The following is a 61,846-nucleotide window of genomic DNA, read 5'->3' on the forward strand; positions in this document are numbered from 1 at the left end:
ATATTATGCTCATCTTGACCTATTAATATAATGTTTTTTTAAAAATTAAAATTAACATTTTCAATTAGTATTTAGATGTGTAGAAATGTCTGAAAAATAACTTTTCAAAAATTTGCCAATTAATGTTTTCTAGATAATATAAAATTTTTATAATTGCAAAAAAATATATAATAATAAAAATTGCTGGCCAATGAAATCAGAATATAAGAAAATTATTATAGTGAAAAAAAATTGTTTAGTAGTTTTCAAATCTTGCTATGGTAAGAATACCAGGATTTGCTGCTGTGAAATGAATGTTTAGAAAGTCCTCTCGTATTTTTTCTCCATTTTGAGAGACAAGGACTGGACAGGAATTAATGGTTTTCTGCGTGGATCGTAAATTCGCAACGGAAAAATAACCCACGTGATCTGCCTCCGGGTATAGTCTTAAACACATAAAACATCGGTTTTAAACCTTCCACACTTATTCTCGGATGCAGAACTTTTTTCCACACGTGGTCTGAGTGATATTTTTGATTTTAGGAGGGATTCAGACCCTACTTTTAGTAGTCTTTATTTATGATTTTAGACGTATGAATTTAATAAAAAGTCAAAAGGCCCCTATCCACCTATTCCCCTGACTACCCTCTCGTTCAGTTCCACACACACTTTAAGCATAGTCTAAGGTAGTGACAGCTGTGCTTACACATAACAACAAAGGCAGGCAACAAAGAGCACCATTCCATAAACAATTCTGCGGATTAAGCTTTATACTTAAGTTAAGATTATTAATTGCTTCTGTGTCTGAGGTTGACATGTGTGAATAAGAAATAATTGTTTTTCTGTGATGTATTTTCAAACAAAGTTGATATAAGATTTTTAAAATTTCTTGTTTTACACAGTATGAACGAGATAGCTTTTGTTATCGGTTAAAATTTTCAGAATCATACAAATTAAAATAACGTAAGTGTCGTAGAAACAGGCAAAATTAAATTAGATCGCAAATATCAAGTTTCAGTATGATGGTTGCAATAAATCTTCGTGTAATGCTGTATCATATCCCCAGGAATAAATGGGGCTACCAGGGTTTTATTTTTATTTACTTGAAAACCGGTAATATTAATAAGGACGATATGTAAATTCGTACACTTTGGTCATACCTTTGAAATATGATACCACAAATCCCATTATGACGAACTTTTTGATTTAGATGCACGGATGAACACATAAATTCACGAAAATGGGTCATATGACTATTGATGATATTAAAGTTGCAAATGTATGAAAGATTTATGTTTGATACCATTCACATACTTATGTGGACAGTTGATATCTTTACAAGCGTTTTCTCGGGTACATTTCTGGCGAGTTGTGTCAGGCAAACTTTCTGGAGCATCTTCATATCTCAAGACAGCCTTCACAACTCCAGGGTAAAAAGGGTCCTACAATTACATGAACCAATTCGTATTTAACCTTTTGCTTCATCCAATTATTTCTGTTCAATTAATTTACTTTTATAACAAAAGTATATAATCTTAAATGAAAGGATAAACCCATCTATAAAGATGGGGGATAAAACGTTGTTTTTTTTTTTATTTGAGAACAATATTTGTTTCTTCTCAATTCTTTACATCATATAAAAAAATTGTTGATATATTCATTACATTTGTTGCTAACAGTATAAAGCAAAAAACAATCATACCGGATATTGGCTTTTGAGTTCCATGCTTTCGGCGCGGATAAAGAAGTTTTTCCTCGAATTCATTTTAGTTTTAACCAAAACATCATATCTCTCTCCACTTGCGATAACGATCGATTGGGCAGCTTCCGGTTCAACGTCATTTCTGTCCGTTGCAATTACACGCAACAAGTGCTGACAATTTTATTTAAGAAAACGATGTTAAATGAAAGTATATATATTAAGAATGATGTATCATTCGACAAAGACTGAAGTTTTAGCTTTCAGTGGGTGTATTAGCAAATTGATTATTTAAAAATTTATTATAAGTCCTATTAAAGGCAGTTGGTTATGGAACAATAGTGATTAAAATTCTCAATCAATTCAAAAACAAACTTCCATATTCAGTGTATCATTGAATAGTATGAATTAAAAGACACACACCTCATCTATTGAAAATCTGAAGGACACAAAATTAAACGTGGCAGCATTTATGATTCGAAATCGATAGTTCTTGCTTGCTTTACTTAAAATATTTCACGGGGAAGTATCGGAACTAAAGGTTTTTCCGTTTTATCCGGATAATGATGACCTAATAAAAGGACATCATAATCACAGCATAGCGTATAAATACAATTTTCGGTATGCAAGCCAGCCTTATATCCATAAAAAAGACAAAAATCGTTCAATTTACAGGTAATTCTTTGAATCAGTCAAACAAAACTGTGTCAGGGTGAAAGCGAAATAATTTACCGTTGTCTTTTGTATGTGAATCCTTACGAGTGTACGCCTCTGGCATATCTCTAATACAGTTAAAATCATGCATTTTGCTTATTCATTTCATTAAGGTTTAACGTCTATTTAACATTAAAGGGACATGGTGACACAAAATCATGATTGAGCAAATATCGAATTTTTACACGATTTCCATATTTTAATATTTCATTTGAAAACACGGGCTTTTAGAAAATGACGTTGTTCAAAAGTAAATAAATTAAATTAAAAGAAAAAAAATAGAATTAAGCGTTGGGCTAACACAAAAACATTTAGTTTTCCTTCCGTTTCATAACCACGCAAGCTCAGAGGCATGTAAATAGTGCAGCGTGGAATATATCATTAACCAGAAGCCTCCCATTGAAACCTGATGTCTTCAAGAACTATATAGTTATTAAGATGCATTCTTTATTAATGCATACTTTTTACCACAGACATCGAATAGCTTCATATTCAAAACATTTTCTCAGAGTCTCAATCCCTTTGTAACTATTTGTAGACAGAAATTGCAATCAAGTGTCACTAAACCAATATCCAAAACAACCCACTTTGACTTGTAAATTGAAAGATGATGCCTTATGATGCGTGAAACCGTCCGTCTATTAAAATTTCGTGTAGCTCTTCTTCTTTATTTGTTGTCATAATCAAAAAGTAAAACGTTTATTTTGAGTAACCGTGCCATTTTCAACCATCCTTCTATAAACAACAATTGCGAGTTCTATGATGTAAGTGATACTTACAACATGTTTCCGGTCCTTCACCCAGAAACCATGGCGTATCAATGTCAATGTGCAAAAAAGATTTTATTTCTAACATAAGGTGTTTCATGTATATGGGGGTTTTTAGTAAAAATATGAATTACTTAAAGATCTGGACAGGTTTTTTTGCACCAAGCTTAAAGGCATTCAGGACTTTCCTTTTTAGTTAATTAGTCCGGAATGGAAAGGTTCAATGCCCATGCTGTTTCCGTCCGTGGTATGTGTAACGATATAACAGCTCTTAGTACAATTAAAGTCTGTAGCGTACCTGTAATGAAAATGAAGGTGTATTTCGATAAGTCAACATTGTACATTCAATTGTATTGTTATATGGAATTCAAATAGTAAGCTTCACAGTCATGTTTTACATACTTTATATTATATTAAATACGTCAATTTCTTTCTTCATATTAAAAGAAATACACGTCTTTTTTATTTTGAAAATGAGCTTTGTTTTGCAAATATAATTTCTAAGCCAAAAAAGTAGTAAAAAGTAATAAGCCCCGTAAAAGGTCTGAATAACGGATGAATTTTATTAATGATTTTTTGCCATAAATTTACTTTCCACTCTGTGTTTTTTTTTCTACAGAAAACCATGAAGAAAACATACAAATGCATTTTCTATGCATGGATTTCGTGTTTTCGTGTGATGATTTGTTTCTGTTTCACTCCTGTATGACAATGAAGAAGTCGTCCTCTATCCTGGGTAGATCCGTCCGTTTTTGGCGTGGGAGGATTATCAGGGGTCCCACCAGCCCGTCCCCCCCTCATTGACCCCTGTTGGGCGTGGTACCAATGGGTCCCTGCTGGGTCAGCCTTAAATCTTCAAAAACATACACAAGTAAACAATAGGTGATTTGAAATGCTTCCACACTTAAAGTGAGTCATAGTTGGCATGCTAATGTTGTACAAGTAACCTTTCTCTGCAAAGTTTTACATATCTATTTATACGAAGAAAATTTTTTTAAAAAATCTGAATATAAATTTTTTTTTCCCATTTTTATTCTAAAAAACATTAATACATTTCTGTTAAATCAGGTTTTGTTGGTTTGATGGAATGTTAGAGGTTTGATAACTTACCTGTATATAAAGATTTGACCTGGTCCAATAGGACATTAAGATACCATGGAAGCCCCGTTCATCCAAGGCGTATGTTTCTGGTGCATGCCGTGTCAAAGTGAAAGTGGAGACCTCGTTAGAGAGGTGGTTCCTCACCAGGACCTCTACCTATAATCATGTTTTAGTTTTTTTAGTAATCATGCCACAGTTTATTTGTTTGTAAGATACAGACAGTCTGATATTTGTTTGAATAGTCGTTGCCACTGTTTCCATTAATATTTGAGGGTATTAATTTTTGTGGATAAAGTGAAAATCTCAATTTTAATAAAACTATTCGTATTTTATCATTTCCCAAGCTACAAATTGTTTTATTATTTTAAATGATTAAAAAATAAGAAAACCTTGAAAATTGTGGATAATTTTGACAAATTTTGACAATTTTTTCAAAAAACATTTAGAGATCACTAGCATAAAAAGTATGTCATTGACCTAGTTATTTGAAAGTGAACAATAGCATCAAAATAGTGGGGCTACAATGAACAATAAGTAGTTTTTCGTTCCTATTAGCTGATTTTTTTCGCCCCTGAGTAAACGTAATCCTTAAATGTCTTTGGACATATTGGAACGATCTAAAATATATTAACATTGCATATGTTATTCGGGTGCAAAGGCATTCATTCAGATAAAAAAGTATTATTTCTAATTATTTTAAATGTAGAGAGGAAATTGGAAATTTCACATGCAGTTTCTCATGCAGTTTTTGCTCTCCCAGGTATGGTAAATTTGTATTTGCAGAATCTTCAAGTGAGAGTGGTTTTAATAGTTTTATAATTCATATAAAACACCAAATGGGTTTGGGTAAAATGCATATTTACAAAGCAATACTGTACATGGAAGAGCTTCTAAAATATAGATTGCAGTTTAATGTCCTCTTGGTGCATTTAATAAGAATTGCACTTTACAAAAGCTGTGTCAAGCTGTCTCATGGCTTAACAAGCTCAAAAATTATTCAAGGTCGGTGATTAACTTCTGAAGATTTGTAAAGAATACTTTCATCTCAATAATTTATGATGTCTAGCAACATAATGTATGTGAGAAACCGTATCAGTTGAATGCAAAAAATTATGCCCTAATGTAAGAGTTACATAAACTGCATTCATAAAGTTCAGTGTTCTGAATAAAAGTTATGAAACCTTACCCACTTGGGTCATTAGCATAAAAATCGATTCACATGACTGAAACTTTAGGGCGGAGTCTAGATTTGCATTCTCAGAAGAAGAAAAAACTAAATAGTAGTTCTGTCACGGTGTGCAATTCAATCATTCGTACTATTTTTGTGTTTAAATTAACTTTTTCAGACTTTGTGTTAATTGCTTATAATATTTTCTTCTATTTTGACAACTGTTTAAAAACGTGTTAAATTCTTCGCAGGGTAACAAAGCATGTTTTTTTGTGGGAGAGGAATATCTAGATGGATATTACACATTAAATCACCATTTGAACTTAAAATTTGCTAATTAAATTTGCTATTTTTTTATGATAATCTATTGCTCTGTGATGTAAATAAATTTGAAAACAAGCTGTTTGCGATTGTATAAAAGCATTAAAACAAATTTTAAAACTGAAAATTACGTTAAGATGAACCTTTCAAACTCTCAAAGATATATTATTGCACAATTCAGATGTGGTATACTCATAATTAGAATTTAAACAGGGCGACATACGTGGGAACCTCTCGATGAATTAATATGTATTTTTTTCTGTATTAAATGAAATGGAAGATAAGAGTCATTTTTCTGTTGAATTGTACAAAGTATTCTTATTTTAGAAGGAATGTTTTTAATAATGTCGGTTACAATCCAACTGTTGCACTAGTACTGTAATGTCAAATTTAGACTATATTATTTTTCTACTGTCAAATTTTCCTCCCAAACCTCTAAATATTTTCTTGAAGCTTACATTTACAGTCAGTCATTATAAAAAACCCACACTGCGTAATATGTGTATTATATATGTCATAATTGTATTTGCAGTAATATATAGACCGTATGGGCCGCGGTTGTGTCATTATTTATTTTGTATTACATATATGTAATGTGTTATAACATTAGCTTCCGAAGACAATTGATGATGATGTAATATAAGGGGATATTCAAAAGCATTAAAAGGTGTCAAGGGAGGGGGTATCCTGTCACGGTATCAGGAGAAAACGTACCCAGGTATGCAGGAGACATTGGCTTCGTCGTGTACCCCTTTGATTAGATGTGTGTACCCCATGTACTAGTATACACTGTGTGTGTTGTATATATACATTAATTGTATTCGGTATTTTGTAGAAACTATCAATAATGAACAAAAACGCACAAAAAGGAAACGTGAAATTTTTAAAGGGAGCAATAAAAAGACCTCTTTACAAATATTAGCATATTTTTTTTAAATTTAATTACCTTTATGCAACAAAATCTAATGACATGGACAATTATTATCCAAGTTTGTTCTTATGATTCAAATTTCGAAATAAGTATCCAGTTAAAACTAAAAAGGTATACATAAATGTAGGTTCTAAAAATTGTCCTTATTTGTAAATTCTGTTGGCGTAAACACCAGGAAACATTTATGTAAAGATTTTAAAACAAAACAAAACAGTAAAAGCTTATGACTCAAAACACTACATTTTGGATATTATACTAGACAGCGAAACTATAATCAAAGTACTGAAGGACTGTCGGGAATTGATATTATTGATTATTATCAATTTTAAAATCAACGATATGTTATACAAATTCTTATAATATGAATTCTCGAACTTTTCCGACAAGAATTTCGATAACAATTCACATGAATCATGTTGTGTAATATTTAAAGATAAAATTAATTCCATCAAACTGTGTATCATTACTCGAAATGTTTCTTAAAATTGTATACGTCTTGATCCAAGCAATATTGAACTCTAGTCTCGTTCAACCAGACGCTCGGCTGTCTCCGTTAATCTCCGACTACCAGAGAGATTCTCTGCTTGTTGGAGATTTACGGAGACAGCCGAGCGTCTGCTTGAACGAGACTATATTGAACTTTAGCATAGGAAAACATGCAACTACAAAAAACAATTGAATTGTTCGTACTATATACTATTTTCAAGGTATTTATAGATACTGTTCTTTTGAAAAACAACGGTACAGCATACAGTCCACCGAATCTATCTATTATTTTCAAGATCTTCGTCTTTTCAGCGGTGATGATTTGTGCTTATGTGCAAACACTGTTTCACCTTCGGTTTGCCAGAATAACTGCATAGGAAAGTTGATTAAAATCAACTCCCAAAAAAGAAAAAAACAAAAACAAGCAAGAATTGCAATTTGTGTAACACTTGAAAAAAAATGCATTTTACATTCATAATATTTTATTACGAAATTTATTTTGGGCAAAAAAACCATGAATTACCCTTTGGAGCATTGGATAATTTTGCTCATAACATTCAAATTAATACTGTTAGCGAAATTGACTTTGAGGCGCTTATACGTAAGAAAAAAATTATCATGAAAAAACCAACATTTGGAGAGCTCGTGATATACACCTCGGGCGCTCGTGGAACGTACTTGGGGCGCAGCAAGAAAACTTTGGGGCGCTCGTGCATGAGGTGCTTTGGCTTTGGGGCAAAGTGATCAACACCCGGGTAAAATGCATATTTGCAAAGCAATACTGTACCTGAAAGAGCTTCTAAAATACAGATTGCAGTTTAATATCCTTTGGTGCATTTAATAAGAATTGCACTATACAAAAACTGTGTCAAGCTGTTTCATGGCTTAACAAGCTCAAAAAAATTCAAGGTCGGTGATTTACTTCTGAAGATTTGTAAAGAATACTTTTATCTCAAAAATTTATGATTTCTAGCAACATAATGTATGTAAGAAACCGTATCAGTTGAATACAATAAATTATGTCCTTATGTAAGAGTTACTTAAACTGCATTCATAAAGTTCAGTGATGTGAAAAAAAGTTATGAAACCTTAGTCACGTGGGTCATTAGCATAAAAGTCGATTCACATGACTAAAACTTTAAGGCGGAGTCTAGATTTGCATTGTCAGGAAAAAAGACTAAATAGTACTGTAGTTCTTTTACGGAGTGCAATTCAATCATTCGAACTATTTATGTGTAAATTAACTTTTTCAGACTTTGTGCTTATTGCTTAAAATATTTTCTTCTATTTTTACAACTGTTTAAAAACGTGTTAAATTCTTCGCAGTACATTTACATTACATAAATACATGGTAATCTATATGACATCTTAAGTCCTTAGATGCCAGATGCAACCACGTGAATTCATTTTACGTGATAGATGTGTCATTAAATGAGGGCAGGTAAAAGCAGACCCAGACAGGAAATAATCCAGTACTTGATTATGAAACATTTCTCAATCATTCAGCCATTTACGTTTCGCTCAAAACCAACAGAGTCTCATGATGTAAAAGTAACATTGTCAGATAGTAAATCAGAAGGAAGAGGATTACTATCGGGAATGTATGCTTTTATTCTAAATGTGCTTTTAAAAGATAATAAACCTCTTTTTTTCACCGTTAGCGTGAATTAAAAAATTATTTCGATTATGAGATAATATCCTTAGGTAAAGAATTGTTGTCTGCATAAAACATGACATCATACCAAAGAAAAAAAATGGAATTGCAAAAATAAAGAAAAAAACAAAACAAAAAAACTTGTATTATTGATATAAGAGCTGGGTTTGAGAGGAAAATTGGATTACTTAGCAAAACTATTTTTCTAAATTTCTTAAATGCAGAAAATCGGATAATGACAACATTGCAACTTAAAATGGAAACCTAAAAAAAGGTACAGCGAGGTGAAATGCAATTCAAAAGTTTCAAAAACATATTTAAATCAATAGGTTAATACAAATGACAGCTAGTCTTACAAAAAATTAAGTGTTTAATGTGCTGTTTAAACCTTAAGTTAACTGTCTCTCGTTATTTGTTGTGATCACTAACAATTCAGAATACAAGTATATCTGAGGAGGACTGAATGGCTGTGGCCACTTTTAAGCTATGTTTACCTCCTTCGAAAAAAGAGCCCATTTTAAAGATATGAAAACAATTTAAATTTTAAAGGTCACATATTTAGATTTTTTCTTTACTAAATATTTTATTATGGACCAAAATTCATATTTAAAAGCTTAAGACAGATCCGATTTGTAGACCATCAAACCCCCTTAAATGATAGTACGAATTAGATCAGATATTGAGGAGTATTAAAAACACGGCTAATAAGACAGGGAAATGAGACAAAGAAGTGAGACACCGATTTTATAACATAATGCTTTCTGATTTGCAATTCACTACAAGTATAATTAGAAACGTTCCCACAGCAGGGAAAAAATCGAAACCTGTTTAAGACTCTTCATAACGATTTTTTTTCATTTGAATAGAGTCAGATTATGCTACAACTAAAATTTTCCAATGTTTAATATAGCTCCTAGATACATTTCCTGTATACTCCATATAAAACTAAAACATATAAATAACGGTTTATAATCCATTGTTTTATTACTATTTACATGCATGAAGGATCAATAGATTCTTATTCAATCGTTTGTTACATTCATGCTTATATCCGACTCGACTTTTATTTGCAGATATTGTGATCTTGGTTTTTACAATATTTACTCGTGTTTGGTGATATTAGATGCATACAAATATCTGTATAAACTACCAACCGTGGGTCAAACTAGTGAACTATAACTATTGACTACAAAAAATGTTAGAAAAATTTAACTTCGTCGATAAAGGCTTACATGTTTTGCGTAGATTAAACATGTGTTTTGTACTGATATTGAAAAAAATCAGTTAATATATCTATTTTATGGCATAAAATAAAACTGTAGATTCGATTTCTTAACTATTAAACGCACAATAAGATTGAACTATTCTAAAACTCTCCGAAAATAATAAGCTTAGTACGGTGTTTAGTGGTTACCACTACCTTTCAAAAACTACAGAATGAAGAATAAGCAAGGACATAAAAATCATGTAGGCTAATAACCCATGCCAGAAAGTCTTCACTTATCTACATGTGACATCCATGCTACTTTTTTAACAAATAACAATAAAACTTCAGTATGAACATGGTAAGAAAAAAAAACCTCGATCATTCTTTTGTTTAATTTAAACATTTGAATCACTCTACATTATAAAACGAAGTATAATCATAATTAATGGCTATTCTCAATCAATCACATTAATAAATAAAACACGGAAATATATGTATAGTGGTCGTGTAATTATATCACGATGGCGTCTTTCTTTCCGATTTTATGATTTTTGAATCCTGCTAAACTTTCAAATTCACGATAAAACATTAAGCTCTAATTGATAAAATGTCAAAAAATATGAAATGCTTTCAAAATATGATAATTTTTTAGATACATAGGATTTAAACCTTAAGACTTGGAAAGTAAAATGAAATTTGAGACTGTCTGTGCAAAGAAAAGAACAGAATGTAAAATTCACTATTTTTGTTTTCGGCTGTGGCGGATCACAGTTGCATCCATATGAAGACTCCAGCAAATTTTTATATTTGCACACGCATTCTTCCTTGCGGTACTGTATTTACTATGACTGACAACCTCATTTAAATATTTATTGATTACTAAAAACGTTACTCTTATTCCATTGCCTTGAAAAAAAATATACGGCTAGTGTTACATACATGTACATACAGATTATAATCATGTTTTAATTCACATATGCGTAAGAATTTTTATCGGAATTATAATTCGCCTACTTAAAGTTAAGCTTATTCATGCCTTGCTATTTCGGAAATTAACAAAACGGTGCTATATATAGTTCATTGTATGTACCGTTTCGCTTTTGTAATACATTCACAGAGCTGATTAGTGTTGTTACATACACATGCCGATCATTCCTTTAAAGGGAATTCTTGTTTCCCCATTTCCAAAACAAATTAGAAAACTAAAATGAGATACACAATCACCAGAACCAAAAACATTATGAGGGTTATGAAGAAAAGCAGTCGGTTTGTCTTTGGAGAAATTTCTCTCAATGTTGCGTAGCCTTCATCTATCTGATTGGTATTTGCTTTGTAGTATTTCGTAGTTTCCTCTGATGAATCCTCTTCGTCTTCAATTTTTTGAACAGAACTTGCATGTACCTTTGATTTGAAGTTATCTTTTGTACTTTTCAGTAAAAACATGAGTCGAGCAAATTCCTGCCACGCCTTTGGTACTGGTTTTTGAAGTTGGTTGTTCTCCTGAATACAAAGTGTAAGAATAGACATCAAGACAATAAGACAACTTGTAGTAATTTTAGTAACAATGCAGACTAATCGGTCCTGTTGATGGTAGTCTTCCGTGATCGTGTTTAGGTACAGGATTATTGATAACAGCATTGTAAGAGAAAATGAAATCCTTTCTACAGATGATTCTGGTAGATAGAACACAAATAGGTTAAGCAAACAGAGAATAACTAAGGGAGAAACCAGGTTTATCATGATATACAAAGATCGTCTGGAAATCTTGAATGACATTGTAATAACCGAGTGCCGTTGGTTAACGTTCTCTTTGAAACTTAATTCGCTCACTCTCCAGTTCTCATTTTTGCTCGTGAGATCAATTTCAAAAGGTAGTGTTAACTGTACGATTAAACGCAATTTGATCGCCTGATTCATCGCTAGCAAACTTTAGTTCACACTGGTGTTCATCGTTTGGATAATAAAACGAATTTGCATCACAGCTAGTAATTGCAAGTTCTATTTGACTATATTTCAATATACCATTTGGGTTACTTAACACAGTCTGATAATTTGATTCTCCCGTCTGCAAAACTGTATTTTCTGTTTTTGTATTTGTGATACATGTAAAGATTTTCGGATGCCACACAAGTTGTAAAGGAATTGGAATAGCATCGCTCTATTCAAAAGAGAAATTTCCATTTTCTATGAATTCATCTGTCCATTCCAAGTACATCATGATAAGAGAGGACAATGTTCCGGTTGTATCATCATATGATAACAGAGAAAAGAGGGCCATATCGATGTCCACAACCATTGGTGATCTTTGATCTGGTTTTGGTTTAATATAAGGACAAATATCTTTTTCAAGAAATTTGTAAAATTTGCGTTGGTTTTCCACGGTCATATTTGACGAATTAGACAAACACAGTAAGAATATTTGCAGAGAAAGAAAATATTGCGGAATTGTTAGCATATAACATATTTTTGTAAATGCGACCTTTCAAGCTAAAGCAGCTCATATAGAGTGCCGATGTGCTTTAAATAATAATCACGTGAAAGGCATCTATTCGATCAAATGCAGTCATGATCTTAAAGTACATAACTTTTATCCTTAAAATCTTTATAATCATTATATTTATTTTCCATTTTCAAGATAAAAGTGGTGAATCATATTGATTACGACTTGCATTCATCAATACAGTATGCACTACCGATTTTAGTTAAGTATTTTTATTAAGTAACTTCTGTATGCATGCCTTTGTTTTATTTTCGTCATTTTTGCCCTTGTTTTCTACAGGTAAGTTAAAAACTGGGGGATATCCAATGCCATATTATCTTTCTATTAACGAAATTATATCTGAGCGAATTCAAGACGGTGCAAAACTGTTTGCAAGTGCAGAGGGGCCAAAATTGCACTGAGAAAAAAATAATCCTGTATACGGTATTAATGGCTCCTACAGAATTGGAATGTAAAGGTAAATTTGGTAAAACAATTCCATTTAATACTCCTCTCGAATCTTATTAACAAAAGATTTAAGATTACGACTAATAACTTAAAGAGACATTTTAAGACTAGAACCTTCCAGGATTAATGATAAAATCTACGGTCATTAGAACATATACTTACACAATACTCTTTATTAATAATTATCATACTTTTTGGCAGCTGGACAGTCAAAAGTACATATTCACGGTATGTAATTCATATCTATAAATCAATATCTTAAAATAAGTAATAAAATAAGAAATAAAAATTGTATTACTAAAACCATTTAATAATGTTATAAACATTAAAAAAAAAGGTCATCAATATTTAAACAGAGTTACTGAACACTGTCACTGACTATTCCTGTTTGTTTAATTTTTTGGCACACACCAAAATATTTTTGCAATGGTCAGTTTTGTTGTTTGATATTTTGTATGGGGACATTTTCCGAAGTTGATATCTGACCTACTTTGCCACTCCTTAATGCCTGGATTCTGGGCAATTTCATTGTTTCAGGTGAAAGACAATGGATTTATTTTTAAAAGGGATCTAAGATGCGTTGACTTTGTACACCTTTTTTATGTATTTTTCGTTAAAGGCATACTATATAAATAACATTGTGGAATTGCAATGTATTTATTGCTATACACATGTATAAGTGTTATAATAAATATGTATTTGTGAACATAAAAAAATGGGTAATATAAAAGCTTCAGATTCCTAAAACAATGTTTGCTTTCTCTTTGCTTATAAGTAAATATGTATGCAGAAAGATAAAAATAAAGTGACCATTTCATTTCACTTCGTTATTTTGAAATGTGGTTTAATGATAACGTATACTTGGTGGGAAATCCACTAATTAATTGGAACGAAAATTTATTTAACGAACATTAGCCTTTCTAATGTGGTTTCTAATGATGTGCTATTTTTAAGTTTCAAATAATTAGGTCAATTACCTATATTTTAGGCTAGTGACCTCTGAATGTTTGCTGAAAACAATTGTCAAAATTGTCTACTCTTACTAAAGTCTATTTAATTGTTAAATTATCTATAATATTCAATCATTTTGTGATTGGAAAATGATAAAATAAGAATACCTTCACTGATTTGATTTTTCAATTAATCGTTTTAAGCCCAGAAATTAATTTGAATTTAACTTAAAAGTTAGTCCATATATATAATCTTCTATTTATTTTTTTTTTTTGGGGGGGGGGGGGGAAATTCTACCTGTTTTTAATCGAAAATACAAAAGCTGACTGATAGGAGCTCAAAACCATTAATTGCCAAAAACTATTTTAAAGTCTGTATTCATCCATCAATATTGTGTATCAATGCACAATTAAGAATACATAAGGTCAAACATTAAATTTTCCAGAAATTTTATCCTTAATTAATTTTATGTTATTTTTATTTTATTGCCATATCGGGCCAGCTAGTGATGTAGAATTATACTCAAAATAATACAACCTAACACCAAAAGTTCAACTTTTTTGTTTATAATATCATTGTTACAGAAAGTTTTAAGGGATAAAAGGAAAAAAATAAAAGGCTCCGAATTTCTTCTGTTTTAATACAGATCTAGTTTTGTCGTAGTATATTTTATCGAGAAAAACAAGACATTGATATATCAATATCGAGATTTGTGTTTTACATCGTTATTCTGTGATTTTAAATTTTTATTTCAGGTATTGGACCTTGTAAACAAAATTGAAATCTCAAAACCCAAGTAAACGTAATTCTTTTTATTTAAATTTTCGCGTTCAGCTAGCAATGATAAACTTGTTATTTAACTCATGTTATTTGTCACCGTTACAAATGAACACCAATTATCATTAGGGAACAAAATAAAGTTGCATGTCAACAAACCTCCGATTATTCAACTTTTTCGACACAATAGCGTCTATCAACACTTTAAATGTATACCTTGTACAATAAACCGTAAAAGATATTCGCGTGATGTAATTTAACTTTTTGATAATAGACTTCCGTTTTTATTACAAAACTAATTATCATTAGAACCATGCTTAAAGCGCATACATGTAAGGTGTCTGTTTTCTAACAATAATGATCTTTATAGAGTTGCTTTCTAAGTCATATTTGGTATATTTTGATAACATTTCAAATAATGTTTCTTTTGTAAAGAATTCCTTGTTATTACACAAAGGTTTTTTTTTTCATATTTTATTAACCCTAAGCAATGATACCGATGTGTTCCGGTCAAAAAAGTCTCAAGTTGGCATTGAATATCTAAGCTGTGTCAACCCTATCTCAATTTTTTTTTTTTTGCATTTTATACGAATTGTCCGAAAACTAGACTAAAAACAAATATTTTATTTCGAAGCTCTTTTCCCTTTCGATGTAATTTCGACACTTTCGAATGTTTTGTTTGGTAAAACGTTGTTAATTAGTTTTTACTTCTAATATATAAGAACTAGTTTGATTTCCGGCATTTGTGCCTCAAAAACAAAATTAATAGAAGGCGCAGTAGCTCTATAAATTTTATTATTAATGAAATGAAATACATGAAGAACAATGATGATATATTTTTCTAATAATACTGTCTTAATACAGAACTATATGTCAAGATGAGCCATATGATTGGGGTTTGGCTCTATTGTTCTGTTTTAGCAGGCTGTATGGGCTCTCCTGATCACGCCATTCTATGAGACAATTACTTAAGTAGAATTTGACTAAGCATAACAGAAAAAGGACAGCTCCAAATGAACACGTTATTAAAACAGCTGTAGTTAATTCCCACAGTAAATCCGTATTGCTCAATTTCTGGGTATCTGAAATTAAAAAATGTTTCATAAAATATTTTTAAAATGAAAAATAAGATAACAATAAATGCTCCGATGATTACCACATATGAAAATTATTGTACTTTGAATGTATGGTGATTGGAAAAAAACATTAAATAACCTTGAAAATTAGATAAAAAAAATTACATAACTTTCTCTGAAAGTTAAAAAAAGATATTTGATTTAAAGATGTAGTAGCAATTTTTTTTTCATCCTTGACACGTCATTTTTTAAAATTCTTTACACATAGGACAAGCTCATTAAAAAGGAACTTTCTAACAGCGATACTGGTACTGTACCAGTTATCAGCTAAGACCAGTTATCGGCTAAACTGAGAGTTAGGGTATAAAGCACGCAGCAATCCAAGATTTTTTTAATTCAGTCGTCTTTTTCGAATAAAGAAAAGTAAGTTTGCTTGAAAACTTTCTTGAATATGTTTTATACATGAGCTTAAACGATCATTGTTTACCGCTGAGTTTACATCTTTGCACTTTCAGCAGAAGGGGAAGTGACGTAATAAGTTAAAAATAGAATATTACCTCTTTGTGATACGTTATTATATCCCTTCTTTGATTTCACATATAAAATCAATACATTTAACATGTATAAACAAAAGGAATTCACAAATTTCCGACAGATTCGTAGCGCAATTGAACGCCTGATTGCATAATTATGCTTTGAATAGTCTACGATTTGGTGTATCGCCGTCTGATAATAAATAAATAATTTAATTAGTTTTGTTTATAATGTATCATGACCCCGACTACTTTAGTCTGACCTCACAGGAGGCATAATTCAAACTACATTTAGCAGAGTATAAAATCGACAGGAACACGGATTTTACTATGCTATTATCACGAAGCCGGTATCTGGTACAGTAAATCGTAAAAACTCAGCAAACTCGGGGCGCGCTAAAAATCATAAAAAAGATGTTTTGGGTTCTAAATAATGATATAAACAAACAGATTGATAAATAAGGAGTTCACTTTTTAAAGTATGTCAAGTTTTATCCAAAAATATCAAGAAATAAGGAATTAGCAAAAGAAATCGTTAAATTTTAGCCGATAACTGGTACAGTGCCAGTATCTATTTCCTGCAACTTATTATTTCGTGTTAAACACAGTATCTTTATAATTTTCCAAGCGAGAACTATTTAAAATAATTAAGCCATAATTTTTCAGCAAAGAAAATGTATCATGTAAAAAGATTAAGGTGGTATAGGACACTTCCATATTGTGACATACAATTTATCGAAATAAATAAAATAATTAAATGTAATTTTGTCGATAGTTTCTTTCTAAAAATTGTCACGTTCCAGCGCAGCGTAGTGGCTTAGAGGATAAGTAACGAGTTCGAATCCCGCTATGATTTTAGAAATTTTACCTTACCAATACTGTTTAAAACGTATTGTTGGTTACACCTTCTAAAATTATAAATTCTGAACGGTGAAAGAGTTTTATTTTAAATGTACTTTACTCCACATTAATATCGACAGATGTCTCCCATCACCTTAAATGTACATACAGACTTTATTTTTGTTGATAATCTTAAAATTACAACTACCAACAATATCTTTAAAAAATACATTTTGATATTTAATTGTTTTCATGACAATTTTTTTACCATTACTATCCGTCGAGTTGTTTTCGTTGCTTAATATAGCTATTCTGACATCCTTATAGTCATTAAGACTCCACGTGAAGTCTCCACAAGATGGAAACCCTTTGGGAGGTTTCGGGTGGAATATTCGTTGTCCCTCCTTAATTATAAGTGTCATACCTTCCATTTGGTGGGCATCCATATGGCAATGAAGGAACCAATATCCTTAATTTAAAAGGAAAAATGTGTTTTAGTGTTTTAACTATTGAAATCAACTATTTTCTTACAATGTTTTATTCATATCATAAATGCTATTTTTGGAAGTTGATTTTAATCAACTCTCCTATGCAGTTACTCAGGCAAACCGAAAGTGAAACAGTGTTTGGATCTAAGCACAAATCAACACCGCTGACAACATTTAGTTCTAATCAAAAAATTCGATGTAATGAGTTCTTAAGTATTGTTCTTCAAGGAAACTTATTTATAGATACCTTGTAAATAGTCAGATTTTAAATGGTACGAACAATTTAGATATTTTTTTAAATCGTACATTTTATGTATTCCTACGCCAGAGTTCAATATAGTCTCGTTCAACTAGACGCTCGGCTGTCGCCGTAAATCTCTGACAAGTATAGAGTCTCTCTTGCTTGTCGGAGACTAACGGATACAGCTGAGAGTCTGGTTGAACGAGAGTAGAGATCAACTTTGCTTGGATCCATACAATTTCTCATAACTATTTCGATTACTAATACGTAGTTTGATGAAATAATTCTTTGAATATTACACAACATGATTGATATTGGATTTTCACGAAATTCCTGTAAGATTCATATTATAACAAGAGGCCCATGGGCCACATCGCTCACCTGAGGAACAAAGGGTATGATAAACCCAGCTTAATGGAGTCATAATACAAACTATCTGGACAATGTACAAAAATACATGTAGATCCTGTATAAATAAAATTCATTTTTCCCCTGGATACTCTTATGTTCATAATCATTAGTCCCTTTTCTAACAGGATGATTTTATAGTCATATCAAATGTTGAGTATTGCAGTTCTCAAAAAGATCCTTAACAAATGTGTATATATGGGATATAAAGCTACATCAAACTCTGAACCTTCTTGTGAGGCCGAAGAAATGTCCTGGAGCCGAAGTCTTAACAATCATAAAGAATCACTGGCTGATTAGATTCTGAGAAGAAGATTTTTAAAAATTTACTCTATATATTCCTATGTAAAACTTTGACCCCCCCCCCCATTGTAGCCCCATCATATATCCGGAGGTAATGATTTTCACAATTTTGAATTTACACTACGTAAGGATGCTTTCACACAATTTTCAGCTTTCCTGGCTGATCAGTTTCTGAGAAGATTCTTAAAGTTTTACTGTATATATTCCTATGTTAAACTTCGACCCCCTATTGAGGCCCTATCCTACCCCTGAGGGTCATGATTTTCACAACTTTCAATCTACACTACCTGAGGATGCTTTCACACAAGTTTCAATTTTTCTGGCTGATTAGTTTCTGAGAAGAAGATTTTTAAAGATTTACTGTATATATTCCCATGTTAAACTTCGCAACCCTATTGTGGCCCCACCCTACCCCCGGGGGGTCATGATTTTCACAACTTTGAATCTACCCTACATGAGGATGCTTTTGCACAGGTTTCAGCTTTCTCGGCTGGTTAGTTTCTGAGAAGGACATTTTAAAAGAATTACTCTATATATTTCTTTGTAAAACTTCGACCCCCCATTGAGGCCCTATCCTACCCCGGGGGTCATGATTTTCACAACTTTGAATCAACACTATCTGAGGATGCTTTCACAAAATTTTTAAAAATTTACTCTATATATTCCTATGTAAAACTTTGACCCCCCCCCCCCCATTGTAGCCCCATCATATATCCAGAGGTAATGATTTTCACAATTTTGAATTTACACTACCTGAGGATGCTTTCACACAATTTTCAGCTTATCTGGCTGATCAGTTTCTGAGAAGATTCTTAAAGTTTTACTGTATCTATTCCTATGTAAAACTTCGACCCCCCATTGTGGCCCCACCCTTCCCCCGGGGGTCATGATTTTCACAACGTAGAATACACACTAAGTTTCAGCTTTCCTGGCTGATTAGTTTCTGAAAGAAGATTATTAAAAATTTACTCTATATATTTCTATGTAAAACTTCGACCACCTATTGAGGCCCTATCCTACCCCCGAGGGTCATGATTTTCACAATTTTCAATCTACACTACCTGAGGATGCTTTCACACAAGTTTCAATTTTTCTGGCTGATTAGTTTCTGAGAAGAAGATTCTTAAAATTTTACTGTATATATTCCTATGTTTAACTTCGCACCCCTATTGTTGCCCCCTCCTACCCCCGGGGGTCATGATTTTCACAACTTTGAATCTACCTTACATGAGAATGCTTCTGCACAAGTTTCAGCTTTCTCGGCTGATTAGTTTCTGAAAAGAAGATTTTTAAAGATTGACTCTATATATTTCTATGTAAAACTTCGACCCCCCATTGTGACCCTACCCTACCCCTAGAGATCATGATTTTCACAACCTTATATCTACACTACCTAAGAATACTTCCACACAAGCTTCTTAATATTCCTATGTAAAACTTAGACCCCCCCCCCCATTGTGGCCCCACCCTACCCCCTGGGGTCAGGATTTTCACAATTTTGAATCTACACTACCTGAGGATGCTTCTGCACAAGTTTCAGCTTTCCTGGCTGATAAGTTTCTGAGAAGAAGATTTTTAAAGATTAACTCTATATATTTCTATGTAAAACTTCGACCCCCAATTGTGGCCCTATCCTACCCCCGGGGGGCCATGATTTTCACAATTTGAATCTACACTATCTGAGGATGCTTTCACACAAGTTTCATTTTTTCTGACTGATTAGTTTCTAAGAAGAAGATTTTTAAAGATTCACTGTATATATTCCTATGTAAAACTTCGACCCCCCCCCCCATTGTGGCCCCACCCTGCCCCCGGGGTTCATGATTTTCACAACTTTGAATTTACATTACCTGAGGATGCTTCCATAGAAGTTTCAGCTTTCATGGCGTTATGGTTCTTGAGAAGAAGATTTTTAAAGATTTACTGGATATATTCCTATGTAAAACTTCGACCCCCCATTGTGGCCCAACCCTAGCCCCAGGGGGTCTTGATTTTAAAAACTTTGAATTTACACTACCAAAGGAGCTTTCAGACAATTTTCAGCTTTCCTGGCTGATTAGTTTCTGAGAAGAAGATTTTTTAAAGATTTACTGTATATATTCCGATGTAAAACTTCGACCCCCCCCATTGTGGCCCCACCCTACCCCCAGGGGTCATGGTTTTCACAAATTTGAATCTACACTACCTTAGGATGCTTCTGCACAATTTTCAGCTTTCCTGGTTATATTGTTCTTGAAAATACGATTTTTGAAAATTTCTCGAAATTTTTCATTAATTTCTAATTATCTCCCCTTGAAAAAGGGTGTGGCCCTTAAATTTCACAACTTTGAATCCCCTTTGCCTAAGGATGATTTGTGCCAAGTTTTTTTTTGAAATTGGCCCAGTAGTTCTTGAGAAGATGTTGAAAATGTGAAAAGTTTACGGACAGACGGACAGACAGACAGACGGACAGACGGACAACAGACAAAATGTGATCAGAAAAGCTCACTAGAGCTTTCACCTTAGGTGAGCTAAAATGTGCGTAATTCAAATACTTATAGGAATTTACTTGCCATGCAAAATAACATATCGTTGATTTTAAAATAAATAACAATCGATAAAATCAACTCCCGTCAGTACTTCCGTACTTTGATTTATTTATAGAACGACCAACTGTGTTCTTTGACATTTTTCGATAATTTAAAATACCCCAAACATGATGGGGCTTTCTTTGCGTGGCCTATGTTTTGCTGCAAAAGCTTACTATTTTATCAAAGTTAATTCTGAAGTGCATAAGAAAGGTAATATTCTACAAAAGACTTATTTGCTCCCAGTCGACTAGCAAGACGATGATTTCAAGCTCATCAAAAAATGTAAAAATTAATACACTAGGAGAAACTCTGCAAAAGTTTTGCATTTCAAAGCCGGAAAGATAAGTATAACATGTATAATGTGAAAATAAATTAAAAGCTGGCAATCAAACTTTTAAATCAGTAAGCTCTAATGAAACGAATAAACATTTGAGATGCCTGTATAATTTTGAAGAGCAAGAGTATTTCATAAACGATGGATCACTTAGGTTTTGTATGTTTTCAAAGATAGAATAAGCATTTATTAAAAATTACACATTGAGCTACATGTATATCTATCAATATCATATTATCAAAAGAAAATCTGCTTATCATACCTGGATTATCCAGATAAAATCTAAGCACCACATAGCCTCCTCTTGGCACCACCACCGTGTCTTTAAGTGGAGGATTCTGCAAATTCAGGTCAGGAAGGTTTCCACCGGCCCACTCTTTATTACTCCAGCTTGGTTTTAAACAGGTCTCGCTTTCACATTCGATGTCTCTGCTAAAGTTCGTCACTAACCCTGTTGTGGGGTCAAGTTCAGGGTATACAGTTTTCAAAACATGAAAACTGTGTCCGTGTATGTGGATTGGGTGATCTGTCGCTCCTCGTAATCCATCTGAAATATCAAACGAGAATATCCCTCAGTTCATATAACTTTTCAATTAGTATTTACCTGTGTAGAAATGTCTGAAAAATAACTTTTCAAAAATTTGCCATTTATGTATTCTAGATAAATTAAATTCTGTATAATTATAAAATAATATATAATAAAAACTGTTCAATGATTAGAACACACCAAAAAAATAACTTACAAAGATATCGCTAAATTAAAAGTTTAACATTCCGTATAAAGTTATAAGCATGACTGTGTGGACTGTCCTTCAACATACCTCTGCTGAGAAGAACAAGCTGTACAGCGGAGCCCAAAGAAGTGTTGTCATAGTTGAGAAAATGTGTACAGCTACATTGCTGTTTCAAGCACTTTTGTTTGTTACAGTCATTGAGACATGAGCTTGCTTTGGGACCATATGTAGACTGTAAAATAAGAACAATGAAACCTAAATGCAAGAAGAACATAAATCCCCTTTTTCTCTTGTCCTCTCGTCGTGATCCCCATTCTCATCATCATCTCTCTCTCTCTCTTTCTCTCTCTCTTTCTCTCTCTCTCTCTCTTTCTCTCTTATACATTATAAATGTTTCAAAATAATATCTAAATAAAAATAAAACATTCTTGATTTGTGTATGAAACTATTAAATTTGACACTTCTGATAAAAAGAAACCATATACAAACCTGTGGAGGACAGGTAGGGGTGGTGAACACATGTCCATTGATCGTTGCTTTCATCACTGGGTTCTGAGATTCTACAACGATAATTCAATGAACAATGCTGTTGTAAAACAGAATTTAAACAAGCAATTTTAAACATTGCATCAAATTTTATTGCTGGCAAATGAATTCCGAATATAAGAAAATTATTATAGAGAAAAAAAAATTATATAGTAGCTTTCAAATCTTGCTATGCTAATACCAGGATTTGCTGCTGTGAAATGAAAGTTTAGAAAGTCCTCTCGTATTCTTTCTCCATTTTGAGACACAGGGACTGGACAGAAATTGATGATTTCCTGCGTGGATCGTAAATTCGCAACGGAAAAACAATTCACGTGATCTGCCTCCGGGTATAGTCTTAAATAGATAAAAGAACAATTTTAAAACCTTCCACACTTATTCTAAGATGCAGAACTATTTTCCAAAAATGTTCTTAGGGATATTTTTAACTTTAAGATGGATTCAGACCCTACATTTGGTAGTTTTTATTTATGATTTTATAAGTAAAAATATGACAAAATGTCAGAAGGCCCCCATACACCAATTCTCCTGACTACCCTTTCTTTTTGTTTCATACACACTGTAAGCATAGTCTAAGGTAGCGACAGCTGTGCTTACATATAACAACACAGGCAGGCAAGAGAACCATTTCATAAACAATTCTGCGGATTAAGCTTAATACTTTTGTTAAGATTATTCGTAGCTTCTGTGTTTAAGATTAACATGTGTAAATTAGAAATAATTGTTTTTTCTCTGATGTATTTTCAAAGAAAATTGATATAAAGTTTTTAAAGTGTTCTTGTTTTACGTAGCATGAACGAGATAGCATTTGTTATCGGTCAAAATTTTCAGAATCATACAAATTAGAATAACATATGTGTCGTAGAATATAACATAAATTTTACATACTATCACATCACAGGCAGATATATATTAATTAGATTGCAAATATAAAGTTCCATTACGATGATTGCAGTAAATCTGTGTGTAATGCTGTATCATATCCCCATGAATAAATAGGGCTAACAGGGTTTGATTTTTTTTTACTTTAATACCGGTAATATTAATCAGGGTGATATGTAAATTCGTACACTTTGGTCATACCTTTGAAATATGTTACCACAAACATTATGACGAACTTTTTGATTAAGTTGCCCGGATCAACTCATAAATTCACGAAAAAAGGTCATATAACTATTGATGAAATTAAAGTTGTAAATATATCCAATCTTGCAGAAGATTTTCTACTCTCAGAATTATGTTTGATACCATTCACATACTTATTTGGACAGTTGATAACTTTACAAGCGTTTTCACGGGTACATTTCTGGCGAGTTGTGTCAGGCAAACTATCTGGAGCATCTTCATATCTAAAGATAGCCTTCACCACTCCAGGGTAAATAGGGTCCTAAAATTACACAAACCAATTCATATTTAGCTTGTTGTTTCATTCAATTATAATTGTTCAATTACATTTACTATTACCTTATTCTAGAAAACATTTTTTGATAAATTCATTACATTGGTTGCTAATAGTATAAAACAAAAATATTTCATACCAGATATTTGCTTTTGAGTTCCATGCTTTCGGCGCGGATAAAGAAATTTTTCCTCGAATTCATTTTAGTTTGAACCAAAAGATCATATCTCTCTCCACTTGCGATAACAACCGATTGGGCAGCTTCCGGTTCAACGTCATGTCCGTCCGTTGCAATTACACGCAACAAGTGCTGACAATTTTAATTAAAAAAACGATGTGAAATGAAAGTATTTAAATATATATCAAGAATGATGTATCATTCGACAAAGACTGAAGTTTTAGCTTTCACTGGGTTTATAAGCAAAATAACTAAACAAATATCATAAGTTGTATTTAAAGGCAGTTTGATTTTGAAACAGACAAAGCTTTATAATGATGACAATAGTGATTAAAATTCACACTCAATTCAAAAACCAACTTCCATATTTCAGTGTATCATTGAATTGAATAAATAAAACCACACACACCTCGTCTATTGACAATCTGAAGGAGACAAACGTGGCAGCATTTATGATTCGAAACCGATAGTTCTTGTTTGGTTTTACTTTAAATATTTCAAGGGGAAGTACCGGAACTAAAGGTTTTTCCGTTTTATCCGGATAATGATGACCTGTTAAAAGAATATCATAATCACAGCATAGCGTATAAATATAATTTTCAGCATGCAAGCCAGCCTTATGTCCATATGAAAAAAGAGAGAAATCTTTCAAATTACCTGTAATTTTTTGAATCAGTCAAACAAAACTGTGTCGGGGTGATAGTGAAATAATTTACCGTCGTTTTTTGTGTGTGTATCCGGACGAGTGTATGCCTATTGCATACGACTAATACAGTTAAAATCTTGCATTTTGATTATTCTTTTTACTCAGGTTTAACGTCTATTTAACATTTAAGGGACATAGTGACGCAAAAAATCATGTTTGAGCAAATATCAAATTTTTATTCGATTTCCTCATTTTTAATATATCATATGAAAACACGAACATTCAAAAAATAACAGTGTACAATAAATCAAATTAAAAAAAAGAAAAATAGAATTAAGCTTGACCAACACAAAAACATTGAGTTTTCCTTCCGCTTCATAACCACGCAAGCGCAGAGGCATGTTAATACTGCAGCGTGGCATATATCTTGAGCCAGGAGCCTCTCATTGAAACCTGATGTCTTCAAGAACTATATATTTATTAAGATGCATTCTTTAGTAATGCATATTTTTTACCGCAGACATCGAATAGCTTCAAATTCAAAATATTTTCTCAGTGTCTCAATCCCACTGTTACTATTTGTAGACAGAAATTACAATTAAGTGTCACTAAACCAATGTCCAAAACAACCCGCTTTGTTTACATGTGCCATTCCGGATGAGATTTAATGACTTGTAAATTGAAAGGTGATGCCTGATGATGCGCGAAACCTTCCGTATGATAAAATTTCGTGTAGCTCTTCTTCTTTATTTGTTGTCGTAATCAAAAAGTAAAACGTTTATTTTGAGTAACCGTGCCACTTTGAATCATCCTGCTATAAAAAACAATAGTGAGTTCTAAGATGTAAATGTTACTTACAAATTGTTTCCAGTCCTTCACCCAGAAAAACCATGGCGTATCAATGTCAATGTGCAAAAAAAAAATTGATTTCTAACATAAAAGTGTTACATTTATAGGGGCGTCTTTAGTAAATATATGAATTGCGTTTTTTGCACCAAGCTTAAAGGCATTCTGGACGTACCTTTTCCATTAATTAGTCCGGAATGGAAAGGTTCCATGCCCATGCTGGTTCCGTCCGTGGTATGTGTAACGATATAACAGCTCTCAGTACAATTAAAGTCATCGGCGTACCTGTAAGGAAAATGAAAGTGTATTTCGATAAGTCAACATTGTACATTGTATTAGTACATGTATATGGAATTCAAATAGTAAGCTTTACCAGTAAAACTTTACATACTTTATTTTTTTTTTTAAATTACGTCAATCTCTTTTTTCATAATAAAAGATTTATTGTGAAAATTAACTTTGTTTTGCAAATGCAATTTCTAAGCAAATAAAGTAGTAAAAAGTAGTTATAGGGAGTAAAAAGTCTGAATAACGGATGAATTAATAATTTTTTGCGATTATTTTACTTTCCACTCTGTCTTTTCTACAGAAAACCATGAAGAAAACCTACAAATGCATGTTCCATGCATGGATTTCGTGATTTTCGAGTGACGATTTGTTTCTGTTCCACTCCTGTATAACAATGATGAAGTCGTCCTCTACCCTGGGTAGATCCGTCCGTTCCTGGCGTGGGAGGACTATCAGGGGTCCTGCCAGCCCGTCCCCCCTCATTGACCCCTGATGGGCGTGGTACCAGTGGGTACCTGCTGGGTCAGCCTTAAATCTTCAAAAACATTTACATCTTAACAATAGGTGATTTGAAATGTTTCCACACATAAATTGAGTCATAGTTGGCTTGCTGATATTGTACAAGTAACCTTTCTCTACAAAGTTTTACATTTCAACACATATAAAAAAAATTCAAAAATTAAAAATCTGAACATTGAGATTTTCCCCCTTTTTATGCTAAAAACATTTAATACTCTTCTGTTAAATCAGGGTTTGTTGCTTTGGTGGAATTTTTGAGCTAAAGGTTTTATTACTTACCTATACATGAAGCTCTGACCTGGTCCGATAGGACATTGAGATACCATGGAAGCCCCGTCCATCCAAGGCGTGTGTTTCTGGTGCATGCCGTGCCAGTGGATAGTGAAGACCTCGTTAGAGAGGTGGTTCCTCACCAGGACCTCTATCTATAATCATTTTTTAGTTTTTTTTAGCAATCATGCCTTAGTTTTTTGTTTGTAAGATACAGGCAGTCTGATATGTGTTTAAATAGTCGTTTCTACTGTGGTTTCCATTAATATTCAAGGGGGTCAATTTTTGTGGATAAAATGAAAATCACTATTTCAAGGATACGTAAATTCATGGCCAATGACACTATCATTACACGTTGTTAGTAGAAATTGCACTTCAATGAACATTTAATTCCATGGAAAACCTTAACAACGAAATCCACGAAAATTGTATTCAACAAATATCAAGAAACCACCGTATATGGTTGTGGGAACCATTAAGAAAAAGAAAAAATAAATGGCATCGTTTTAAAAAAACTCAAAAATTGAGAACAGTGAAATAATAATTTAAGATACACCTACATGTAGGCTTGACACCATATCCGACAGAAGTTTGCAATAAATTTAAAAAAACACTTAATTAGACAAGAAACAGTTGGACGTAAACGTCATAAAAACTACTGAAAAAGATTTGTCTCTCTGATTGAAACAAGCGTTGAATACATTGATTAAAAAAAAATAAAATGGAAATTAAAATTGTAACATTTTATCAAGAACTCGAGATTGAGCTTAACATTAAAAATAAATTCCTTTTTAATCTAAAAAAGCCTATTTTTAAAAATAAGTTTTCAATTAAGGGGCATATTAGAGGTGTATTTGTGTAATGTACCTTTAAACGATGAAGATACATGTACTATTTAACAATCGAAAAAATGATATTTTGTGTAGCTTTGAATATCAAAAAAAATTTATTTGGATGTCACGTAAAAAGGGATTGAAATCGGATCGATTCCGATTTTTTGGTGCTGGTGCTTTCATTTACCGTTTTCACTAAGTGTAATATAAACTTCACCAAAGAATGTTTCTCAAGTTTGCTAATTTTTGGATCTTTTCCGATAAGACAGCGTAATCATTATCCAAGAAGTCAATAACTTTATGAAATGTATTTTATTTATTGTCTTTGGACATATTGGGACGATATAAATTATATATACATTGTATTTGTAATTCTGCTACATAGACAGTTATTCAAATAAAAAAAGTATTATTTCTAATCATATTAAACGTAGAGAAGAAATTAGAAATTATTTAACTCTCACGGGTGTTGTGAGTTACACTTGTATTTTTAGATACAGAATCTTCAGGTCTGAGTTTTTTTTAATAGTTTTATAATTCATATAAAAACACAAAATTGGTTTGGGTAAAATGCATATTTACAAAGCAATACTGTACATGAGAGAGCTTCTAAAATATAGATTGCAGTTTAATATACTCTTGGTGCATTTAATAAGAATCGCACTATACAAAAACTGTGTTAAGCTGTTTCATGGCTTAACAAGCAAACAAAATATTCAAGGTCGGTGATTAACTTTTGAAGATTTGTAAAGAACACTTTCGTCTCAGTAATTTATGATGTCTAGCAACATAATGTATGTAAGGAACCATATCAGTTGAATGCAATAAATTATGCCCTAATGTAAGAGTTACATAAACTGCATTAATAAAGTTCAATGTTCTGAAAAAAAATTATGAAACCTTAGCCACGTGGGTCATTAGCATAAAAATCGATTCACATGACTGAAACTTTAGGGCGGAGTCTAGAATTGCATTATCAGGAAAAAAGACTAAATAGTAGTTATGTCACGGTGTGCAATTCAATCATTCTGACTATTTTTGTGTAAATTAACTTTTTCAGACTTTGTGTTAATTGCTAAAAATATTTTCTTCTTCTTTTACAACTGTTTAAACACGTTTTAAATAAATTCTTAGCAGTACATTTACATTACATAAATACATGGTAATCTACATGACATCTCAAGTCCTTCGATGCCAGCTGCAACCACGTGAATTCATTATGCGTGATAAATATGTCATTAAATGAGGGCAGGTAAAAGCAGACCCACACAGGAAATAATCCCGTACTTCATTATGAAACATTTCTCAATCATTCAGCCATTTACGTTTCGCTCAAAACCAACAGAGTTACATGATTTAGGAGCAACGTTCTCAGCAAATCAGAAGGGAGAAAATTACCATCGGGAATGTATACTCTTATTTTAGATATGCTTTTTAAGATTAGAAACCTCATTTTAAGCAACAAACTACGCATCTTTTTTTCTTATCTCATCAGAAAACAATTTTGGAAGACTTATGAAATGAAATACATAGGTTGAATAATGCACATTTAGGTTGCACTTGTAGGCTGCGGTTCGTAAAACTAAAAACAAATGTAATAACTTTATTAATTACATTGTTCGTGTGTCTCATTTTTCACCACTCTCAATTGAATTAAAAACGAAATGTTTGTAGACAACCTAAGTTTAGTAGATTAATCAATTATCAATATTTGACATTAGCGTGAGATTAAATGACATATACCTTCCGATTATTGATTCCGTGTAGAGGGGTTAAAAGTCAAATATAAATGTAACTCTTGCATTAGTAACAATACATTAGCTATCTGCATTTGTAACAATACACTAGCTATAATTGGTCTCAATGTAATTGTTTAAAACCATTTTCTTTATTTAAAAATGTAACTAAATGATTTTTAGGATAATATATTTTTTATTATATGTATTCGGAAAAGTTGTACTAAAGTTGAATTATACAATTAGAGCATGTGTTTATATGTATAATAATTTCCATTTTGTTTTCATCGGAAATCTGCGACGATCAATTTCCTGTAAACACACTTAGAGGCGGCTAACCCTTGTCATGGAGCATGAACACAAGTAAAAAGGCTATTGGGCATTTTGAACATATTAATCATTGTAAGATTGAATGAAATGTTCAAACTAACATAAAGAATCGAAAATTTACTTTTTGTAAAATGATTGTTTAATCATAACTATTCGTTTATAAAAAAAAAATTCGCCAAGGTTCCTCGAACTATTTTTCAAGTCGCGGAAGCAAACTAAATAACATATTGATATAGTCCAATCCAAACTTTGCAAAAGTTGTTCCCCTTTGCGGGGTCAACCCAAAAGAAAAAAAACAACTTTTCCCTTCTTTATGCAACCAAATATTTGGGCGCCCTGTAAAGAAATCTCTCGGAATTAAATTTATTCCTTCGATGTGTGGGTTGCCCCAACTTAGGGCAATTCAAATTCACAGCGGAAACGGATTTCCAATGTCAAATGACGAAGTTACAATCCTCTAAACTACAAAGGCTACTGTGAGAAATATATGGGTTTTCCCCAAAGATGGCGGTCAAGGGACACAACTTTCGTAAAGTGTGGATTGGTCTATTCCCGTTCTATTGTCAGATAGCAAATCAGAAGGAAGAAAATTACCATAGGGAATATATACGGTGGTTGATCCAAAAGTAAAATTACAAATGCGATAAGATCGTGAAAAGTCCCTGTAAAGTGACAAAAACTTGTGCTTTGAGATATATACCTATTTCATTCAGATCGGAAAATTTTAATTCATTATTGTTAATATTTCTGAAGATAATATATTTTTTAGAGCGTGAGGTAAGGATAGTCGCCGCACGTTAGCGAATTGTGTTTTTTAAAGGAGAACGTCATTTTTAGCAACCAACTATGCATCTTATTTTCATATCCCATAAAAAATATTTGGAAGACGTATGCAAAAACATAGGTTAATTAATGCACACTTAGCTTGCAATTATAGGCTGCGGTTCGTGAAACTAAAAACAATACATAATAAGTTTTTTAAATAACCCATTCGTCACTATTCTCATGTAAATTAAAAACAGAATGTTTGTAGACAACCTAAGTTTAGTAGATTAATCAATTATCAATATTTGACATTAGCATGAGATAAAATGTCCTACACCTAAAGATCATTGAATTCTCGTGTAGAGGGGTTAAAGTTCAAATCTGAACTTTACTCTTTCATTTGTAACAATACATTAAAGCTGACATGAATTCATAAATACACATTATTTCCCTTTTATCTCCGACTACCGCCATATTAGTTGTCGATTTCTATTGTTCTGTTCATCGCTTCACACACCCTTTATAAGGCTGAGAGTACTATTCATGCTTCACCGCATTCAGGAATTTCATACACCCAAACACATTATATTGGACGAAAAGACATGTAGAAACGCGGTTTGAAGAAAAATAAAATGACAACCACTGCATTGGCAAGATATATCCAATAAATGACGAAACAAGACGGACTGCATAAAATCCAGGCGCACTTATAAATTCCTCAATAACTGTTGACGATTTTCCCGTGTATGTTATAAAATCGCACATGCGCAAACTACACACTGTTGCAGATCGGGCAATGTCAATGATCGCATGGACTTTAGAAACGGATCATTTTTGTAGAAACGGATGGAAACGATGTTACGTTGTTACTTTCTTGGATTTACTATCATTTTATCTACTGTGTTGGATATAGTGTCGCCAGGGTTTTCAAAAATACACAGACATTATCCCCTCTGTATGAACAACACATGTGTTCGATGTGAATGCGAAGTGAGGCAGCACTTACTGTCTGTGCAAAATAATAAAGATATCTGGGGAATCCTTTCAAAGAATAAATATACAAAAGAATGTATTTAGTTTTTAATTGATTGTTGTTTTTTTCATTTTTTACTATAAACATTTTACTTCAATGTGTAGTTCATGCATATAGATGTCCAAGCAACCTGAATGCCTCGCTCGGAAAGCAACGGACCGTAACTTTCTCAACCGGTATATATACCCCAGTGGCAGTAGAGGAGCGATCGAAACTAATATGGCTACTAAATGCTTTTATGAATTCATGTAAGCTTTAACCATTATTGGTGACCATGTAATTGTTTTAAACCATTTTTTGTATTTAAAGATCTAACTATAAGATCTTTTGGATTATATGTTTTATTATTATATGCATTGGAAAAAGTTGTACTTTTGTTAAGGAAATAATGATGGATTATCGACCTGTAAATGAGAGAAAGTACCTCTAAATGAACTTTCCAAACAATTTCATCATCTTACTAAAAAAACAAAAAAATTTTTTAACACTACCGAGAGTAACACTAAAATGTTTTTATTTAGGTCAACGAAGTCAATTCATATTTTATAACATTGTATTCAAATCGGATATGACTTTATTACTAAATTATACCATAAGAGAAAGAGCGTATGTTTATTTGCAATATAATTCCATTTTGTTTGCATTTGAAATCTGCGACGATCAGTTTCCTGTAAACACACTTAGAGGTCGCTAACCCTTCTCGAGCCGCATGGTCACAAGTTAAAAGGTCATTGCACATTTTGAATAAACTTATATTATTGCAAGATTAAATGAAATGATCAGAATAACATGAACAATAAACAAAAAAAGTACTTAAGAAAAATAATCGTTTTATTATAACTATACGTTAATAAAAAAGATTTTTTTCTCTCCAAAGTTCCTAGCACTATATTTTAAGTCGCGGAAGCGTACTAAATAACATGTTTATATGGCTGTTCCATGCACGTTTCATGTTCCCAACTAAGGGCGAATATAATTGATTTAAAGCGCCAATACACAATATTTCATACAAATTGACCTAAGTATATACATTTTTGGATTGAATTTTTGAATTTGTTTTCGGATGTCGTCGGTTCTTAAATACACCAAGCCGTGCAGACAAATAATCATACCGCACAAACGTGCGGTAGTCGATTTGTCCGCACGGCCTGATGTGTTATCAGATGGACGACATCCAGAAAAAAGTATTTAATGCTTAAATAAATACTTACCGTTTGTCCTTCATAAACAATAATCGGTGGGCCTGGAAATTTTCCATTAATGCTGAAAAGAAGTTTGTAAACTCCATCTACCGTCAACACTTGCTCAAGTTCTGAAAAAACAAATTTAATACAATCGATGTGCTTAAGATCTTTAGAATGGATTACCTTTATCAATAGGGATGTACAGAACTGTGGAATTATTAGAGTTTCTGGTGGCTCAATTTTGGTGAAATTACGTCCCACAAACCTGCAAAATTTAAGCAATTTACGAAAATTGGCCCCGACGAAATTGATTGATTCCACAGCATGCCTTTTTTAAAAGAAATTGAACGAGTTCTTTAAATAGGAAAAAGCAGTTAGCATTTAGAGGTGCATTTTGTTTTGTTTTTCTGCTTTTTGATATTTGAATAAGCACCAAACATTTCTAGTTATAAACTGAATTGACAAAAATAATTCTGAACACGTTATATTAAAAATAAACAATAAAAGAGTAGATGAAGTCAAAGTACTAGCATAATGAATTAACACATATTAATCATTATTATTATTCTATTTACAACACTGTGCCGGATGATGAAGCCAGTGCCAAGGTGGCTTTTCATTTTAACGCCCGCTTAAGATGCAGTTTCGGAAAAATCCATACACACCAAATGATAGACCATTTTCTAGAGAGTATATAACCACTTTTGTTTTAAGTGCATTACACCTGACAGGTGAGATGTTAATATCCCATAGAAAAATACTAACTCCCATGGGAGAAAGGATTCTCCTACCGGAAATCCAATAGGATTTTCAAAAAATCCTATATGAATTTTATTTCCTGTAGGATTAGTATTTCCTGTTGGAATTTGATTCAGACAGGTATTTTTCCTTAAGAAAATGAAGATATCCTATCGATTTTATGAATTCCTATCAGCATTGATATTCCTTTAGGAATTTCTTGTATTGTGATAAAAATTTCCTATAGGAATATTGTTATCCTATAGGAATATTGTTTTTCCTGTAGGAAAAATTATTTTGTCATGTATGAATTTATTTTTGAAAGGTAAATATCTCACCTGACAGTTGAGATACAGTGATAACAAAACTGGTTGTAAACTCTTCAAAGAATGGCGTATTTGTATTTTTCGATACATGCAGCTTAAACGGGTGCTAGAATACCAACTTGGCACTGACATTATTATCAGGCACAGTGTTATTATGCTTTGGTAACAAGAAATAGTTTTGGATAAATTGAAAATTGCTGTATTTGAATCTTATGAGTTTTGCTTAAATTCATGAAATGATTTTTAATGACTGTAATTAGTTAGAGGTATGTCTCCTGTTGAAATTGATATGCAATATACAATTAATGTATAGGCCCCATATGTTAGGTACATGAGAATCATAAGTAAAATGCGAAACCTGCGGCTAAGACTGTTGTGTTGACTTTACACAGTGAAATTGCAAGTTTCAGACGGGAGGGTAGATAACACGAAAAGTAGGTGGATAGGAAATTGTAAACTATACACTGGTAAGTTTTTTGACATGTGGTGGTGCAACATACACATGGTACGGAAGGTCAACCCTTTGCAGTGAATTGTCTGGGAGAGGTCTAAAAAGCTGAAAAATCATGAAAAATTAGCAAAATATGAAAGGGTCAAAATCTCATAAAACCAGCAGGTTATGGCTTTCTTCCGAAATTGTTGATTATAAAGAGTGAATATAAGGTATTTGTGCTTGATGGGCGACTGAGGAAATTCTAGTTACAAAGTTCCGAAGAAACACATCCTCTGGCTATAATGAAATGTATAAAAAAATAACTGTCCCGTGCCACCTTAATATATTTTAACAGAGGGCTCGTTGGTCGTCACCGTTTTAAAACTGCATAACGTGCAATTGATACCTTGCAGCAGTAAGCACACGTACACAGATTAATTGTCACGCGATACACATCAATCAAATAAATGACAAACAAGTTACACAACCGCTTATACGATACGTTTGTTTTAATTCTGTATTATTGATAATGCCTCTTCAAAGATAAAATATGCAAATACAATTCTATAATACGTTTTGATGTTTATGTTTCAAGGTGTTCAGAATACTAGTATTAGAGGGTGGGTGTGGGGGAAAGGGGTAAGGCATGCATCACATTAACTGAAATCAAATTTTTACATAATGCTCTATACTGAAATATGTCTAATGTTTGATTTCTTTAATATCCTTTTCGATTCACAAACTATCCACCGACGCGCTTAATTACCCCATTATTTTTTAAGTATGATGTGTACGTTACGAGAGAAATAAATGTTTTATCATAATTACATGGATATAAAGAACCATCTTTTAAAAAAATCAAATTCTGTAAAGTTATTTCACATTTTTGGCATTATTGATTTAATTATAAATTGTATAATAGATTTAAAGAAACCCTCATATTCCTTTTAAAAATTACACACCTTTTTTCAATTTAGCATAAAAAAAAATTCATAAATCACCTTTCGATCCCAAGAGAAAAAGAAGGAGAGTGAAAGAGACTGTCACACTATTTAATAGAAAAGAAAGACTCACCCTTTGGAGTCAGAAGTTCAAATTCCTCTTTGTTATGTGATGATCTTTTCAGCAATGTCCCATTTCGAATTACGATAGGTTTGGCGTATCCCTTTTCGTCATTATATACCATTGAAAACTTGTACCGTACATCAAACTTAAAACTGCAAACGGTTTCATGCTCACTGCATGATGGAACTACCTTATGATTAAACGCACAGGAAACCCCAGGTAAAAATATCAACAAAACTAGACAAAATCGGACGGAATTCATCAGTAAGTCGTTTTCTTTCGAAGGTCTATAGATGTCGTTACCTCTGTGAAATGCGCATTCTGTTGTAATGGACGTTTATACTGAGAATAATAACTATTTATTTAGATAAACACCTCTGTAAATTAATGTTTTGCAATTAACAAAATGAGTTCACACTCAGCAAACGTTTGAATGATGGACTGCGACTATGTGTTGCATTAACGGTTCTCAGGTAACGCTTGTCAATCAAAGTAATTTATATATTTCGAGAGGGGAGGTTTTTTTCCGTGCACTACTGATCACCTTGAACAAAAATTCAGAGTTCATCAATATGAGGGATATGACAAAACAAATTGTTCATGTTTTTTTTATTCGGGTTACAAAAACTGGTTCACATTTGGTAATCATGTATTTAAAATGCAAGTTTAGGTTTTTCCAATGTTAAAGCCTTGTAAGTTTCGATTTTAATCATCAGTCATGTTATAAAAATCCTCCTGGCTTTAAACAGTGGAATTTTACTGGATACTGTCAAGTTTATCTTTTTGCTCAGATCTCTAGATGAGATACAAAGCAGTATATGCATATTGCATTTCTTATATCCCTACTTAGATACTAACAAAGTAAATTTTTAAAAGAATAAATTCAAATGTATCGAATATTTCTTATTTCTGAGAAAATGGCATCATTTATTGTAGATACAAAACAGCTGTTTACCTGCCAGTGTCATTTTTCCTTACACAATACTATTCCCACCTGAATGTAAATGTCAAATTCGTAATTGTTTTATGAACAATAATTTTGCATTTGATGAACTGCAAAGTTTAGCCTTAAATAGATTTTGATTTGTGTTGAACATTACTTAAAAATACTTGTTATTCGTCATTTACATTTAAAAAAAACTTAAAGAGTCCATGTCAAATAGTCTTTTTTTTTTAAAACAAGAGCCCGACCAATTACGCACTGTAATTATCACAAGAAGTTTCTCTCTAAAATTTAAATGGTATAAAAACCTTGTTTCTTTCTAAATATATTTGAAAATCCTAGATGTTGAGTTAAAAGGTCTTATTTACATTATCATTTATTTTGTCTCATTTACTTTATCATTTATTTTAATGTCGTCATTTAAGATATTATGTGGTTTTAAAGATCGATTTTAAAAATTGTGCATGCCTGTACTTCACAGAAAGAGGATATTTCACCGCTTTCATATTCTTTAAAAACCCATAGATTTCAAGCAACATCAAATTTAAGACAATATTTATAATTATTTAAAAATTCAAGGGTTTGTCTACTGTTCTTTCTGTATAAGATATGTAATTCAAGACCATAAAATGTCAATAACGAGCTTTTGTAATATTTTTAATGGCTGAATGGTACAGTACTTGTTTATGGGGGGGGGGCTTTTTTGCAAATACTGCTCATCTATATGTAAAATGAAGCAACATCGTTACTATCAAATAGTACAATCATTCCAAATGTAGAACATTCGACGACTTAGTTTAATAAACGCTTAATTTTAAATATTTACACTTTTGATTCATACCTTGAAAATCATAACTTGAGAACATTCAAACACATTTTGCTCTTTTTAATGAATTGTAAAGTTTTAAGTTAGTAATTTATATTTCATATGAAATCTGAATGGAATATGATTTTCTGTTTATTGGTGAAATTTATACCTTCATAGTAAAGTCTTCATCGAAATTTCCATCAACTTATAGCGGTAATGTTCTGAATTAAAATGTTCCTTCATGGTAATAGAAGTACTTGAAAAAAAGAGCCCAATACAGTTGAATAAGATCAGACAATTTGATACCTGGATAACATCAATCATTGTATTAGACAGGGTCGAGAACTTCACAAGGTAAAAAGCTTTGATGCATCTCACGACAATTGTCAAAATGATAAATGTTTTGATAGTGTGTATTTGTGTGTGCTTGGATGTCTTTCCTTTTTATGCAAACTTGTAGATACTGTTGACACTGTTACCAGGCACTTATTTTATCCGCACATTATATCGAAAAAGAAGTTTATATCGTTAAGTTCTGATTTCTTTTTACATTATTGTTGCATTATTATTATTTTAATAGCAATTATTTTTAAGGGTTTTCAGAAATTTATTTTGTTTTCTTTTTATATGATAGAAATGTTTGATATCTTGAAAATTGTGAAACTCCTATAGTGCTTGGATCAATTACATCGTTAATATAAATCGATTGGTTAATTTGACATCGGCTCTTGAATCCTTGACATCGCATGCATCGCAGCACAGTTAAGGCTGTCAATAAACTCCGTTCAGACAAAAAGTACGGGAAATGTGCATTATGACATCACAGTATATTACAAACCTCGAAAGTACTTATTAATCTATTTATTAGTAGAATTAACTTATACTAATCTTTTAATTAAAAACAATAAATGCTATTACTTACAATTTTGATGTCCGTTATATCGTACACACTGAAAAATAAGCGAGATGTCGTTCTCGCTGTACTACAAAATATGACGTCATATGCTTCAAAATGACGCATTAAGTTAAATCATTGAAGGCTATCGTGCAGTTTTATAGCGAAGAAAAATAAATGTCATACATTAACGGAAAAGTATAAATGAATATTTTGTTTAAAATTATCATTAGTAGAATGCTACCTATATAGTCTTATTTTCATTTTGTTGAAAGTATGCATCGTATTAAGGAGCCACCTCGGTTTTGTATAAAATATCGTATATCTAAAATCTGAGTACCTAAATAAATCACTTAATTGCAAGGGCATACACTTACCTGATCCCGACAAACTTTAACATGTGAATTTGAAATATGCTATGTAACTTAAAAACTTCTACGATCCTTGTAAAATCTTACAAATTAATTATTTTTAATGAAATTAACCCTGTGACCTTCAAAATTATTCAACATATGCATTATAAATTACGGTTTCTACGAACAAATATTCTTATCTTAAAAAGTTCGCACCGTTTTTCAAAATCTACGATATAACATCAAGTTATTTCATAATTCAGTTGTGAATTTTGACATGATTATGCCCTTGCAATATTGAATTTTTTAAATGACCTCAAAACCACAAATACATCTGCTTGTACCATGCGACTGCCATATCACGTGACCACTATGAACATAAAATATTGTACTGTTATATATATATTTTAGAAATATATTGCATTTGAGTGACTGTTATTGATTTTAAAAAGGACATGCCAGTTTAACTAAAGTATACGTGTTTTCATCACAAAAATTTGCCCATATTTTTATTGACCGCCTTAACTGTACTGCGATGTATCGTAACCTTGTAAGTATAGCGTTAGATCGGATGTCTAGCATTTAGTTATTTGCCCTCCTGTCAGCTAAAGTGACATTTTCCTTCTGTTTCTTTCACATCGATTTGGATTGAAATGACAATAAAAACTGTTTTCTTTTTTTCAATTCAGTAAAACTGTGATGTTGTTTATTTAGAATGCAAATTGCCTGATAATACAAGTGGGTGTTTCCGATTCAGTGATCAAGATTGTTGTAGAATTTTTTTAAATTAATGTAGATGCTATCTCGTTGCGGGCAACGAGAGGTTTCCGTTTGAATGCAACATAAAAAGGTAATGGAATAAATTTCATTTTATAACTTTTCTAAAAATTTTAACAATTTTCAGGTATCTCAATAGATATACATATTTTTATAGGGAAACGGCTTTATTATTGCTATTTCTTTAACAAAATTAAAACGAAAAATAATAATATTCAATGTATCATTTTAAAAACAAAATCGTAAATTTTAGCACAATGAAGATAGGGAAAAAAAGTTTCGTCATGAGGATTGAAGCTTATTGCCACTGAACAAAACCACCACTCTAACCATTACGACGCTGGAACTATTGTTTCACAACATTTATGCCCAATGTTGATTTTAAAACAAATTACTTTTTATGATATTATTATAAATGTGTGTCTATTAACTATTAAAACCCGGAAAATTTTAGAAAAACAAACAGGTTGGAATAAAGCAGGTTTTACTTTCCGGTGACGACCAGAAATAACGGCGAACGTTCATATATGTTATAGACTTTGTGGGTATGGAATGTTTTTAATGAATAGAAATTTGAAAGTTCTATCTTCGATACTCTTTAAGAAAAATGAGGCACAAAACACACAAAATGTAAACTATTTCGGGACCGAAATTGAGAAACTTCGAGAAAACGTTATAGAAAAAATAAAAATAGAGAAAGAAACTAAGCTAAAACAGTTATGTCTTTCGTTTAACCGATAGATTTAAATCAGCAATTATCTCTATTTCTTCTATTTCTTCTATTATGTTTTTACATGTTTATATAATGTAAGATCACCCTGATTTTTGTTAAAGTATTTTACCTGGTGATTTCCAGAATTATTCAGGTGTTTTAATTTAATAATGGAGATCCCACAGTATCTGTTCATTAATGACATTATTTCTTCAATAAATATTGAGTTGTTTTTTAAGGTGAACAATTTACAAGCTTCACAGATGGAACAAAAAATGGAGATTATTGATGGAACAGTCTTTATTGGTAGTCGTTAAGATCAATGGATGGGCATAAATATTTTTCTGCTAAAACATACGAATAAAAAATGACATCGTTTTTTATGATTATATTTGCTCTTTTGAATTTTGAAAAAATAACAACGCCAACTTAAAGGAGAAATTAAATATCTTTATTATCCTATTCTTTTATAATTTGTATTATAGAGAGAAGGTGGTAGTGTCGATAAAAGTAGATATATATAGATATATATAGATATATATAGATATATATAGATATATATATATATATATATATATATATATATATATTATGTTTACTATGTAATTTTAGAATGATTGCATTTTCTTCATATAAAAACATTATAGAGCTAATGTATTTCAAAAGAATTGTACAGCTTGGAATTAAATTCCTTGTCCTGTCTCAGCAAGCAATATGGATCTTCGAGTTCATTCTTCTCTTTAACATGTTTACTTTTAATACTTTTGATTAAACATAACACTAAAGCAACTGTTCCAAAGACGACAATGAGAAAAATAGCCGTTTCTAAAGTCGTCTTAATCTTCGTCTTGCTTCTTTTTTTGATATCTGAAATAATTGAAACTAATGAAAAAAACTTTCTCTTACACAACACACATAGAATAGCAGACATAACAAAATATAAACCAAAATAATGAAACAAAAATAAGAAAACATTAACCATCATTGGTGGTTGAGTTTCGTTTCGATCCCAAACTTGCTAAAACGTCATTTGTAACCCCTAGAGACTCATTTATTGTCCATGTAAAATCTCCGCAGGATGGAAAGCCTTTCGGAGGTTTTGGGTGAAGAGATCGTTCCCCTTCTTTGATGATAAGTGCCATACCTTCCGTAAGATGTGCGTCCATATGGCAATGTAGATACCAAAATCCTGAGAGAAAAAAAGCTTTTGATTATAGTAATAGAAAATAATGATGTTACAAGAAACAAAACTATTGGCATGCATATGCATAATTTTTCCTCAAAAGTTTAATTTTCCTAGATCTTCAGGAAACGTAACTTTGAAGTTAACTATTCGCAAATTTAAATGCATGCGATTTATACAAAAAAGATAATATTCAAGACAAGTTTTCAAAACTTTAAGTGAAATAAAAGCTTTTTGCAATGTTCCTAATTACTACAATATCATCTATTGTGATTTAGTTAATTTTCATTTAACTGAAATTTGTTTATCAATTATATACCCGGATTATCCAAATAAAATCTAAGCACTACATAGCCTCCCCTTGGCACCATCACCGTGTCTTTGAGTGGGGGATTACGCAAATTTAGGTCAGGAAGGTTTCCACCGGCCCACTCTTCATTACTCCATCTTGGTTTTAGACAGGTCTCGGTTTTGCATTCAATGTCTCTGCTAAAGTTCGTCACTAACCCTGTTGTGCGATCAAGTTCAGGATATGCAATTTTCAAAACATGAAAGCTGTGTCCGTGGATATGAATTGGATGATCCGTGGACCCATGGATGCCATCTGTGAAGCAAATATTAGCCTTTGGTTAGACAAGTATTATTTTTTAATCTGACTCTGTGGTCACTGTTATCGCTTATCTAGCTATATAATTAGCCCGAATTTAAGAATTTAAAAGTTTCATTTCAACTTAATGAACCTTTCATATTTTTTGCTGAGGCTTTGTTTGGTTAATTTCAAAATTTTGGTAATTACTGATTGTTTTCAATAATTTACTATTTTGCGTTTGAAATAATGGAAAATCATGAACTCAATGTCAAAAATAATACAATATATGGCTATATTATTCACCTCTATTCAAAAGGACGAGTTGTACAGCAGATCCAATCAGCATATTGTCATAGTTAAGCATAAAGGTACAATTGCACAGTCGTTTGGTACAATCATATCGACTACAGTCATTGATACATGCGTTTGCCTGCTGTTTATATGTTGACTTTAAGTAAGAAAAGAAGTTTAAAGTCATTCAGGAAAGAAAAAAACATGAGGATAGATTCATGCACTGTATACTATTACGTTCATTTCATTCGATTTATATTCTCAGTATTAGATTTACTATTTGATCTAAATCTTTGCAATATGCATATTAATACCGTCACTAATTACCTGAGGGGGACATGTGGGTGTGGTAAAAGCATGTCCATTAATCGTCGCCTTATACGAGGGATGTTCCACCTCTACAACAACAGGAACAGAACATGATTTTGACATCTGGTGTGCATCATATTTGTCATTCATCAATATCAAATGAATAAAAAAAAGTCTTTGAAAAATAAGGACTAACCATAATTTAAAAAAAGAAAAAAGATACCAACTGTTTATCATATATTAACATAATTTTCTGTAAATGGATACAACCGTGCATATACTGATAATGTTCATGTAATTATTAACGCATTTACAGTACCAGGAGTGGATGTCGTAAAATGAAAGTTGAGAAAGTCCTCTCGTATAGTTCCTCCCTTTAAAGAAACGGGGACGGGGTGGGAATCGATGATTTCCTGTGTGGATCGTAGATCAGAAATAGGTAAACACTCAACGTTGGCAGCTTCTGGATATGATCTACAATGTAAACGATATATCCTAATATACTGACTCTTCAGAAACTTGTTGAACACTTTCAGTATTTACCAAAGGAAATTCTTATCTATTGTGCTCCATCTTAGCCACTTAATGTATAGAAATTAACATATTTTAGAAAAAAAAATATTTTCTTAGGAAATCTACGTAAAGTAGCTGAAAATACATCTTCATGGTTCTCATCAAGGAAATGTGAATATTTATATTTTTTTCTAATATAAATATACATATTTCAAATTTACTGACCGTGAGCTTTAGTATTAGAACTTTTCATAGCAATGTTTTACGATCTACGTTAATCTGTCAATTGATTTAAGTTTAATTACATTAATACGGGAATGTAATCGCTTTTTCCTAATGTTGAAGAGTTCACAAAAATGACATAACTTAAGACACGTGGCCCTATTTCTTAAAATATCATTGCAAAGATAAAACAGCGTTTTTTGTTTATGATATATAACTTACTATACATGATTTTGTTCACGGTATCACCTACTTATTTGGACAGTTTATGACTTTACACATATTCTCTTTGGTACAGTTTTGGCGACGTGTCTTGGGAAGTTCATCTGGAGCGTCCTGATATTTAAGAACGGCCTTGGCTACCTTGGGGAATATAGAGTCCTACAACAAAACAAGCATTAGACAAAGTGACATTCTCTCCTTTCGTTTCATAACCTCAATATATATATGAACAATTTCTTTCAAAGACTATATGCATTCAACAGTTATATTTTTTTCTAAGTTTATAATTCAAGCCTAGTTCTTCTCTGAGCATGTATTACATGCACAATCAATTTATTGCTAGATCATGCAACAATGTTGTTGTTTCTAGCAATATCAGCTCATTTTTCAGAGTTCATTTTGCTGCAGAAATGTGCTATAGTGATAATTATGAATGCTTAAACACACTACAAAGATGTATTCATATAACTAAGCAAATAGCTTTTTATAGGATTAAAAATGTATAACTATGAAATATATACATTTAGTATGCACACTTTTTGTAAAGACGACAAGGATCAGCTTTGCTTCAAAAGGAGCTGCAGAACCCCCCCCCCCCCCCCCCCAAAAAAAAAAAAAAGATTACTGATAGAAGTTTTATATAAACAATAATCTTATAATACAATTTATAAAAAAATTACGATATTGAAAATAACTAAAAAATGCAGGCATAGGTGGGATATAAAATAAATGTTTCTTTATACATCCTGTCTGTTTTTGACTTCCAAGTCTCCTAGTCGAATAAAGTAGTTTTTCATTGAGTGTTGCTTGGTTTGAACCAAGACATCATATCTCTCTCCACTAGAAATAACGATTGACTGTGCAGTTTCCGGCTCGACGTCATGTCCATCAGTTGCAATGACATGCAATAGGTGCTAAAAAGGAAATTTAAAACATGTCAGAAACGTTGACTTAACCTTGGATAGGAATGGATTCATTTGATTAAGGTATCTTGAAAAAGATGTGTATAGTTACACGTACATTGAAATATAAGATGCCGCATATTTTGATGTTTAAAGGGGGATGATCATGATTTAGTCAAATATTATATTTTCTGATTTTAATGTTTAAGATGCTTCAGTAAGACATGTTAATAGGCACCAAAAAATTGGGCGGCTTTCTTTGAGTTATGAGCCAGTTACAGAGCTTACAATTCTTTGCGATGTGCACAAAGCCTTTGTTTACATTTGTTGAAGTAAAAATTCCAGTTTGAGACCTAAAATGAATGTGTTAAACGTTAGGACTGTTTATGCTTAAAATGAAGAAGAAAATACTAGACAAATCAGCTTGAAAAGGATTTTTACTGGTATATTAATCTATGTAAACAAAAACAGGACATGACAAAGAATTGTGAGCCCTGTATCTTGCTTAGAACTTTATGGATGACACTCAAATTTTATTTGATCATTAGAAATGCATTCCTCAAGCATTGTAAATAATAAAAACAGAAAAACAAAATTGACCAAAATTGTGACCACGCCCTTTTAAATTTTACATTGGCATAACATATTTCTTTCTTTTTTTTTAAATTGCGCATGGTGATTAAATTGAGAATAGGAATTTATTGATAGCATGTTAATTGCTATGATCTAAAAAAAAAAAAAAAGATTTTTTTTTAAAAATATCGTGTAGAATATAAAATTATCCTACAGATAACAAAACAGATTCATGTTGTAATTACACGAACTTATCAAATGGCACCTTTCAAGAAACCATATTAATGATTGGATTCCTTTTCTTGACAAAAACAAAATGGTTTGCACTTTGATGCAAATAATTTGGCTGTAAAATTAACAAAAATCTTGTATCAGCATCAACATGTATTTTGGTTCAAGAATAACTTTGATGATAATTTTGATGTTATTGTAAAGTTTTATACAAACCTCGTCGATAGAAAATCGGAAAGACACAAACATGGCAACATTAATGATCCGGAATCTATAGTGCTTATCTGGTTTCACTTTGAATGTTTCGAGAGGAAGTTCAGGATCTAAAGGTTTTTCTGTTTCATCTGGGTAATAGTGACCTAAATAAAACCATAATAGCTCTTATATTAAACATAAACATTGGTATTACGAAACTTCAAAATGTAAAGGGCAAAAATATCCCCAAAACTATGTATGACATGTATTCAGGAAAAATAAGTTACAGCGTCCTAACACATAATTTGTGTACATTCAAAATATTTGCGCAAATATTTTGAATATCTGTTCGAGTCGACACTATAAAATATATAGAAATATTTCAAAAGTACATGAACGAAGGCACGTGCAATTGCTGTGAAACATACCTTTTCCGTTAATTAGTCCGGAATGTACAGGGTCCACACCCATGTTGGTTCCGTCCGTGGTATGTGTCATAACGTAGCAGCTTCCGGTACAATTAAAGTCGTCAGCATAACTACAGAAAGACAAATATATTCCTTACAACATTATTAAATACATTTAAAAGGATGTTTAATGTAAATTGCTAGAAAAGTCATTCAACTGTTTCGATACAATGCCATTCATTGTAGACATCCTTTTACCCTTATTTTTGTCAATATTATATGTTCCAACAATATTGATTTAAAAAACAGTCAAATTTTTAACACAATTTCTTGTTAATATCATATACCAGTTATAAAATTAGAGATATTAATTCGATACTTGAAAAGTACTATTGCGATACTAGTATCACAATTTATGAAATCTCTCTCTCTCTCTCTCTCTCTCTCTCAACCAACACGGTAACGTAACACATTCATGTAGGTCCACACAAAAACACGCCAATTTATGGTAACACAGTGATACACTTTAACATACAGATGCATGTTCCATGCATGAATTTCATGATTCTCGAGTGAAGATTTGTTTCTGTTCCACTCCTGTATAACAATGATGAAATCGTCCTCTACCCTGGGTAGATCCGTCCGTTCCTGGCGTGGAAGGACTATCAGGGGGCCCGCCAGCCCGTCCCACCTCATTGACCCCTGGTGGGAGTGGTACCAGTGAGTCCCTACTGGTTCAGCCTTAAATCTATTAAATGACAATATTAGTAAGAAACATTGATGGCACAGAAAATTGGTGATAACACAAATACTAAAAAAGGGCAACATTTCTACGATATCAAGCGCTACTTAAAAGTATGTTTATCAGCAGCCAAATTGTTTTTACCACTAACTTGTATTTATCCATTACTTCTTCATGCAAAATTTGTGGTAATTCAAAGATTGATTAATTGATCCTTGTATCATCTTGAAATTATTTCACTCAAATTAAAACATACAAAAATACCAAAAAATGTTCTCACATCTTTTACCAAGGGGTTCTGTGCCAACGGCAACAGGGAATTTTCTATCTATTATTTATCAAATGATAATAAATCTCGCTACTAAAAGGTCTTATCTAAAACACAGATTTTAATCACCTATACAAAAATCTCTGTCCCGGTCCAATTGGACATTGAGATATCATGGAAGCCCCGTCCATCCAAGGCGTATGTTTCTGGTGCATGCCGTGCCAGTGGATAGTGAAAACCTCGTTAGAGAGGTGGTTCCTCACCAGGACCTCTATCTACATGTATATTCAATTTGTTACAGAGTTTATTTAAATTAAGGTACTGACATTCTGATTTTTGTTTATAAATCGTTGTTTCTATGTGGTTGAGGAACTACTCCTACTTGTACAAATATTTGACGCAATCTAGACCAGAAGATGCGATATTTTGTCTTGATGTGCCATGGGAATGAGTACAAGAGCAGAGTTTTAAATTTAAAAAAAAACTCACAGTCATGTATTTATAAATTTAGCTCCTTATTAAGCAAGTTAAAAAAAAAATATTTTAATAATTAAAAATGTAATTAAATTGTTAAGCAATTTATGATATATACATAATTTATGAAAAGGTTTAATAGGGAGGTTAAGAAATGCCACATGCATAAACTTCCTTTTAAAAGATATTAAATAATCAATATCTAAAAAAAATATACATTCCTAGAAACATACGTTATGAAAATGAACATAAAAAGGAATAACTTGCGCAAACAGTTTCTCATCATTGGCATCGATTTGGCATAATCTGTCAAACCAGAAAAACGTTAACATCTATGTTATATTTATTACATCGCACAATCAACATACATGTACAATAAAACCACTTAAGCCGCTTGGTAAGGTAGTCGAGAAATAAGTATTTTGTACAAGTTAGTTTAACCTTGTACATTTATACACACATCTTTTTACTTTGACTGCACAAGGCTAGGGCGTTCAACAAAACTACGTATCTCATGATATGTACTTAAAAGATGTCTTGTAGTTTTATTTTATGTGTTGACACGATAAAAACCTTCACAGTGTGTCTGGCAAGATAATGAATGTTCACTACTAATAAGACTCTCATTATACAAGCTGTGGACACATTTTGAATGCCGATTTAACTCCTTATTGTAAAGCACTAAAGCGAATGTCTGTCTTAAGTATTGTTAAAATCTTTTGGAATGTTTAAATTTAAGCAGATCCACGCCTCATCTGGTTTTGCCAGTTTATTTGATGGGATTGGAATAGACAAAGACGAATGAAACTGGCGTGATTAGCGCTTCTTTAAGTCACCATTTAAATCGGTTAATCCCTCTTTAACGACCCCCTATTTCTACTTATACAATTATATTGCAAAGATAAGAAGTACCAATTAGGATGAAAAAAGATATATCAAATGAGTGTCGCTGACAGTGAAAAGGATATTTAAATTTTGAAACTGGACTCGATGTGAATAAATCAGATCTTATACCTAAAACTCTTACAGTTAACATTATTCAATTCAGTTTTTAAAAATGTTGGTTTGTTTGTTTGTTTGATGTGAATTGTTTTGTGTGTGTGTGGGGGGGGGGGGGGGGGGGGGGTTAACACGGACATTAAATTGTTCAACAAAATGTGAAAAAGCGATAAAATAATAATAATTTTTTTTTTCCTTCATAAATGAAATGTTATGCATGAACAGTCTCCAACGAACACATGACAATTTCCATTTTGCAATACAATTTGATAGGATGACTGCATGCTAGAAAGCATTGACAACAAAAAGACTTTTAACTTGATTTGGCATTATTTTTCATTGAATTTTTTTTTTAACTTTACGGATATGTTAAATGTCATGTGCATGCATAATTTTCATCTGCGTTAGCATATCTGCTTTCCATAATATTATTTTTGGTAAAAAATATATTTCTTCCTCAGGCTGTTTTCACATAGGGTAGTAATGTTCATAACACAAAGTGATCCTAAGCAAATAAGTAAATTCTATTGAGCAATACAATTTAGAATTTCATTGAAATATGAATTTGAAACCAAAAAATGGACTATTCAATTTTGTTCTTAATCTTTGATGGTATACAGTCATGTTGATGAGAGAGAGAGAGAGAGAGAGAGAGAGAGAGAGAGAGAGTTGTCAAGTTTTAAAGCTTACATATTTGAAATTTGTCCTTACTCGATGTGATTAAATGATGGCTAGGAAACTCATTTGTTAAAAATTGATGTATAATTTGATGAATATCAAGCTATTTAAATGGCAACTATTTATTGGAGTGTTTATGGCCACAATTTCGTTCTTTTACTCTAAGTTCAATTCTAAGACCTAGTCTTTGAATACTCTTATCTGTTTAAATCTAAAAGAAAATAATTGATTTGTAAGAATGGTTGATTATAACCTCTCATCTCTCACTCTTTTTATCTCTATCTCTCTCTCTCTCTTTCTCTATCTTACAGCCAAAGTAAAGAAAAACGGAGAGAGAGAGAATTAGAGAAAGAGAAAGAGGGAACCTACCGTTTGACCTTCATATACAATAATAGGTGGGCCCGGAAATTCTCCATTGATGGTGAAGAGAAGTTTGTAGACCCCATCCACCGTCAGTGTTTGCTCAAGTTCTACAACAAAACCGAGAAAGAGTCCTAAAGCACAGAGTTTGAAATTTCTGACAGAAATTAATATCATATGAACCCCAGGCCTGGAAAAACATTAGGCTTAAATCAAAATCTTGATTATTCATAATTATAATTAAATACTAATGTTGGAGATGTTTAGATAGCTGCAACATACAGAAACAATTTTATAATGAATTTTCAATTTAACTTGTATGCAATGACAATGATTTTGGGGATGAAAACTAACCTTCAATTATTATCAATTCCTTACAAAAATGAAAATGGTGAATTATAGCAATTGACTGTGTAGTACAAATCAAAACCCTTTCAAAATGAAGTTTCAAATGATGAAGTACGCGACGAATATAATTTACGGGGTATTCACAACAGCAAGCAAATGTGTGTGTGTGTATATATATATATATATATATATATATATATATATATATATATATATATATATATATATATATATATATATATATATATATATATATATATATATATATATATATACATGTACGAAGAAAATTATCTAATTGTGGTTTATATTCTTCAGTCAGAGTTATCAGACAAATATATATGGGCCTTTACTATAAATGTATGTGTAATTATGATACGGATTATAATATTAACCTATCTGTAAATATCTAATATTCCTTAAACATATACTGTATACAGGGAAATATTCGTCCCCATTTTATTTTCGCTACTTTCACCCTCGTTACCAGCGGGCGAATTTTAGACTGGACGAATTCCTATGTCTCAAACTATCATAATTCGCAACTTTGTATGGGCGAATTCAAGACAGGGGAGACCGTTTGCAAGTGAAGAAGGTCGAAAATAACACGGGGCGAAAATAACCCTGCATACAGTAAATTATAAAATGTTGACTTCTTAATGAAAAGGTCTAAACATCTAAAGATAAAAATTCCAAATTAAAACTACCAGTTGAGAGAAAATTTGGAGGAGAAAGAGGCTTACCTTTCGGAGTCAGTGCCATTTCCTCATTTTTAGACCAATTTCTTTTCATGATCGTCCCATTTCGAATTACAACAGGGGTCGAGAGTCCGTTGTCATCTGTGTAAACCATAGTAAACTTGTATTGAACGTCAAATTCGAATTTACAAACCTTTTCGTGTTTTTTGCACGCTGAAACTACTTTGTGATTAAATACACATAGAGTTTCAGTTACAAATATTAATAAAAGTACTTGAAACAGTATTGTATCCATGATTGATTCGTTTTCTTTGTAAATCAATATTTTTTTCTCGCCTATTTGTGTTTTTTTTGGCGAGATATAAAGTGTTACGGATATTGTCTACGTAAAGTAAAGCCTCATTAAATGCTGCAATTGCTATTTAAATGCTCAGGTTTAAATTTTGATGAATGAAAAAACGGCCATGAAACTGTTATTTAAGAGGTTTTTAGGCAACTACTGTATAAGACATGTGATTTATTCCATTTTAGTCGAATATGTACTGGTGTGCTCGGTGGATCACGTGTGAAAATCAGCGGGTGTGAAACTTCTCAATGACAGTGGTATTAAAGAAGGGTTATGTGGTGGTCAGCAAACTGGGGGATCTATTTTGCAAATCATTAAGGATGATCAGCATTTTCTCTCTACAATTTGATGTCCTTCACGTAGGTTGTTACATTAAAAAAAAATTTCAGAATATTGTAGGTAGGAACAATTGTTAGTTCTAATTATATCATTTAGTACCGTAACTCAGGGCTCAAAAGTCAAAAACGTACAATAGTTAAGATCTAAGGATCAATTCGAAATTTATCAACGCTGTTCAGAGAGAACTTTAAAGAAAAGCTGCAAAATATCTGTTTTACTCAGATTTGCTTTACGATGAATTTGAACTTCATTATTGTTTATTTTAAGAATTAGACCTTGTTAGATTAAAACGAGAGTACAATATAGTTGCTAAATAAGCCTAAACCCATGTACTTAAAAAATCATTGATTTAGATTTATAAACTAAACAAACTCATGCATGGTATGGAATGACGCATTTATCAGTATTACACGTTTTAATGTTGATATGTATTATATTTATTGCATGATATGAAACGACGCATTCATCAGTATCACACTGTATTGTTTTTAAAGGGAATAGCGGGATTTGGCTATGCATATTGTTCCTGATAATTAGGGTCTTCCGTTTCCGACGGAAGACCCTCTTGTTTTTCTACTGTTTCTTTCTATTATTATTATTCTTAACATTCCTTTTCTGCCTCCTTTAAAGCTTTATTTATCGAAAACTATTCGCCCGATTTGTACCAAATTTTCAGGACTTAAAGGACATCGGAGGGGATAAATGTTTTTAGTTACATTTTTTGTTGACGTCACTTCCGGTTTCAGATATTGACGATTTTATAAATTTTTAAGGGTCATTTTGTCCACGCATCTCCTCCGAAACTAATCAAGATAGAAGCTTAAAAATTTCAGTGATTGTAGATGAATGTCTGTAGATGTACCATCATGCTTTCAATTATGAAAATTTCTCAAGGCCTTGAAGCTCGCCTGAACCTTAGCATCAAATTTGTTCACGTAATTTTTGCACATTTTCTGTAATACCTTTCGATGTATAAATATTTTGTTTAAACATATAATGCAAGAGTTGTTTCGATTTGCACGAGCTTTCCTTTATCGTAGCTCGCGGGTTTGCTGACGTCACAGTAGGAATCAACGTAAAGAGTTGACCGTCATAGTAAACTAATAGGCTACATCTTTTTAAAAATGACAAATGAGATATTTTGAAGCATAAAAGGAAATATATTAAAAAGCTAAAACGCAGCTTGATAAATACTGTTTATACAAACATTTATTATCATCAAGTGCTGAAAATTTAAAGATGTCACATAAATTGTCACATTTTGTTTTATGAGTATGAGTGTGCGTTGGAACTTTACCATTTAGAATCATGTTTTAAAACAGACAAGTAAATTAACTGAACCGTATGCATTAACTTTGCTTTTTTTTACAATTATAACTCCCATAATTTTAAATACCGATCAAATTTTTAAAATTCTTTTGGCTTGAGCTAATTATTTCATACGATTACAAACTTTTATTTCAGTAGTTTCCTGGCATTTCTTCTCTTTTTTTGCATTGATTGACTCAGAGTTTCATAAAAACAAAAATATCAATTTTCTGTATCTTTACAGCCTTACATCAATAGCATTTGTGCATTTGAAAACTTTCACAATAATGTATAATTAGTATTAATATGTTCTAAAATGTGTTAATCAGCTAGTCTTGTCAATAATGCATTTCAATTTTTGGGTTCTCAGACGTAAGGTAATAATGACGTCGGGCTTACGTCGTAATGAAAATATGAGGTTTTGAGAAATCTTTTAAATCTTAAAAGTGTTTTTACCAAAAATTGGCCGAGAACACATAGTGATTATTTTTTATGAATTGATTCAAAATCATCTCCTCTGTTATTGTGCTGAACATAATTAATTTCGTCTGAATCGTTTAAAAGTTTGGAGCATAGTTTTGAAATGCGTTTCTCGGGCATTTTACTATATATTTCATTGAAATGGCGTTGCTTGACTTCATTAATGACACTGTATTTAAAACACGGTAACATCATTACTGCGCAGACGAATCTTAAATAAATTTTAGAAATAAAACTCTGAAACCTATGGATCACGTGAACAAATTTTCGAGGTAGGTTTTCTCACAAGCATGTAAACCCGCGAGCTACCTTTATATCAAGAAAAAGGGACTGGCCCCTCAAATTTGGGGTTAAGAGGACTCTAAAGTCTTTTTACAATAACTCTTTATTGAACTATATTTTATTATTAATTATAGAGCAAAAATGTTCATTGTACAGCTGTTTATCTTTATAGTACCATATCAAAGTCATATATTACGTAATTAGGGGTTTCAAGGGGCCAGAATTTCAAAAGTTTAATCATTTATATCTGAAAAAGGAGAAATATTTTGAAAAGCAATGTAGAACAAAAGTTGCTCAGAATAATGTTCTGTACAACATGCCACCTTAAAATTTTATTTTAATGCCCCCATTAAGGAGTTAAAGGGTCAGCCCCTAAAACACATTTGTACAGATATCTCGAGAACAGTTAATACTTGAACACTTGTTGAATAAAATATGTTTATATTTTTAAGACCTTTAATTTGATACCAAGAAAAAGGGGCTGGCCCCTCAACTTAAGGGCCAAGAAGGCTCTAAAGTCTTCTTACAATAACTCTTTACTGAACAATAATTTGTTATTAATTATAGAAGCAAGAATGTTCAATGTAAAGCTGTTTATCTTTAAAGTACCACACATAAGTCATAAATTACGTAATTAGGGGTTTCAAGGGGCCAGAAGTTCAAAACTTTGATCATTAATATCTGAAATGGGGAAAATATTTTAAAAAGCAACGTAGAACAAAAATAGTTAAAAAGAATGTTCCTAACAATATGGCAACTTAAATTTTGTTCTATGTGGCCCCGATAAGGACTTAAAGGATCGGCCCCTTAAACACAGTTATTCAGATATCTCGAGAACGTTTAACAATTCGTGAATACATGTTGAACAAAATTTGTTTATATTTGCGAGACCTTTTATTTGATATCAAAAAAAGGACTGGCCCCTAAAATTAGGGGCTAAAAGGGCTACTAAGTCTTTTTATAATAACTCTTTTCTAAGCGATAATTTGATATTAATTATTAAGCAAAAACAAAGAACTGTTTAAGCTTAATCTAACGTTGAAATTCGTTTTAAAATCGCGATGCACTACAGAGAAATTGGGGTTTAAAATTTGATTTTTCCGGAAATTTTGATTCCGCTAAATGTAAAATCAACTTGTACAAAAAAAAATTGCCAAGTCATACTTAAACACATTCGAATTCTTTTTTTTTTTTTTGTTTAAACGTTCTTGAAATCGGAGAGGTTTTTGTTAAATCGTACTTAAAATCATTCGCATTATGTTAAGTCGTACCAAGAATTATTCGAATTCTTTGTTATTGTTTTTGTTACTCTTGTTAATGGTTTATGAACTCTGCTTCTTACAGGTACTTCTAGCTTTACTCTCGACATTAACGGAAGACCCATTTGTTGCTTTACAACGAGCTTTGCTCTAGTTATATCTAAATTTCTCTATCATTCTTTGGTTATCCACATCCCTGAGAAAAACGATCACTTCCATCTGACCCAATTGTCACTCGACTGAAATTTGTTAGATTTTTTCTGTTTGGATTCCATTAGATTTCATACACTTGATCTTCTTGCTGAGATTTTATAGAACTCATGCCTTTATATAAGAGTAAACAAACAAGTCATGAACGATAACTGTAAAAGGTAGATACTTCCAATAATTCTCTACATCAGAAATATGACCCAGACAAGAGTGCACTAACAGATAGACGGAAGGAAAGACGGCTTGTTTTGTTGATTTTCAAAAAGTTCATTTTGAATTCTACAGACATTTTGATTTATAAATTCATACCTATCTGATTTATCAATACATCAGTTAGGTTCTTTGGTGTCCATATAAAGCAAGTTACTATTGTCTATATAAAAAAATAGTTCGTACACAAACACGAGTAGATATATTTGCAGGTTGTGCAGCCTTAAGCTTGAGATATAAGAAAAGTTATTTAGATCTTAAAACAAATTGGCTTTCCATAAATCTTTCTTTGAAAATCTTAACCCAAAATTTTGGGGGGAAAGCCCTGCTACAGGAGAAAGTCTTCTATATAGATTTACCCCCCCACCCCCACCCCGGGCGGGAAACTACTTATAGCAGGTTTACCGGTGGTAGCTCTTATGGTAGAAAATCTGCTATATAACACCAGAATAGGATTTCCCATTTTGCAATTAGTGACCAATGATGTCATTACTCTGATTTTTTTTTTACATTGGAACCTACAAACAATCTTTATACGGAGTGTAAGCCCAACCGGGTCATATAGATAATTAGACTGCTCTGTCTGTTGGTAAGATACGAGACAGGTAGGGTCAAACGGTCATATATGTGCTCCTGACATAATTTTGCTACTCTGTCCGTTACTCCTCAGGAAACATAGTTTAATATCACTGCACGCTCATTAGCTGTCAAGTGATGCCAGACAGATCATATTTTCAAATAAGGTATTTTTTTAAGTGGATCACTACAGATTAAAATCCTTTTTTAAATCAGCAGAAGATTACTTCATAATGACAGATGGGTTAATGAACAAGAAGTATATAAATCAAATAGGTACGTTCTAACAATCGTACAAAGCGTTAACGTGCTGTGATACAATACACATTGCTTATCGAACAGCTCTAGAAAGTGTTTTTGTTATGTTTGTATTCGGAGGAGGGGGGGGGGGGGTGGTGGAGGTGTTTCCATGCACTTACGACTGAGACTGTTTGACGTTTTGTAGCTATATTTTCGTCACTGACCAGCTCTCGTGCAAGCAGATTTATTGGACTCACCAAAGTACATGGGGACAATGGTTACCAAATAATTTTTTGGATGTTCTACCGACTTTGATGATAAAGTAAGAATGGTCAAATCAACAAAATAAACTTAAAAGCATCTCACCAATATCAATAGTTTTTCATAATTATTTCATGAATTTAATGTAGAAAGCAATCTAATTGAAGCCGATTTAAGATTGAATTTTTAAATTTGATGATATCAATAATTGTCACATTTTGACATTGTCCATATTCTTTTCATTGACAATAAATTTTTCGGTATATTATTATAATTAATGTACTGGTATATCTCATATAATTCGAGTGATGCTGCATATTATCATTTATATCGTAAATTTAAATGTTTGAAACATCAAAAGACTATTTAGTTCGTATTTAAACAATTCAAATTTAACAATGATACGTTTGAAATCATTATGATGTTGGCATGTGATTTCTTCTATTGCTTAATTAACAAAAACGTCATTAAAATACATAAAGTGCAAATAAAATTTGTGAAGAGGTTACTTTATAACATTAACTCTGTCAGTCAAATGCAGTTGGCTTATTTTTCTTCCATTAAAATATTATCAAGAAATTGGATTTGCCTAACTTTTGAAAGATAGTAACTACAGAAACAGCAAATTTAATCAAGAAAATTCAGACAGAGGCAGATCTGGCCCAGAATGAGTAGTTCCCCTTTTCAAAGAAAAATTTTTAAGGACGTTGTTTACTCAGGGTTTGAGTTCTCAAATCCGGATTGTTGAAAAGTTCAATTTCATGAGTAAAATTTGTTTTAATTACAAAAAGTAATTATGAAATGAATTATTATTGATATAACAACCGTTATTTTTACTAAATAATGGAATTAGGCTCTAAAAAAGTTTGACTTTTAGCAAAACAGAGGAAATTCGGACTAACTTTTTCAGATTTTGTTTTCTACTGAAATAATTTTGGTAGTACTATAATATTTGAAGTTAAGATTTTATTTGTTAGTCAACATAATTTTGCATATTTTCTGTTGGTTTTATCTTGCTTTTTCATTTAGATAATCGTATGGCACACATTACAAAATATCGAAAAATGCTTAAAAATGATAAAAGACACCGTACCTCAAAATTTTGATCATTGACCTCATATCAATTTCAAGAAAGGTCAATATACTTAGTTTAATACTATTAATGTTTTAGCATTATCATCATTCAGTTTTTTGTTATATTGAATCAAAAATGGGTAGTAATTTGAAAACTGATGGAGGAAATTCGAACTAGAATATCTATAAAAATTGTGAATGAAAACTTAATGCTTTATATCTATTTAATGTCACTACCATTCATAAACTGTATTTCATTTGTCAAAGAGTTAAGCAATTTGTATTATTTTCACAATTAAGAAAATCTCAATTATAGTGTAAAATGTTTATGGATTTTTCTTAAATTTTCAAAAAAATATTCAATGGCCTTTAACTCAAAAAGTAGGTCATTGACCTACTTTTTAGAAAGTGAAGAATAACACTACCATGTAAGGTCTATTACACACAATAGTTAGTTTTTCATTATCATCAGTGAATTTTTTTCATTCTGAGTAAACGTCATCCTTAAGTTGTAATATTTCACTTTCTTGAAAATCACCACCCTGGGAATTGACCTCGATCTGACCATTGGGGACTTATAAGCGAAATACAGGGCTCAAAATTTCTTATGTTAGGCGTGTGTCATGTTTTTATTTACACCAGGCTTACTACATTTAAAACCAACTGAGAAACTACTGACATCACTAGAAGCCATTAAATCAATTTCATGCAGATAGAAAAATCTATGAAAGCAAAACTTCAACTATAATCGATTTTTCAATGTAACTGATGTTAATTGAAAGACAATAAATCAAATTGAATAGACTTTATAAAACAAAATTATTCATATATACCATAGACTAAATTAAAAATTTTCATTCATAAAATTCGTAAACATGCATTTAACATTATTCTACCTTATGATCTAAATTCATCCCCTATTTCTCAACCGTGTTGATAACCTTGATGATTATAGTCCACTTATAGACAAAATTTCAAACCTAAATACCAAATTGAACTTTTAAAAATGAGATGGGAGGGGCTCAGACAGCTGAGTTACTAAAATTCATATTTTAAAGAAAACCCTCTTGTGTCACCAAACAGAATTAAAGCGTTACTTGTTTTAAATTCAATAATGCATCAACATTTGCTGTATCTTTATCTAGAAGTCTTCAACATGTTATCAAAAATTCCATTTTCACTTTACTTTTCTAATATTGTCTTCATCATTAAGATTTGTTGTTGCCTGAAGGAGATTATCATTGAGTTGGGGACAACCATTTAAGACATTTGACATGCTTCCCAACGTAAACCCCTCTCTCCTGTCCAAAGCCTCTCTCGCATTTGTAGGTACATTGCAAAAATGATATCGACCCTCGAACCGTGATCTTCCACCTTCATTGTAATAAAACTGGTCTACTACGGAAGAATGGTATTCCCTATTCTCCAAACTTCTATTATTTTGGTCTGGTATACTGTTCTGAATATCTCTATAGCCTATAATGTATTCAACATCGGAGTCATCTGACACTTGAACGGGGGATCTATACGGTCCTTGTATTGGCTGAGATCCTTTATCATTTTCGGCAGACTGCTGCCCTGATTGAGATAGGTCAAACGGGGATTTTTGGTTTGATAATGCTTCAGATGTTGCTATTGGATTACCAACCTTTGTGGCTGCAGATGCAGAGTGTACCGGATTATTAATAGAACTCCCAGAAGGCCTTGCCACATTTGATTTGTTTTCAAACCCGAATTGCTCTTTATTATTCCTTATATCGCGTATCCCTTGCATTAAACTTTATCTTTTCTATAAGTGATGTGCTTTCATGTTTACATCAGAAAAGTAGTTTAAAGTGTTTATATTATCACCCGGATAATAAGACTTTGGGGATGTTTGATGACCACATCCGGCACCAAGACTTGCAGGCTGTTCTGAAGCTTCCATGCCGAATGCATCACTACATGGACTATCTATTTCTTTCTTTTTATTTGCCAAAGCAATTTCTTTTTGGGTATCTCTAATAATAGCCTAATGTCACTACCCTTAGTTCCTCTTGTTGACTTTAAAGTCAAAGTCGGAATCATTGGGGTTGCTGGTCCTCTGCTTGGCCAGACTTTTCTCCAGGGCCATATGAAATATTATGCCCTGTTTCTGCAATACACTTCATAGCCGGGTCACAGCTATCTAAGAATTTTTCTGTCATTGCAAAGCTTGATCTATTCGATTGGCGTGACAAATTTCTTTAACTCTGTGATGGTGAGACCATCACGTTATTTTGAATATTTTCTTTCAAGTTGCTCAAGGAATCATTGAGTCGAGGTAGACCTAAGGTAACGATTTCAAATCTAGCATCGCTGGCAACTGGTGAGTCAGCAATGTTACAATTTTGTAGCCTTAAAAAGAGAAAAAATCTGTCATCAGTATTCTTGTCTTCGAAAATTAAAGCACTTCATTTTTGGTGGGATTTTGAAGCATGGGAAAGAGAACGAGTTATTATTATTGGATACTTATTTATCTTTGTTTGTTCTTTCATTAAAAAAAGAACTGATATTATTACCGCAACGATGTCATAACGTAGAAATGACGTCATGACGCTTATACTGTCGTTATAAATTAAAGAGGTAGCTGTGATGTTTAGAATCAAGTTCACAAAAATATATGTGGAAATGGTACTTGAGCAGACAAGCGTTCTATATTTCCGAAGGCAAAATATGAAGACAAAGATATAATATTTTCATTTGCTTGCAAAAAGAGAGAATCGGTCCATTTTAATAACGTCAAGGTTATTGAGCAATAATGACTACAACATGATTATTGTGATAGACATGTTTTATAAAAATCTACATCATTCGATAAATGGCAAATGTAACAACAGTGTAGAAAAGTTAAATTCGAAACAGTTTTCAAAGTTCAAGGACAAATAATAAATGTCTATTGAGACTGCATTCAATTTATCGAAGCCACAGATGAATAAGAAATCAGCACAAAAAGGAGGGCACACATGAAAGTAGTGAAACGTACGGGAGCAAAAAATGCAAAAAGAAGGTGAAATGTTAGAATGCAAAATCAATTCAAATAAAAATATGCAAAAAACTATGAAGAAATAAATATGAAAGTCAATGAATGGATAAGTAATACTTCTTGACGTTTTTGGCGTTGCGTGAAAAGAATGATTTTCACAGTCTATATGCATGTTTCATACAACAAAAATATTCGAACTCATTGCATGATCATCTTCAGTTAACGGAATCTTCCCTGTGGATTAACTGTTCTGTTGGTCTGATTTCTGACTATTGTTCACCTGGGTTAAAATTTCTATTGTTCTCAAAGTTGGTGATTTCTGTTTGATGAAATTGTTATACCAATCTCCATAATTGCCATCCATAAATTCCCATACTCATGTTCAAGAAGAGCAGCTAAAAAGCTTTTGAAACAATCAAGGTTTCTTCTCTTTAAGGCATCATAAAGGTTGTCAATAGATTCGTTTTGTGTCCTATTTTTAGCAGTCTGTTTGATACAAAGTACGATTTGTTTTCCATTATCATAAACTAGGGTTTGACATGTTGGTGGTAACCCTCCCATAGAATTTTGACATATGTTCTTTTGCATCTTTAAAATTCACGCATCACGTAAACTAAATTTAAAATATTTTTTATATCTGAAGTGATCCTCCATTTTGACATTTATACGTGATGAAATTGCCATTGGAACTACAGCCAAATCTTCTGTCATCATAATTATTCTAAGTTTTCATTAAATTTTATTTTGAACAGATTTTTTTTTTTTTTTACAAAAAATTCCAGTCAAAAGGTTCTTACATTTCATATTTATATACTCCAGTAATATAAATGTTCATTATTTTGTTTTATAACATAATACGTCTGGCATGTTTTGATTTGGGATTTATTGAAAAAAGTATAATCTAGTTTGTAGAAAACTGTTAAAGAGTTTTTATGATGTAACTCACTTTTCACTTCAAAAATGTCTGATACACTTAAGTATATATATACCAATGTACACACTTTATATTATAATATCGATATTTAAAGATATACTTGATACGTGTATACGTGTATGATCTGCTTGTTTTGTTTCTTTGTTGAATATTTCATTTATACAGAATCTAGTGAATTTTCTAGACAATTTTGCAGATTAATAAGAAAAATGTTTAGACACAAATCCCTTACCTTTTAATTTCATCTGATCTTAATATCTTACATCGCTCTCAATTAGTTTAAAAATCTTCTAAGGTCAGCCTAACGTACGATGACTTACATTATAATTTGAATCAGCATAATGTTTGACCATAAAAAATAGCAAGCATTGAAGAAGTCTTGGCTTCCTTTTCTTTTTTTATGTTACATTTTTGCGATGCTGGTTTATTCTCGGTTATGTGACTGTATCTGTCCTTTGGTGCATTTTTTATATTTTCAGAGATTTTTGTGCAAAGCTTAGTTTTAATAGTCAACTAATGAAACGCAAATTCTAGTCTTAAGAAATTAGTTGAGATAATGTTATTGATAATGTACACTGATAAGCAGGAGTTTCGTTATGTCTGAAAGTTGGGAGTAATCATGCAATTACGACTCTATAAAGTATTGTAGCAATCGGTTTCAATATAATCTGCTGCCAAATTCCCGTGTGTACGGAAAAGGTCAGCTAGAATCCTCTCATTTTCAACTTCCAGAATTCCCAAAGTACATTAAAACAAGGTAACAAATTGGTTTAGCAGCTGTCCTGACGATTTTGATTGTTTTGCAACAATGGTCAAACCTATCGGTAACGAAATATTTTTTTTAAATACCTCCAACAATAATGGCCATTTTTGTATTTGTTCATACTCTTTTCATTAATAATGTACTTTTGTGGTAAAATATAATTATAAACTGGAATATTGTCAATCTTATGATGTTGCATATTATAAGTATAAATTACAAATTCAAAAATTCGAAACATTTATAGGTTGTTCGCATTTTAATTCGTATTTTAACAATACAAATTAAATAACAATCTGTTTGGAATCATTAATATACTGGCATGTGATTTCTTCTGATGCAAAATTCACAAATAAATTCTTTGAAATACGTAACATGCAAATATAATTTGCAAAAGCGGTTACTTTATAACATGTACTCTGTCACAAGCAGTTGACTAACGTTTCTCTCATTAGAGAGAAAAGATGCGTACGGTAAAGCTCTTATCAAGAGAAAAGAGGTTGGTAA

The 61,846-nt window shown here is 32.0% G+C and overlaps 2 protein-coding genes and 1 pseudogene across 2 annotated transcripts; all 3 read right to left on the minus strand.

The window, feature by feature from the left end:
- Positions 1-15,480: 15,480 nt before the first annotated feature.
- On the minus strand, positions 15,481-35,760 carry LOC128163045 (uncharacterized). Its single transcript, XM_052826504.1, has 14 exons — positions 35,374-35,760; positions 32,830-32,930; positions 26,931-27,076; positions 26,455-26,667; positions 26,020-26,129; positions 24,762-24,904; positions 24,314-24,484; positions 24,035-24,162; positions 22,957-23,111; positions 22,719-22,789; positions 22,317-22,461; positions 21,758-22,042; positions 17,420-17,620; positions 15,481-15,784 (listed from the first exon to the last, which is right to left on the minus strand). The coding sequence occupies exons 1-14, from the start codon at positions 35,624-35,626 to the stop codon at positions 15,576-15,578; spliced, it is 2,331 nt and encodes a 776-aa protein (XP_052682464.1). The 5' UTR covers positions 35,627-35,760; the 3' UTR covers positions 15,481-15,575.
- A 4,531-nt stretch (positions 35,761-40,291) lies between these two features.
- LOC128163044 (uncharacterized) lies at positions 40,292-50,483 on the minus strand. Its single transcript, XM_052826503.1, has 14 exons — positions 50,102-50,483; positions 49,020-49,120; positions 46,629-46,774; positions 46,025-46,237; positions 45,511-45,620; positions 45,104-45,246; positions 43,925-44,095; positions 43,213-43,340; positions 42,544-42,698; positions 42,243-42,313; positions 41,928-42,072; positions 41,355-41,639; positions 40,832-41,041; positions 40,292-40,719 (listed from the first exon to the last, which is right to left on the minus strand). The coding sequence occupies exons 1-14, from the start codon at positions 50,349-50,351 to the stop codon at positions 40,502-40,504; spliced, it is 2,346 nt and encodes a 781-aa protein (XP_052682463.1). The 5' UTR covers positions 50,352-50,483; the 3' UTR covers positions 40,292-40,501.
- A 7,335-nt stretch (positions 50,484-57,818) lies between these two features.
- LOC128163333 (uncharacterized) lies at positions 57,819-59,195 on the minus strand (annotated as a pseudogene).
- Positions 59,196-61,846: the final 2,651 nt, after the last annotated feature.

Source organism: Crassostrea angulata, chromosome 9 (genome assembly GCF_025612915.1).
Source record: "Crassostrea angulata isolate pt1a10 chromosome 9, ASM2561291v2, whole genome shotgun sequence".
NCBI classification, from domain to species: domain Eukaryota; kingdom Metazoa; phylum Mollusca; class Bivalvia; order Ostreida; family Ostreidae; genus Magallana; species Magallana angulata.

Coding starts and splice junctions, on each gene's coding strand:
- LOC128163045 (XM_052826504.1), bottom strand. CDS start 35,626: ATGAATTCCGTCCGATTTTGTCTAGTTTTGTTGATATTTTTACCTGGG. Junction 27,077..32,829: donor TTGTTTATGAAGGACAAACG/GTAAGTATTTAT, acceptor AAATGATTATAG/ATAGAGGTCCTGGTGAGGAA. Junction 22,043..22,316: donor GCTTGTTCTTCTCAGCAGAG/GTATGTTGAAGG, acceptor TTGATATTTCAG/ATGGATTACGAGGAGCGACA.
- LOC128163044 (XM_052826503.1), bottom strand. CDS start 50,351: ATGGATACAATACTGTTTCAAGTACTTTTATTAATATTTGTAACTGAA. Junction 42,314..42,543: donor TTTTACGACATCCACTCCTG/GTACTGTAAATG, acceptor CTGTTGTTGTAG/AGGTGGAACATCCCTCGTAT. Junction 41,042..41,354: donor ATTTTATTTGGATAATCCGG/GTATATAATTGA, acceptor TTTTTCTCTCAG/GATTTTGGTATCTACATTGC.